Source organism: Budorcas taxicolor, chromosome 24, assembly GCF_023091745.1.
Source record: "Budorcas taxicolor isolate Tak-1 chromosome 24, Takin1.1, whole genome shotgun sequence".
In the NCBI taxonomy this organism is placed as follows: domain Eukaryota; kingdom Metazoa; phylum Chordata; class Mammalia; order Artiodactyla; family Bovidae; genus Budorcas; species Budorcas taxicolor.
Genome location: NC_068933.1, coordinates 39,244,633 through 39,316,721, shown reverse-complemented (window position 1 = coordinate 39,316,721; position 72,089 = coordinate 39,244,633).

The following is a 72,089-nucleotide window of genomic DNA, read 5'->3' as shown; positions in this document are numbered from 1 at the left end:
CTTATCCCTTTGAGCATACCAAGCAATTTGATTGGCCTTAATTTATATTCTGATTTATGGATGGTCTCTCTTAGCTATAGTTTTATTTGTTTATTTTGCAGGCTCACCATGTGTTGAAGGCCGTTGTCTTTCTTTCTGTACTTATTTCTCCCTGCTTAGTCATTTTGAAGTTCCATCCACCTGCCTCCCACTTGACCACCCTGGGGCTCTGACCCAGAATCATGTCTCCTTCTGGTGGTTCTTGGCTCTTGTCCCTCAGTGATGATGGGAGTGGCTTGGCTCAGCATCTTGTTGCCAGGTGATGTGAGTGTTCACCTGCTTCTCTAGGCATGAGGCTCATATGAGTAGCAGCCACAGGCAACAGTTGACAGCATCTATTCCTACTGCTTTCAAGAGAGCATGACCCCATGCCAACCTGTTCTTCATCAGGGGCCAGATTCCCACAATTCTCTGCCTACTCGTGTACGCAGAGAACCATAGGCCCTCAGAAGTGCTGTGCAGTATTGAATGTTTCCATTTGCTCCTTGGAGTTGGTTATCTCAGTTTCAAATGTCGTAATTTTAAATGCTCTTTTAAAATATTTTATTTATTGTTGTCATATGTTTGGAACCAACAAGTCCTCAAAACATAAGGAGAGCAAACTAATTTTAGAAACTCAAATCCTTCTAAAATAGTTTAGGGTTATTTCACACTTATTTTGAGCAGCAAGTCTTCAACCTTTCTTGTTTGTCTTTTTGTGGTGATGAAAGCCTTGACTAGTCTTATATCCACTTATTCATTTTTATCTTTGCATTTGAACCTCACTTGCCTACATAATGTAATGCTGTTGAACACTTCGAACCTGTAATTTAAGCTCTAGAATCATTAAACGTTATAATTCTAGTTTCAAGGAAATTGTTGCTGGTTTTATCAAGAAAAAAAACTGTGAGGGTTTTTCTGGAAATTTAAGTTAGTCCTCAGCTCACTCTTAGAACCACTACTATTTGCGTTGTTTTTGTTTCAGATTCTGTAACAGAAAATTTAAGTATTCAGTTTATAGCCCACAAAACAACATAGTAATGAGGATTAAATGAGGAAATGAATGTTAAAACACTTTGTAAATCTTAAAGCCCTATGCAAATGTGAGTTAATTATTATCAGTTTCATGCAAATTATTCTGTTTGGATTTATGCATAAAAGCTGTTTCAATAGATTTTGCTCTGTGGAACAAAAGTTCTGTTTCCAAGTCATAGAAAAGTATATGAATTATCCTAGCTTGCATTTTAATACTATCATTAAAGCTTAATTGACAGTTGCTAATATCTTATTAAGCATTGAGTTAAGTAGTCATCATAAGCTCAAGACTGTGGGTACACGTCGTCCCCAAATTAATAGTCTTTAGATGGGAAGAGCTGGATATTTCAGCAATTTTTCCAATAATGTAACCGAGCAGGACCCTATGAGGCCTTTTGGGGACAGACCCTCCCCCCAACCCCCGCCCCATATCCCTGCCTGCCTCTTGTTTGTAGAAAAGCTGCTTGTCTCCCAGGCCTCCACTGAGTCACAAAAACATAGCTCAACAATTAATAATTGAAAGGATGTGAACATGTAGTAACAAAAAATAGCACTTGGGCCAAGGGAACTGGTGACAATTTAAGCTATAGATCAGCCATATAGCAGTCAGCAGAATCGTTAGTTCCTCCCTGAAGGACATGGATTGCAGTGTCTGATGCACAATTCTGAGTTGTGTCGCAGATACTAAACCCCCACTAAATGGGAGACGTTAACCACTTGATTATCAGGACACAGCCCCCGGGCCGACTGAGCCTGAGGTTCATGATGGTGACCCCTGTGACACTGCCCTGTTACTTTATCATCAACCAATCAGAGAATTGTGCACAAGCTGGTCACATACACTGTGACTCCCCTCCCTCCCCTGACCTTTTAAAACCCTTTTCCTGAACCCCATCGGGGAGTTTGGGTCTTTTGAGCGTGAGCCAGCTGCCTGTACTCTGTCTTTAGCCTTTGCAATAAACTTTTCTCTGCTCCAAACTCTAACGGTTTGGTTTATTCAGCATCACTGTGTGTGGGTCACAGGAATGTGTATTTAACAATCATAATAGAATCAGATTATGGTGCAACTATGAGGGAGCTTGGAGGGTGAGCTTCGATGAGCTAGAATTACTTTTACTTTGAACAGGCCAATCCAACAGTGGTCATTCTCATCAAAATTTAAGATGCTGAATTAAACCCAAATAAACTGTGACCTTGATCTTAGTGCTGTGGGTTTTCAGACTGAGCGTAACTCAGGTAAAGCTTTGTAGAACCTTACTGAACGTTGTTGCTCTTGGAGCCGATAGAGGGGCACCACCTTGACCGTTGAACCTGTCACATAATGAACTGCTCTGGCACTGTCGTTCAGCTCAAGTGCTATATGCCTGATACACAGTGAGGCCAGACAGACTGAAATGTCAGAGTCTGCAGCAGAGAAAGGTTTATGGCAGGACCAAGCAAGAAGAACAGGTGGTTCATGCTCAAAAGGCCTGAACTCCCTGGTGCTTTAGGGGCAAGCATTTTTAAAGGCAAAATTTGGAGTGAGGGTTGCAGGGTGTGTGACTCTCTTCTGATTGGTTGGTGGTGAGGAAACAGGAATCTCACGCGCAGCCGGAACAGGAAACAGGAATCTCACGTCTTCCCCCTGGGTGGGAGTTCCTGCAAAAGAACTCACAGCTACTAACACGTGCGTTCCTTGAAGAGGAGCCGGGACCCTGCCCCATGGCTTCACTGTTGTTGCCTGACTGTCTTCCCTGGTTTGTGTTTTATCACATCCCCGTCCTAATTGATAGCTGCTCGAATCTGCCCTTGGGAGCTCAGGGAACCTGCGCAAACAAGAAAGTAAAAGCAGAGCCTGGGGAGGGGTGGGCACAAGTTTCAGCACTTCTTCAGCTAAAAGCGTTTGGAAGGGATCGCTGCTAGACCGAGCTAATCTGCTCTCATTGCAGCAAAATTAGGAGGCCTGATTAAGATTTACCTTTTTTTCGGTCAGACTTCAAGATGGACATGGTTTCTCTAAGATACTCTTGTATTTTTTGAACTGTTGCGTGATCTCAGTCACGTTTTAGAGCTTTGTGCTCAGTTTTAACACAATCTTCAAATTTCTATGTGTTATCCTGGGACCAAATTTGTAGACTCTCTTTAAACGTGTTAATAATGCTCTTTTTCAGTCCTTAGGCTTATGACATTTTGGACGTCTTTTACCAATGAAAGGAATAACACAGTTTTCAGTGATTTGCCTTGTTACTTAAATCTTACGTTCTTATACACTCTAATGCCTGTGATAAGATGGCAACATTGAAGGCTAGTTCAGAACTCAAATTCTGTTAAATTTTATGCGTCCAATACGACTCAGTTATTAGCATAAACTGGGAGTGGATGGGAAGCAGTAGTCTAGAGAATTCAAAGAGCAATTAGTTTTTAAAAAAATATAGTAAAATATACATAACACAATATTTACCATTTGAACCATTTCAGTTCAGTCAGAGGCTCAGCTGCTCAGTCCTGTCTGATTCTTTGCGACCCCACGGGCTGCAGCACGCCAGGCCTCCCCGTCCATCACCAACTCCCAGAACTTACTCACACTTATGTCCGTTGAGTCAGTGATGCCATCCAACCATCTTATTCTCTGTTGTCCCCTTCTCCTCCTGCCTTCAATCTTTCCTAGCATCAGGGTCTTTTCCAATGAGTCAGATCATCTCATCAGGTGGCCCCCTTATACTTGTTCAACTCAGAGGCATTAAATATACTTATAATGATGTACAACCAATAGCACTATCCATTTCTAGAAGTTTCTTTAATGTCCCCAGTAGAGCTCTGTATCCATTAAAAAGTAACTCCCGTTCCCCTCTCTCCCAACCCCTGGCTTCCCATATGTCAAAGCCCTAAACCCCAGTGTGATGCCACCTGGAGGGGGGCCTTTGGGAGGTGGTTGTCATAAGGGTGGTGGCTTCAGCAGAGGAATCAGCACCCTTATTAGAAGGGGAGTGAGAGATGGTCTCTTCCCACCACGTGACCACACAGCAGTCTGCAAACCAGGAAGCGTGTTCTCATCAGAACCTGACCACACAGGCACCCTCATTTTGGCCTTCTCAACCTCCAGATCCATGAGAAATATGTTTCTGTTCCTCAAATCATATAGTCTATAGCATTTTGTTGAAGCAGCCCAAACTGACTAAGATACACATACAACTAGAATTACACAATATTCATTCTTTCATATCTGGTTTATTTCACTTAACATAATGTTTTCAAAGTCCATCCATTTGTCACCTGTATAAGACTTTCACTCATTCACTTTCAAGGATTAATAACATTCTGTTGTGTGTCTATACCACGTTTTCTTTATTCATTCACCTGTTGGTAGATGCTTGAATTGTTCCCACAATTTGGCTTTTGTGAACATGCTGAACATTGTCATACATATCTGAATTTCTGCTCTTAATTCTTTTGAGACTATAACTAAAAGTGGCATTGGTGAATTAGATGGTAATTCCATGTTTAACTTTTTCAGAAATTGCCAAACTGTGTTCCGTAATGGCTGCACGGTTTTACATCTCTACTAGCTATGTGGGGAGTTCTATTTCCCCACATTCTTGCTAATATTTGTTAGTTTCCTAGTGGATGTGAAGTGATAGCTCTGTGTGATTTTATTTCCCTGATGATTAACGATGTTGAGCACATTTTCATGTGCTTTTTGGCACATGGTATGTCTTCTTTGGAGAAATAGTAGTTATTTATTTTTTGGTTCTGAAAGAAGTCCTGATTGTCAGATATGTTTCTGTCTTATTGATAATTGTTTTGAGAATATCAGCTTAGCATCACTTCTTGGTGCAATTGATATATCCTCAAATAATAGCATACAATATTGCTTTTGTTTCTGGCACTGTATCTTTAACATGGTAGAGAAAGTTGCCATTTAAATAATTCTCTAGGTAGACATAAAATCACCTACTAATTTATCTGTTATATATGTGCAGTTTTACATGTTAATTTTGCTCTAAATGGATCACTGTAGATGGTGACTGCAGCCATGAAATTAAAAGATGCTTACTCCTTGGAAGGAAAGTTATGACCAACCTAGACAGCATATTGAAAAGCAGAGACATTACTTTGCCAACAAAGGTCCATCTAGTCTAGTCTATGGTTTTTCTAGTGGTCATGTATGGATGTGAGAGTTGGACTGTCAAGAAAGCTGAGCACTGGAGAATTGATGCTTTTGAACTGTGGTGTTGGAGAAGACTCTTGAGAGTCCCTTGGACTGCAAGGAGATCCAACCAGTCAATTCTAAAGGAGATCAGTCCTGGGTGTTCATTGGAAGGATTGATTCTAAAGCTTAAACTCCAATACTTTGGCCACCTCATGCGAAGAGTTGACTCATTGGAAAAGACTCTGATGCAGGGAGGGATTAGAGGCAGGAGGAGAAGGGGACGACACAGGATGAGATAGCTGGATGGCATCTCTGACTCGATGCACATGAGTTTGGGTGAACCCCGGGAGTTGGTGATGGACAGGGAGGCCTGGCGTGCTGCGATTCATGGGGTTGCAAAGAGTCGGACACGACTGAGTGACTGAACTGAACTGAAATGGAATATGCCTTTGATAAAACCAGGTTGTCTTCTCAGATACAATAACAACAACAACAAACATCAAGAGTCTTTGAAAATGGGTTCACTGTTGTGGGCACTAATGAGAGCTTCAGAAAACTGTAAGATTTGGTCTCTGACTCATGGAGTTTAAATCTTGACATGGTCCTGAAACTGAGCAGGACTCAGTGGGGCTCCTGGGCACAAAAACCTTTCTGTATCCCCTGTTTCTTGATTACAGGAAACAGGCTTCATTCAGCCTCCATGAACTTCCTTGAGTTCCAAGGGGCAGATTCAACAGCTGTTAATCAGGGAAGGGGAGGAATGCAGAGACAAGAAGCATTAGTGCAGGCTTGGGGCAGAGCCCTGTTTCTCTCTCAAGGGATACACAGAGCAATATCTTAGAGGTCTTCTGCAGAACTAAGCCCCCACCAAATGGAAGATGTTAACTACTTGAGACACTCTTCATTTCAGAGAAGGTCACAGTTCCCCATCATCACTTGACTCCAGGCGATCTCTGGATTGAAGGAGTGAGGGCCCTGCACACACCCCAATCCTTATCAGCCACCCTACCCTTGACTATAAAACTCCTCACAGCTCCCCCTGGGTTGGGATGGGACACACAGTTTTGAGGGTCCTGCTTATTTAACTTATATGCAGAGTACATTCATGTGAAATGCCAAGCTGAATGAATCACAAACTGGAATCAAGATTGCTGGGAGAAATATCGGCAACTTCAGATATGCAGATGATAGCACTTTAATGGTAGAAAGTTAAGAGGAACTAAAGAGCCTCTTGATTAGGGAAAAAAAGGAGAGTGAAAAAGCTGGCTTAAAACTCAGCATTCAAAAAACGAAGATCATGGCATCCAGCTCCGTCACTTCATGGCAAATAGAAGAGGAAAAATTGGAAACAGCACAGATTTTATTTTCCTGGGCTCCAAAATCACTGAGATGGTGACTGCAGCTATGAAACTGAAAGATGCTTGCTCCTTGGAAGAACAGCTATGACAAACCTAGACAGTGTATTAAAAAGCAGAGCTATCACTTTGTCGACAAAGATCCATGTAGTCAAAGCTATGGTTTTTCCAGTAGTCATGTACGGCTGTGAGAGTTGGACCAGAAAGAAGGCTGAGTGCCAAAGAACTGATGCTTTCGAACTGTGCCAGAGAAGACTCTTGAGAGTCCCTTGGACAGCAAGGAGACCCAGCCAGTCAGTCCTAAAGGAAATCAACCCTGAATATTCATTGGAAGGACTGATGCTGAAGCTGAAGTTCCAATAATTTGGCCACCTGATGTGAAGAGTTGACTCATTGGAAAAGACTCAGATGCTGTGAAAGACTGAAGGCAGGAGGAGAAGAGGACGACAGAGGATGAGATGGTTGGATGGCATCACCGATGCGATGGACATGAGTTTGAGCAAACTCTGGGAGACAGTGAAGGACAGGGAAGCATGATGCACTGCAGTCCATGGGGTCACAGAGAGTAGGACATGCCTGAGTGACTCAACAAAAACAAGCCAGCGGTGGTCCCTTTGGCTGTCAAAGCAATGAAGCTGTTCTTTTCTACTTCAGCCAAAACTCTGTCTCTGAGATTTAATTCAGTGTCAGGACACAGAGGCTGGATTTGGCTTCACATCCTATGATCAGAGATGGAAAGGACATCAGGAGCTAATAGTAACAAGGAGATTAGAAGCCTGTGTCTTAAGCCTGCAGGACATCTGGCCCCCTGGGGTCTCTTTGGTATCTAGGAGATGTGACTCACAGAGACAGTTGGTGAATGTGGAGTGTGATCTGAGACTAAGCAAGATTGCTTAAATCTCAAGCAGACAGCACTGTTTGGTTTGCTGGAAGAATACAGCCTCTTGATATCTTTGACCTATTTGCAGCTTTGAAAGATAATATGAGCCACTTCTAGACAACAATACTGTACCGTGCATTTAAAAATTTGTTAAGAGGATAGATCTCCTCTTAAGTGTTATCACCACAAAAGTCAAAAAAAGGGACACGAGAAAATATTTGGAGGTGATGAATCTATTCCCTTGATCGTGCTGGTGGTTGCACAGATGTGTGTGGGCATATTTTCAAACTCATCAAATTGTATAACATATATATGAGGCTGTCAGAGATTGAGGGCAGGAGGAGAAGGTGGTGACAGAGGATGAGACGGTTGGATAGCATTACTAATTCAATGGCCAGAAGTTTGAGCAAACTCCTGTAGATACCGAAGGACAGGGAAGCCTGGCACGCTGCAGTCCGTGGGGTTGCAAAGAGTCGGACACCACTCAGTGACTAAACAACACTATATGTGCAGTTTTTGTATCAATTATACCTCAGTAAGGCTGTTTAAAAAAAAAAAAGATTTGATCCAAAATGCAAAAGTCAAGGTATTTCACAAAGAAGTGTGCATGTTTTGGGATTCCTCTTGAAAAGTCAGATCAGGGCATACTTTTATTTCTGCGCTCTTTGGATCTGTGTTGTCTAGCAGTGCAGGGAGCCAGCACGGGAGATCCCACCCATGACAAGGTCATGCGGAAAGACCTGACGGGGCAAGGCGAGTCAGGTCTCAAGGGGTCCTCTGCCTGAGCATCTGCCCCGAAACCAAAATCTGTCTGTTTACTGTCTGCTATCCTATACTCTTCTGACATTACAGGGGGCTATCTCCAACCACCTTTCTCTGGAAAAAGTTAACTTAGAGCTCCAACTGGTCTCCTGCATATGAAAGGAGAGTCTCAGCTCAAATCCCTCTGATGGCTCTCTAATTTGCCTGACAGTTAGAGACTTTTACATCTTGTGATAGTTTAAAGCCCCCCAACTGCGAAAGGCACGAAGCTTAAAACATCTTAAAGATATAGAGCCTTTTAGAGCTAAGAATTAATTTGGTGAAGGGTTTCATTGTTGAGTTAGTGTTTGCCACCAGGCCTCCATATCCTTTATCTTTTAGGTACCTGGGAGGATATTAACCAATGTAATCAGGATGCAGAAATAGGAATATAGTAGTTTTGATGTTAGCAATACTAGACTTTGAGTTAATGAATTGTCTCTTTGTTATAAATCACTGTGCTCCTCTTTGTTATAAATTGTTGTGTCCTTGCTATGTAGGAAAGCAACTTTATTTAGTGCTTTCTGAGAGTGGCACCAGACTTCAGTAAGAACAACACTTTCAAGGCAAATAAGTTTTCTGGTTGACGGACCCTTGTCAGAAAAGGGCCATAAAATACTAATAGGCCTCCTGGCCAGAAGATGATGTAAATCACCTAAGACCTGTGTTTACAGCTAAGTATGCAGAGAGAAAGCCTGGTCTCTATAAGGGTCAGGGCTGCTGACCCTGCATGACTTTGTATTATCCATTGATATCTATGTACAACTAAAAGTATAAAAGCTTTTCCTGGGAAATAAAGGACGGACCAGTTTCTCAGACCAGCTCCTGGAAAGACTGGCTTCCCCCGTGTCTTCTTTTCTTTCTTACTCTGTTTTCTGGCTGATTCCCGTCTGGAGCATAGAAGCTCATCTACTTATTTGTCCAGGCTTCTAAGACCCAAGTGAGAGGGAGGCCAAGGTGGGGCACCCTCTGCTATTCAAGCGGGTGCCTGCGGCCCGACGTAGACAGTTCAAGTCCCTTGTCTCGGGGCTTTATTGGCTTTCTATGGAAGCCAAGGAATACAGCCTCTTTCTCTCCTCTATTCTCTTAACTGCAAACTCTTTCCTTGTCTCTCTAAGTCTATATATCTCTCTCGCCACGCCATCCCCGCTTCCAATTACCCTGGATCCAACTGGGGCTGGTCTCCGGTATAGTAGGGTGACCGCTAACCAGGTATGGATATTTAATATTTGTATTTCTTTAATCAGTTTTATTAAAGTATAACTGATTTACAATATTGTGTTAGTTTCAGCTGTACAACATAGCGATTTAACGTTTTTAGAGATTATACTCCATTTAAAGTTATTACACAATATTGGCTCTATTTCCTGTGCTGTACAATATACCCTTGTGGCTATTTATTTTATAGTTCATGTCTCTTAATCCCATAACCTATTTTTCCCTTCTCCCCCACTGATAACCCCACTGATAACCACTAGTTTGTTCTCTTCATCTGTGAGTCTGTTTCTGTTTTGTTATTTTCATTGATTTGTTTTATTTTTTAGATTCCACATGTAAGTGATAACATACAGTATTTGTCTTTTTCTATATGACTTATTTCACTAAGTATAATACCTTCCAGTTCTATCCATGTTGTTGCAAATGGCAAAATTTTTCTTTAATGCCTGAGTATATTCCATTGTATATATGTACCACATCTTTTTTTAAAAAACTGTTTATTTTAACTAGAGGATAATTACTTTACAATATTATGATGGTTTTGCCATACGTTGACAAGAATTGGCCATAGGTATACATGTGTGCCCCTCCTCCCGCCATCCTGAACCCCCTCCCAGCTCCTTCCCCACCCCCTCTCTCCGGGTTCTCACAGAGCACCAGCTTTGGGTGCCCTGTTTCATGCATCAGACTCCCGCTGGTCATCTGTTTTACTTATGGTAATGTATAGGTGTCTGTGGTAATCTCTCAAATTATCCCACCCTCTCCTTCTCCTGCTGAGTCCAAAGCCTGTTCTTTACGTCTATGTACAGGCTTCTTTATCCAGTCCTCTGTTGATGGACACTTGAGTTGCTTCCATGCTTGGCAGTTGTAAACAGTGCTGCAGTGAACATTGGGGTACATGTGTTTTTTGAATTATGTTTCCCCCCACCTCCCAGATACATGTCCAGGGGTGGGACTGCTGGACCATATGGGGGGTCTCTTTTTCATTTTCTAAGGAGCTTCCACAGTGTTCTTCAAAGTAGTTTACATTCCCCCCTGGTGGGGCTTCTGGCCAAGCTGATCCAACTCAGGTAGGTAATAGGAAAGCTGGTTTCATCCTCAGGTTCCAACCATGCTTTCTGATTCCACTTTGCCAGCATAAAGCTGACACTTTGACATCTAACCAACTCCTGTATCTATTTCTTAATTGTTTTAGCACTTTCAGAGGGAAGAGAGGTGATTGGTGCTTTTACCCATTTCCACAGCAGTTCCAGCCTGCCTGTAACACTTATCCCCTTGGAGCTGGCCCATCTTGCACCACCAAACCGATGACCGGGACAAACGACAAGTGTCCAAAGAGGTACAGATGATAAGTCACTTCCAGCTAGAACTATTAGGAGAACTTCATGGAAGAAGTAATATTTGAGTTAATTTTGGAGAAATGATTCACTTATACTGGAAGAAAAGTGTAAAGAAGATTCAGAAGTAAGTGAACTGGCAGTTAGAGAGGGGCCTGATGGGAGCAATGGGAAGTCTCTGGGGGAAGCTCAGGAACTTGTAGCCCCAAGAAGCATTCAACTCTGACACTTGAAAGGTTTTGTTGGAAGGTAGTTGAAGTTAGGGCAGGAAAAGTGGGTGGGAGCTACATTTAGCAGGTGCTGGCATTTGAATAATGAAAGACACAATTTTGAAAGGGCAACGGACTGACTAATGAAGTTGGAAGTATTTCTTGAAATCTATAACTAGGAAGCAATTTAAAAGCAATTGTTTCTGAAATCTTGGCCTCGTTTGTTTTCTCTGGTTGCTCTCTGAAGTTAGGCGCCTGCCCACTCCCCCACCCCTGCCCCCAACAGTGGACTTATAGTTCTTTCAGAAGAACTTTTCATCTGATGCCCATCCAATGGCTTTCACGTCCAGTAAAGCCAGCTTCCTGTTGTCTCCAACAGAGGCTTGAGAAGAGGTGAAAATAAAACATTCATCACACTGTGAAAACAAACACCAATACTATCAGATTGGGCCACTCATTGTAGTCCTGAGTCATGGTCACACCAAGAAAAAGAATCGAAAGGATCCGATAATAAAATCCTATTAGGGGATTAAACATTTCAGCATTTCACAAGCTAGGCAGAGTCTTCATTTCCTTAGCATGCCATCAACTTGCTTATTTTCTATAAGCCTATAACAAGGTATTCATTTTTAAAGTCTCTTTTGTGTTAAATCATCGATATGCTAAGTTAGAGTTGGCTCGGGTCAGTTTGCTTAAGGATCCCAAGTACTTTCTGATACAAAAGGATGAGACTCGTGTTAAAAGATAATTTTCAGAGAAAGGTAAAATCCTGACTCTTTCACAGATATTAAAATGAACTTATGTTAAAGATTTTATTTTATTTGTATATAAGAGAACCAAGGATATTTTATAGTCCAATCCAAAGAAGAAGTTAAAAAGCACAAATTGATATGAAGTCAAGGGACTGAATTGCAAATGAATGTAAATCTGTTTTTCTACAAGAGGGAGGGAAGTCAATAGGAACCCTACTTGGAGACACAGAGTTTGCATGGCGTGTCCACTAAGGTACCAAGAGCTACAAAATAGACAAAGCAAGAGCAAGTTAGCATCGGACGACTGAAAAGGGTGTGCGCTATGCAAACATGGACAGTTTTGCACTGAAACGCATGTTTTATTCTATACTCCCAATTCCTTCTTCAGAATCAGAATTTTGGAAACTTTTGTGGAGAAGGAGTCCCCAGCTGAGTGCCTGACATGGAGAAAGTCAGGGAAGTCCCTAAAATAAATAAATTATGAAGGTAGAAAGACATTAGGACCAGGGGTAACGGTGGTTCCGGATGGTGAAGTACTTGGTTCTGGGCAGGCCCCCTGGGCTTGTGAAGGAGCCCCAGGAGCGCTGGGGATTCTCCGCTTGTCTCCAGAGGCGCTGGGTACCCTTCTCTCCTCTGGGGTCACATCTGGGTCCCTTATGCTCTGGTTTCCAGTGGGACCGCCAGCAGGATGCTGAAGGGTGAATCTGGAACGCCCCGCCCCAGCTCCCTCCCTCTGGGTGGGGCCATTGCCAAGCTCCTCCCCCAGACTCCTCCTCCGGCCCCCAGGTCCTCTCCCCGCCCCTCGCCCCCACCCTGCAGACCGAGGGTGGGTGCTCCCTTGCCGCTAGCTCTGGAGTATTGGGCTTCTCCTTAGAATGTCCCTGCTTCGTGACCATCCTTTCAAAGTAGTCTCTTTTAAACATAACTATTTGTTTTAAAGTATCTGTGGGGACTTTGGAAAATAGGCTGAGTAAATGAAAGGTCACACTGGAAACCTGATGTGGCAGATTCCTAGATGTTTCTAAAGCAGCTTGCTTCCTAAGGCACATGCACCCAGTATCAAGAGGGAGCACCTAGAATCCCAGCACCTCCCAAAGGGGGTGGGACACCTGGATTAACCCTTCAGTTGTGAGTAAGCATTCTCCAAAATTCTTGGAACATTCTCCAGAGGGGTCTTGATGGGAAATACGTCTCTGGAAAAGAGAGACAACCCCCACCCCCACCCCCCCCGCCCCCACCAACTTTGTTTTGTTTTGTTTTGTTTTTTTGGTTTAATAGGTAAGATGAGTGAGGACTTGAGCTATTTTGATGATGTTATATTATCTGCAATTAACCACAACACTTCTATAGGTTGTGATATGTGTATGTGAAGATTAACTTATACCCTGAGGCTTGATGCTGAAGTTGAAGCTCCAGTTTTCTGGCCACCCGATGTGAAGACCAACTAATTGGAAAAGACCCTGATGCTGGGAAAGGTTGAGGGCAGGAGGAGAGGTGGGGGGCAGAGGATGAGATGATTAGATAGCATCACTGACTCAATGGACATGAGTTTGAGCAAACTCCAGGAGATAGTGAAGGACAGGGAAGCCTGGCCTGCTGAAGTTCTTGGGGTTGCAAACAGTCAGACATGATTTAGCAACTGAGCAACAATAACAAAGGTTAAGTGAATATTTGAGGCTAATTGATATTTGTTTTAATTTTTATTTTATACTGGAACATAGTTGATTAACAATGTTGTGTTAGTTTCAGGTGTATAGCAGAGTGATTCAGTTATACATGGATCCTTTCTCAGATACTTTTCCTATTTAGGTTATTACAGAGTATTGAGTAGAGTTCCCTGTGCTACACAGTAGGACCTTGTTGATTATCTATTTTATATACAGTAGTGTGTGTACGTCAGTCCCAATCTCCCAAGCTGTTCCTCCCCTCCCCATTCTTCCCCAGTTGTAACCATAAATTACAACCCCAGTTGCAACCTCTAAGTCTGTGAGCCTGTTTCTGTTTTGTAAATAAGTTCATTTGTATCATTTTTTTAAAAAGATTCTGCATATAAGTGATCTCATATACTTGTCTTTCTCTGTCTGATTTTTTTCACTTAGTGTGATCATCTCCAGGTCCAACCGTGTTGCTGCCAAGGGCATTATTTCACTCTTTTAATGGCTGAGTGATATTCCATTGCATATATATACCACATCTTCCTTATTCATTCATCTGTCCATGGAAATTTAGGTTTCCATAGCCTATTCGTAACCATATTGCAGTGAACACTGGGGTGCATGTATTCTTTCAAACCATGTCTTTCTCTGGCTACATGCCCAGGAGTGGGATTGCTATATCATATGGTAACCCTATTTTTAGTTTCTTATGGAACCTCCATAGTTTTCTCCATAGTGGTTGTACCAATTTACATTCCCATCAACAGTGCAGGAGGGTTCCCTTTTCTCCGCATCTTCTCCAGCATTTATTGTTTGTGGATTTTTTTGATGATGGCCATTCTGACTGGCGTGAGGTGATACCTCATTGTACTTTTGATCTTCATGTGTGTTCTGTCACTTCAGTCATGTCCAGCTCTTTGTGATCCCATGGAATGTAGCCTGCCAGACTCCTCTGTCCATGGGATTCTCCAGGCAAGCGTACTGGAGTGGGTTGCTATGCCTTCTTCCAGGAGGTCTTCCTGACTCAGGGATTGAACCTGCGCCTCTTACATCTTCTGTACTGGCAGGTGAGCTGTTCACCACTAGTGCCACCTGGGAAGCCCAGTTGAGTCATTCGTATTTGAACGTTTTGAAATCCAAACTTCGGAATAAGCAATAGCTATTTGAGTCTGCACCATTGGGCTCATTATTTAGTCCTGTTAATGGATGTTAGAAATGCTTTTTGATTAATAAAATGAAGATTTTTTAAACTATGAGGTTGGCAAAAATGGTTGTATAGGTACCTTGTCATTGTATGAACGAGTGAAAATCCAGTGAGTCTCAGCACTTAACTTCAGAATAGTTTCCAAGATAAAACATTTAGCTACATCCCACTTTCTATCTTCCCTCGCATCAAATATGGAGAATTCAGTCTCCTGTAACTTTAGAAGATTAGCTGATTCTACTGTAAATATGATTGCATTTACTTCAGCGTGAAGCTTTCATTCAAAATGCTTACTGGAATGAAAGAAGGACCAAGAAAGGGGGAATTTCACTGAGCTTACAGTGATCGCCACGCATTGGTCAGGATAGCCAGGCCTCAGTAGCTTGAAAAAATAAAGGCTTGTTTCTTCTTCGTACTTTGTTTACCAACAAAGTGCTGAACAGCTGTTGAAGGGAAAACTGGCTTAGGACAGTTTGAATCGAGTGGAACACCAGAAGAATTCTTGGCTGCCAAGTGAGGAAGAGGACACATGTCGGGGTGTTGCCCCTCACATCTTCTGTGGCTTAAATGCTTGTCTGAGATGATAGGTTGGTGGAACACAATCTAGCGGATGCCTCAGAATATTCTAGATTTTCTTTTTTCTATTTTCCTTCCTCCCTCCCTCCTTCCTTCCCTCCCTCTCCCTCATTTCTTTCTTTCTCTCGTACTGTTTACACTTCATAAATATTTCAGCATCTTAGTGACTCTTCTATCGGACTCCATGGCACCAAAGGCAGTAAAATTTTCCGTCTCGGCTATATAAGCGGGTGGGATCTTTGAAATGATCCCCTTGACTGTTAATGATTCTGAAGGTCTATTTGGAAGTTCCTCCCTTTGGTCCCCAAAGTCATGGAGTATTTAGAGAAACATCTAAAGGAGAGTTAATTTCCAGCAGACTATTGTTTGCTGCATTTGGTGCCAATTAAACTCTAGCCTAGAGCTAAGCATATGATTTGGGAATGAAACTTTTTTTGGCAATACGATACACGAAAAGCAATTATAGTGTTTTTCCTATAACCAGTTAAGATAGAGGAAATAGAATTGTTGCTTAGTAATTATCACACTCTGCCCAGCTCCCTCCATAATTTAATAGGCATAAGATTCTTTTAAACCTCAAGTTCTGTAACCTAGGTAAACCACCTTACGTTTTTGCTAGCTGAACCAATTGGTTAAAATGATGAAGTTAAACTATAACACATCTAGGCAGATCTTTTCTCAGAAGTGTTTCAGTTCCATATTGAGTTTTCTGAATGTAAAATAATCATATTCAGATTTCAAAACAGCTGGGCTTACCTGTATCATGACTGAGTATAAAGTCTTGTGGGTTACAGCAATCTATTTGCAGAGAGGACTAGAGACCTCTTGTATACCTTGGTTTGAATTTTAAAAGAAAGATACTTGAGAAATGGAAATGATATAATTACTACCGCATATATGTTAACAACAATCCATTAAATTTTTTTCTTCTAGAATCTCAAAAGCATAAATTTGCCTGTTGAAAAACTGAGTTGCCATCCAAAATATGGATGATACAATGGAAATATTTTCTGCTGTATTTTTACACATGAAAGGAACAACTTTGTGACCATACCATAAAAGTATATATACTTGCTGTCTTTATTAAGATTTTTTCAATGCTTATTTTTATTTATTTTTTATATAATTATTTTTTAACTGGAGTATACTTGATTCACAATGTTGTGTTAATTTCTGCTGTACAGTGAAGTGGTTTAGTTATATATTATATATTTAGTTTTATATATTATGCCTTTAATTTTCCATGTGGTCTATCATAGCACACTAAATATAGTTCCCAGCGCTATACAGTAGGACCTTGTTGTTTATCCACTCTGTATATAAAAGCTTACACCTGCTAATTCCAACCTCCCACTCCAGTCCTCCCCACCTCTCTGCCCGGTAACCACCAAGCTCATCTCTGTATCTGTGAGTCTGTTTCTGTTTCATAGACAGGTTCATTCATATCATAGATTCCGTATATAACTGGTATCCCATGGTATCTGTCTCTGTCTGACTTAATTCACTGAGTATGATCATCTCTAGGTCCATCCATGTTGCTCCAAATGGATTATTTCATTCTTTTTTATGGCTGAGTGGTATTCTATTGTATATATGGGTCACATCTTTATCCATTCGTTTGCCCCATGGACATTTAGGTTTCTTCCATGTCTTGGCTACTATAACTAGTGCTGCTATGAACATAAGGGTGCGTGTATCTTTTTGAATTAGAGTTTTGTCTGAATACATACCCTGGAGTGGGTAATCACTTCTTGGCCTTTTGGCTAAGATCATGTATTTTTGTGATTAAGATGACCCCATTAAAAATACATTCAATTTTCTTTCTTCTCTGACCTGAAGTAAATAGAAATCCTGTATACCAGAATGGAGAGCCCTGGGTGTGTAGGGAGAGAGAGACCACAGGTTGTCAGGAGTTAGGTCCAACTAGGGACCCTGTTAGCTTATCAGTGAGCAAGCCAGCCAGTCAAGCCTGACCAAGACTATAGACTCTGTACAGTCGGCCAAGTTGGTTTGTAGCTTCCATTCATTATTTCCCCTGGTTTTCTTCGGGGTGCTATGCTCCTGTTGTTTTTATAATAAAGCACATCTATCCCTTGTTTCATTCTGTATTTCCAAGATGGCAATTATTCAAAGAGTTTTTTATATGTTGTTAAAAAGCTGACATGTTACATTTTATGATGGCATCATGCCTCAAAGCAGTGAAAATTCTCTTGACCCTACCAAGGTCTTAATGAGTTAGACTCATTGACATGGACTTTCATGCGACCATAAGTATGAATGAAACTCTCTAACACCGTGCCTGGTGTACTGGGGAATGGTCAATGCTGTTAGTTAAAAAAAATTAAAATAAATACATCTAGTAAGATAGCACCCTCTGTTTCTGTTTATATATTAATAATATAGGCAAAGAAAGAAAAGGTTATTTATTGCCATCTCTAGAGCCGCCTCTAGAGAAAATCTGGTTTCACATAATATTCATGATTTAGGGCACTTGAAGAGGCCACATAAGTGTCTGGTTTATCAAAGCTGCTTATGAAGAATGCAGATTCTGGGGTTCTCAGGGCAGCCTGACCCAGGAATCTGCATTTCACTGTGATTCTCATGGATTCTAAAGTTGAAGAGTCTCTACTGCTTACTGACCTGAGGCCTTTCCTTCAGCAGTTAGACTTGGACCAGTGAACTAGGTTACCTCTAATAGAGCATACAGTCACATGAAAAAGATGTGAGGGACAGAAGAATTTTCAGAAAGATGGTTGTGTGATTTTACTAATCTCTTTTAATTGTTCCTAAACTTTCTTCAGAACTAATCTCTAACAATTATAGTTTACATTTCTTTGAAAATACCTTCTGCTTTTCTGAGGTTTTTGCAGATTTCTACAAGGAGGACAGCTGCAAAGAACTGGTCAAGAACAGTGAGGATTTGCACCATTCTATCTTTTCTTTTTTTTATTATTATTTTTTAATTTTTATTTATTTATTTATATTTTATTTTATTTTACTTTACAATACTGTATTGGTTTTGCCATACATTGACATGAATCCACCACAGGTGTACGTGCGTTCCCAAACATGAACTCCCCTCCCACCTCCCTCCCCACAACATCCCTCTGGGTCATCCCCGTGCACCAGCCCCAAGCATCCTGTATCCTGCATCGGACATAGACTGGCGATTCGATTCCTCATTCTATCTTTTCTACATTTCCTGGTCTCTTAAATACACCATTAAAACAAAAGTAAGCAAATAAATTAGTCTTTATTACAATAGATACCTACATAAAATACACAGGTAGTTTTAAAGCCATTTTAGTTTAGGTCTGTGTGTGTGCTTAGGCGCTCAGTTGTGTCCAACTCTTGCGACCCCACAAACTGTGTCCCATCAGACTCCTCTGTCCATGGCATTTTCCAGGCAAGAATACTGGAGTGGGTTGTCATTTCCTTCTCCAGGAGATCTTCCCAGCCCAGGAATCGAACCTGGGTCTCCTGCATTATAGGCAGACTCTTTACTGACTGAACTATGAGTTTTGGCCTTCAGTTCAGTTTAGTTCAGTCGCTCAGTCGTGTCTGACTCTTTGTGACCCCATGAATCGCAGCATGCCAGGCCTCCCTGTTCATCACCAACTCCCGGAGTTCACTCAGACTCACGTCTATTGAGTCAGTGATGCCATCCAGCCATCTCATCCTCTGTCATCCCCTTCTCCTCCTGCCCCCAATCCCTCCCAGCATCACAGTCTTTTCCAATGAGTCAGCTCTTCGCATGAGGTGGCCAAAGTACTGGAGCTTCAGCTTTAGCATCATTCCCTCCAAAGAAATCCCAGGGCTGATCTTCAGAATGGACTGGTTGGATCTCCTTGCAGTCCAAGGGACTCTCAAGAGTCTTCTCCAACACCACAGTTCAAAAGCATCAATTCTCTGGTGCTCAGCTTTCTTCACAGTCCAACTCTCACATCCACACATGACTACTGGAAAAACCACAGCCTTGACTAGACGGACCTTTGTTGGCAAAGTAATGTCTCTGCTTTTCAATATGCTATCTAGGTTCGTCATAAATTTTCTTCCAAAGAGTAAAACATCTTTTAATTTCACAGCTGCAGTCACCATCTGCAGTGATTTTGGCACCCCCCAAAATAAAGTCTGACAGTGTTTCCACTGTTTCCCCATCTATTTCCCATGAAGTGTTGGGACCAGATGCCATGATCTTCATCTTCTGAATGTTGAGCTTTAAGCCAACTTTTTCACTCTCCTCTTTCACTTTCATCAAGAGGCTTTTTAGCTCCTCTTCACTTTCTGCCATAAGGGTGGTGTCATCTGCATATCTGAGGTTATTGAGGTTTCTCCCAGCAATCTTGATTCCAGCTTGTGTTTCTTCCAGCCCAGCGTTTCTCATGATGTGCTTTTGGCCTTAGTTGTGCCATAAACTGGACTTGGGTCAGGCCGGTCATTATTCAAAATGAAGACTGAATTTGACCTTATTTTCAAATGGTGGGTGCTTGAATGGATGTCCTCAGTGGCCACTAACCTTGTGATAAGGTTCAGGAAATCCTCCCCGAGAATACGACACCTTGGCATATTGACTATTTTAAGCTAAAGACGTCTGAGATAAGGGCAGAAGGGGAAAGGCCATGCTGCCCTTCTCCCTCCCCCGTATCTTTTCTGTGACCTTGAAATAGGTCATAAAAGCCTCCTGTGCAAAGGGCCCTCCCCATACCTGGAGGGAAGGAGCGTCCTCATCTCTGAAGACAAAGGAGGCCGAGCAGAAGCCAACAAACTGGCCCCAAGAAGCTCCGCTGGCTCCCTGCTCTTTCCTCACGTTGTTCTTGTTTAGTCGCTGCGTCATGTCCGACTGCGCGCGACCCCGTGGGCGCAGCAAGGCCGGCCTCTGTCCCCCCGTCTCCAGAGTTTGCTCAAGTTCACGCCCAGGTGTGCTTTCCTCACATTCCTCATACTCCCAACCTATCAAATTCCTCCAAGACAGCCCACTCTGCATCAAACACAGTAGAAAGATACTCTGGGTTAGCCATTTCTGTAGGCCTTCATTTCCTTATGAAGGTTCCCAGTGTCAAGTAAGTGAAAGTGAAACTGTTAGTCGCTCAGTTGTGTCCGACTCTCTGTGACCTCCTCGACTGTCGCCCTCCAGGCTCCTCTGTCCATGGAATTCTCCAGGCGAGAGTACTGGAGTGGGTTGCCATGTCCTCCTCCAGGGGATCTTCCACACCCAAAGATAGAACCTGGGTCTCCTGCATGGCAGGCAGGTTCTTTACCATCTGAGCCACCAGGGAAGCCCCATGTCAAGAAAAACTTAAATATGTATGCTTGTCTTCTATTAATCATTGTCCATTTAATTTTCAGACCCAACCAGGGACACTTAGGAAGACCTTTTCCTCTCCAGCACATGGATAAGTGGAAAACCCAGTGAGTAGGGCCCCAGCATCCCACTCCCGCTGTAACAGAAGCAAGCTTTTTGTTTTTTATGTTTTCACGTTTTCACTTTTATGTTTGCTCTGTTGGGGGTCTGCAAAAAGTGCATTTGGAATAAGTATTAATAACCCAGTGCGCCTTTATGAACTCCAGGTGTACGATTCCATTCTGGATTCAACTTTGGACAAGTTCTTCTTCTAGGGTTTCTTAAATGCTTAAAAGGGTTAAGGAGTCTGCCTTAAGCTAATAGCATGGATTTCCCATTTCATTTCTCTAGTTTCATTCTTCTGTTTCAGGGTTGTGCAATGCCCACTGGGGTGGAGGGTGGAATTTCATTCTGTGTGACAATCTTAGTAGGGAAAGAGGGTTTCTATTTATCAGTTGGGTTTCCCAGGTGGTGCTAGAGGTAAAGAATCCACCTGCCAACGCAGGAGACACAAGAGATGCTGGTTCGATCACTAGTTCCAGAAGGTCTCCTGGAGGAGGTCACTCCAACCCACTCCCATATTTTTGACTGGAGGACCCATGGACAGAGGAGCCTGGTGGGCTATAGTCCATAGGGCTGCACAGAGTTGGATATGTTTTATAAGTTACTCTGGTGGCAGCATTTATCCAATGAGAAAGAAAGACATACCCTCTTACAAAGCCAGGGAAATTACCTGCTCTGTGTGTTTGTATTCTTGGCCATCCCCTGCCCATCCCCTCAAGTGGATTCTCTGGCCTCACTATGGGACAGCGATGAAGGGCAGATGAGAGAGCTAGGCACTCTGGTTCACAGCCACCCAGTTGGAATCCCTTTGGAATCTCCATGTTTTCCTCGGAATTTGTTCAGAATAGAGAAAAGGGTACACACAAATAGAATGGACCGTGTCAGTAGTTGGAGAAGACTCCTAAGAGTCCCTTGGACTGCAAGGAGATCAAACCAGTCAATCCTAAAGGAAATCAGTCCAGAATATTCATTGGAAGGACTGATGCTGAAGCTGAAACTCCAATACTTTGGCCACCTGATGTGACGAGATGACTCATTAGAAGAGACCCTGATGCTGAAAAAGATTGAAGGCAGGAGGAGAAGGGGACGACAGAGGATGAGATGGTTGGATGGCATCACTGACTCAATGGACATGAGTTTGAGCAAGCTCTGGGGGATGGTGAAGGACAGGGAAGCCTGGCGTGCTGCAGTCCATGGGGTCACAAAGCATTGGACACGACTGAGCGACTGAACGGCAACAACAAAGTAGCCCCGGTGCTTCTGGCTTCATAGTTATTTTTCATTCTTTGGCTACAGCATTGAACAGTCTCATCTGGTGGGAATCCACAGACTGCAGTCTTATTGAAGGCAGAGGGTTCTCTCTCACGAGGGAAGCCAGAAAGGTTCACTATTCTTTCTACCTGGGGTGAAGGTGAGGAATGGGCATGTGACCCAGGCTTGGACAATCTAATGTTTCCTCATGACTCTTTGTTGAATGACACAAAGATAATGGCATTGGTAATTCAAGTCACTGATTCAATATTCACATGGGCATAGCGCCATCTAGGGGCGGGCAGCTGCATTGTCTTACAGGGAGGTGGAATCCTGGTTGCTGGAAGCTACCTTGCTTCCTTTCCATTTTGCAGTCCTGGTCTTCCAAGTTTTGGGGCACATCATCATGCCCTTCCAGTAAATTATCTTTTGACTCAGACAACCAGAGTCAATTTCCGTTTCTTGTGTTCAAGAACCCTAGCTCATATTGAAAGGCTAAAACCAAACCCAAACCAATCCTGGTATGGAAAAATATGTTTATATTAACTTTTTATCATATAAAAATTAATATACAAGTATGGGACTATTTTGATGTAGTATCTTTTATATCTTAAGAGTAGCGATAGTTACTTAAAAATTTTTATTTTATATTTATATGCTCTGGAGCATAGTTGATTAACAATGTTGTGTTAGTTTCAGGCGTATATAGCAAGGTGATTCAATTATACATACATATACATCTATTCTCCTTAAAATTCTTTTCCCATTTAGGTTATTGCAGAATACCTAGCAGAGCTCCCTGCGCTATACAGTAGGTCCTTGTCGGGTATCAATTTTATGTATTGTAATCCATCTGTGTCAATCCCAGCCTCCCAATCTGCCCTGCCCCCTACTCTTCGCCCCGTAACCATGAGCTTGTTCTCTAAGTCTGTGAGTCTATTTCTGTTTTGTAAATAAGTTCATTTGTATCATCCTTTTTAAGATCCCACATATAAATGATATCATATGATATTTGTCTTTCTCTGGATTACTTACTTAACTTACTATGATCACCCTCAGGTCTATTTCTGTTGCTGCAAATGACATTATTTCATTCATTTTAATGACTGAGTAATATTACATTATATATTTGTACCACATTGTCTTTATCCATTCATCTACCAGTGAACATTTAGATTGCTTCCATGTCTTGGGTATTGCAAACAGTGCTGAGATGAACATTGGGGTGCATGTATTTTTTTGAACCATGTTTTTCTCCAAATATAATATCTTTTATATCTTAATAGCTGTGACAGTTAATTTTGTGTGTCAATTTACTGTACTCAAATACTTGGCCAAATATTATTCTAGATGTTTCTGTAAGATTTTTAAGGATAAAATTAATATTTAAGTCAGTAGACTTTGAATAAAGCAGATTACTTCCCACAACGTGAGTGAGTTGACGGCCATCCCGTCAGTTGAAAACCTTAAGGAACAGAATAACCCTCCCTGGTAAAGAGGAAATTCTGCCAACAGATGGTCTTTGGACTTCAATTGCCATTCTTCCCTGGCTCTCCAGCCTGCCAGCTTACCCTGCAGAGTTTGAACTTGCCAGCTTCAACAATTGCATGAGACAATTTATTAAACTCTAATATCTTATGGGTTCCGTTTCTCTGGAGAACCCCAGCTAGTACAATTCTCAAACACACTATTGTGTGATTGGTGCAGATCTCTGCTCTGTGTGCTAAACAGCTGCATAATACCTGCATCATGCTAAGTCACCTCAGTTGTGTCTGACTCGCGACCCTATAGATGGTGGCCCACCAGGCTCCTCTGTCCATGGGCTTCTCCAGGCAAGAATACTGGAGTGGGTCATCATGCCCTCCCCCAGGGGATCTTCCTGACCCAGGGATCGACCCCACGTCTTTTACGTCTCCTGCATTGGCAGGCGGGTTCTTTAGCACTCGCACCATCAGGGGAGCCCTGCGTAATACCTACTCTGGTGCAATTATGCACCTCCACCTCTTTGTTGGATTTAGGCAAAGATTCTTTTGGGAAAAGCAGGTCCTAATACAACAGAGAGCAGACCCATTTCCTGCCTAATGCCACTTCCCCGAGGGTTTAAAATCTGTTCAGTGCCTGGTCAGGGAATATTGATGTAAATAGAGCCCCCAGTGGCATCTCCTGGATTACCCCTTTCAAGCCCACCAGGTGCATGCTGAACTTGTGGAAAGCAACCTCACAAGCCAAGGCTGTCCCTCCGGACAGGTGGTTGCCTGGTGATAAGAGGTTCACCGTGCTTCCATGTTAGAAGAGTTTAAGCCAGTCCAGGCAGACTTCCCAGGTGACTCGGCAGTAAAAAGATTTGCCTGCCAATGCAGGAGATGTAGCAGACTAGAGTTCGGTTCCTGGAGGAAGAAATGGTAACCCACTCCAGTACTCTTGCCTGGAAAATTTCATGGACAGAGGACACTGGCAGGTTGCGGGTTACATCCATGGAGGTCGCAAAGAGTCGAACATAACTGCGCTCACGCACGAAGCCAGTCCAAGCAACTCCTATAGAGTCGTTGACTCTTCCTGGCTAGTATTAGAAATAGATTAGAGAGAAGACACAAAAGGATCAGGACTTGAGTCAGGAAGAATGGGCTGGAGTACTTCCCTGCTTCACACCTGTGTGCTGCTTTAGGAATTGAAAATTTTAAGCAGGAGACAGAGACAAGGGCAAGAACTGACAGCCGCATGGATGCAACCAGAGACTACCGTGCTGAGTGAGGCAAGTCAGAAAGAGGAGGACGAGACCCACACGAGAGCGCCTGTGTGTGGGATCCAGACTGATCCGAATGAACCTACGGGTGAAGCAGAAGCAGACTCAGGGACAGAGAGCAGACTGGTGGCTGCTAAGGAGGAGGGGTAGGAACAGAGTGGGAGGCGGCGGTCAGTACAGGTTAGTTTCCTGTATGGACTGGACAGACCACACGGGCCTGCTGGATAGCATAGGGCACTATATTCAGCATCCTATGGGAAACTATGGTGGGAAAGAATTTTTTAAAAAAGAATGCATATATATATAACTGTACGGTGGTAATAAACAACACTGTAAATAAACTACACTTTAATTAAAAACAAAGAGAGCGAGAAAGGCTAGAGAGGTGTGATGGTGAATTCGGAGGGGTGGTGTCCAGCAAAGGCGGGAAGAAGAGGGGCTCGTGCAGACGACACCAGAGACCACCCTTAGGGACCCCGCATGCAAGGACCCGGCCGCGCTTCCGCATTGGGTGGAGGCCGCCAGCCAGTGTCATCTGACTTATTTCTGCATGATCTAGTTACCTAGGTTTGTTGTGAGGCTCACACAAACGAGGTGTTGCGCGTGATGGTGCCAGAGGAACTGGAGACAGTGACGCAAATGCCCCTTAATGCGAGGCCCCTGGGTGCGCAGGAGCAAAAGGGTGAAACCCGGTTTGCACATCACGGCTCTGCTCCACCAGCCTGCCCCTCTCGCTGCCCTCCACCCATTTCCAGGGCGAAAAAGGAGGACGAAGGAGAAGGAAGGCAAGCACACTCACCCACCGCGCCCTCCTAGGCTGCGACGACAGCTCTGCCTCTAGCGGTTCCGAGTGACCCTTGTGTAGCGGGTCCGTCCTGGGCCAGCACTGTAGACTGGAGGTACCACCCACATCGGCAGGCAGGAGGGGCTTGCTGCCCGCAGCCGGAGGGGCGGCAGACTTGGTCCTCGGCTCCGGGGGCCTTGGGCCTCCCCACCATCCTCCCCAACTCACCCCGTCACCCCCTTCCCCGAGGCCATCGCCCAGTGCTGGAGCAGGACAGCTCTGAGGGGCCTGCCCTGGACTGCACACTGGGTTGGCCAAGGCTCCGATGCACCTGCATCTTAGCCTAACTCCTCCCTCCGTCCACTCACGCCTCCTTCCTCTCGCCTCCTTCACAAGTACTGGTCCTGCACGGACACCCTCCACAAACTCTGTCTCAGCACCCACTTCCAGAGAACCCAGTCTGTAACACGATCTTTAATCCTGGGTGTTTCATTGTTTCCGCAGAATCTCTCACTAGGGTCCGCGGGGGTGTGCCTGTTCAAAGAGGGCCGGGCACCTAATAGATGCTCAATAAATACCTGTTCTGTGGGTGTGCAAAGCTCAAGGATGAACAGAAGAAAACCAGCCCCTTTCCTGAAAGCTGACAATTCCTGGATCCTTAATTTCTTAATGGAAATGAAACATAAAAACATGTTAAAACAAACATATCTTATAGATTATAGCATGTTTTTTTAGAAATAAAGATAGTTGGTTTACAATGTTGTGTTAATTTCTGTTGTACAACAGAATGACTCAGTTATACATATGTACATATGTTTATACATTCTTTTTAAAAATATTCTTTATGGTTTATCACAGAATATTCTGTGCTATGTATAGGCCCTTGTCTACCCATTCTTTATATAAGAGATTATATATGCTAACCCAGCCTCCCACTCCAGCCTCCCCCACCTCCCTTCTCCTTTGTCAGCACCGGTCGGTTCTCTATGTCTGTGGGTCTCTTTCTGTTTCGTAGTTAGGTTCACTTGTGTCTTATTTAGATTCCATAACTGTAGCGTCATATGGTAACTGTCTTTCTGTCTGACTTCTTTCACTTAGTGTGATAATCTCGTTTCATCCATGTTGCTGCAAAAAACATTATTTTGTTCTTGTTATGGCTGAGTGATCCCATTGTGTATGTGTACCACATTTTCTTTATCCATTCATCTGTCGATGGGCATTTAGGTTGCTTCCATTTCTTGGCTATTGTGAACAGTGCTATATAGCAATGGATTTTAGAGTTAAAACATAATTCAAAACATTTTGGCCCAAGGAGGAAGTTGCTTTAATATGCAGATTAAATCCTAGGGGAAGTATTTGATTCTTTTGTGTTGTCAGGACACTAATGATTAACTGGAGACGTCCTGATCGTGTATCTCTTGACTCACGCTGTAAAGCCGTCTCCACAATCTGCTGCCGCCGTCTTTGCCAGCAGACCTCCTGCCTTCCTGGACTCCCTGCTTCACCCTAGCCATGTCGAACCCCTGCAGCCACCACACCCCACTGGAGCGGTCATGTGTTTTGGGTGTGCCCTAGATCCACACCCTTGTTTCTCTTCTGCTTCTTCTGTGGTTAGTCTTTACTTGTGTCAAGGGTCCCTACCCTCTCCACTTTGTCCATTTGGTTTGAGTGAAGCTCCCTTTACATTTGGCTCCAGGAGTAGACTTGTGATCTAGGCATGGCCAGAGTGCCATACCCTCTTGACCATAGTACTGCAGGATTGAATGATTCCATTGGACACAATGAATCCCAACTTCAAGGCTTTTGCATACCTATCAGAAGGGAAGAAACATTTTATTGAGATTATTGACAAGCTAAGAGGTAGGCTCGATCTATGGCCAGTCATCTTGTACCATGAAGGGGAAGCTTGTCTAGGCTTTGGGCCTGCACAGGGAAGTAGAGCTGAGATGATGATGAGAGGCTAGTTCGCAATACTATTGGAAGTGTCCATATCCCAGAAGGATTTGAGGTAGACCAGAAGATCCAAATCTAACTTCTGCAAGCAACACTTGAGGTTTTCATACATATTGTGGGGAAACAACAGCTTCTCATTAGGTTAGTCTAAAATAAAACCATTTAGTCTTTTGAAAATTTTAATGAGTTACTTTCTTGGGTGAAACATTTCTTTGCAGTTGAGCAAACATTTTAGGGGCATGTACAAATCTGTCAAACTTGCTGTGAAGTTTCATTCAGAACTTCGCTATTAACAGTTTCTTAAGAAGCAGCCTTTTAATCCTCCCAGTTTTATAGACAGAACCTTTCTCATATCAAAGGATGAAGAGACACAGTAAACCCTCTGTAAACACTGGGAGGAAATTGGTAGGAGGTTCTCTGGCCTTGATGTGGTTGGAAAAAAATACATGAAAGGAGAACAATAAGGAGTAATAACTGTAAGCTAAAAATTGAAAACTGTAGCATGTACGCAGTTTTCTTTTGGTGGGAACGTTACACAATCCTACCACTTAACAAGAATAGCTGAGACTAGTAATAAATTAATTTTATTATTGAGAAGAACCAGGAATAATTTTATCTTTTAGTTTTATGTCAAGTAGGCAGATCCATGGGGGCTTGCCTGGTAGCTCAGCTGGCAGAGAATCTGCCCACAGTGCAGAAGACCCTGGTTCATTTCCTGGGTTGGGAACATCCCGTGGAGAAGGGGTAGGCTACTCACTCCAGTATTCTTGGGCTTCCCTGGTGGCTCAGACAGTAAATGCTGCAGTGTGTGGTATGGGAGACCTGGGTTTAGTCCCTGGGTGGGGAAGATCCCCTGGAGGAGAGCGTGGCAACCCACTCCAGTATTCTTGCCTGGAGAATCCCCATGGACAGAGGAGCCTGGTGGGCTACAGTCCACGGGGTCGCAAAGAGATGGACACGACTGAGCAACTAAGCACAGCACAATACAGGCAGATCTATAGACTGTATCTGTTTTTCCAGCAATTTTGTTGTAATTTTACTTCTTTTTGAAACAAACTCACATTCTTTACATTAATTCCTCTGTTCTATTGCAATGAGCACATGTCTCAGAGTGTCATTTTGCGACACTGTGAGTATATGTGTCTACCCGCCAGTAGGCAAAGCAGGTGGAATTATCGTCGTTTGTATCATCAAAATCTAAAATTTGCCGAATAAGACTTGACTACAGACAAAAATAAATATCATTTGAAATCTTTTTTTTTAATGCACAGTGACATTTCATAAAAAAATATAATTATCTGCCTACTTTTTGAAAAAGCAAAGGTCGGAGGAGTGAAATGTGAGAGTAATTCTATTAACGTTTCTGGTTGAGTTTCCTCTGTTGTTACGATCTCAAGATTCTTTCAGCTACATGCACCAATGATTGTATAAAGAGGGCAGAGAAAACAGCAATTTATTATGATGACTGGATTAAGTACTCTGGCATGGAACAGAGAAAAACAAGCATCTCTGCAGATGGGAACGGGGCCACGTAATGTTTTCAGCAACAGATTTCTACAGAGGATTTTGGCAACAAGGATAAACGTTCATATTGCTGGAATTGCCATCTGAGTTATGTTGGGGGCTATTTTAAGATACAGTGGAATCTGTTAATTATTTCTTGGACTCTGTAGCTCTGATTTATGTATTGGAGGATTAGAAAAGTGTAAGTTGTTGACAGCTGTGCTCTGGAGTACTATTCGGCCAGGTGTTTGCGGCTCTGAAATGATTTGAAAATTAAAAATCCTGTTTTGCATTTCCAGAAAGTGAGAAGATGTAGGGTGTATTGATTATTCAAATGAAGATGCTCTGATTAGGCTCATTCTATCTGGGGCAGCCGACTAGAGCTCTCACTAAGAGGGGATATTCTTGCCTCTGTCAACGTCCCTGATCTTCTGAACTTCATGAGGGAAATGTGAAAATAATAATCCCAGTCGCGCAGGATGGCTACTATAAGGACTAAATGAAATTGTGTGTGTGAAGAGCACTTTGTAAATTACAAGGTACCGGATGGTATCTCTAAGCATTTCTATTTCGAAACCAGTAGCATTACATCTGCTGCTGCTGCTGCTAAGTCGCTCAGTCGTGTCCGACTCTGTGTGACCCCAGAGACAGCAGCCCACCAGGCTCCCTCGTCCCTGGGATTCTCCAGGCAAGAACACTGGAGTGGGTTGCCATTTCCTTCTCCAATGCAGGAAAGTGAAAAGTGAAAGTGAACTTGCTCAGTTGTGTCCGACTCTTGGCTACACCATGGACTGCAGCCTACCAGGCTCCTCCATCCATGGGATTTTCCAGGCAAGAGTGCTGGAGTGGGGCGCCATTGCCTTCTCTGAGCATTACAGTTAGTAGATACTTATGAGGCACTGTGCGGTATCGTGTGAGCTCACCTGATTCTAATGTGGCTGCAGGAGGCATTTCCAGAGGTACCCACCTTCTTCTTCAAGCGGAGGAGGTGAAGCCACAGAAGGCTGGTCAGCCGCAGAGAGACATGACCTGGGAGTGGGCGGGGGTAAGTGCCCTCTGAGGGTGACCCCAGCTGATGGGAGTCAGTGCACCAGCGTCCTGGGCTGCTCATCTTCCGATGGGACAAGGCTGAGGTGCGGCACACACTTGAGCACAGGTTCCTTGGCAGACATGAGCTCTGGTTGCCCCCAGAGGGAACCAGCACCCCACCTTGCGGTCTTTGCTCACTTGCCTGTCTGGCGTTTTCCCCTCCCTCAGTTCTGCTTGCTTTTCCCATAGAAGCATCCACACTCCAGCCCTTACCTCAAGCTTTGCTTTCTGGAGATATTACCTACCTGACTTCCTCTACTGGAGAGGGAAAAGGCAACCCACCCCAGTATTCTTGCCTGGTGAATCCCATGGACGGAGGAGCCTGGCGGGCTGCAGTCCATAGAGTTGCAAAAGAATTGGACCCTACTTAGCAACTGAAGAACAAAAACAACAGCAATTTTCTCCAAGGCATTTTAGTGTCATGCTAAAGAAGAAAAAAAAAAGACATCAAACTACTGCAGAAGGAGATATTTCAGTCTATTAATATAATGTAAAATATGATAATCTCCATATATGAAGAAAGCAACCTATATATGTGCATTATATATATATTTCTTGTTCATTCATGTTGATGGATGTTAATTTGTCTAGACGTTCACACTGATGGGTACAAAGCAGTCTCTTAAGATTTGTTTCAATTAACTCTCTTTTGATGATTATGTCTCCCACATGACTGCTAATTTTGTGTCCTTAGTTTTTCTTCTTTTGATTTTATTTTTGTTTAGTTTTGTTAATGGTTTTTCTGTTTATTTTTTTTTTCTGCTTCTCTTGGCTTTTCATTTTCTAACTGGTTCATTTCTGTTTAAACCTTAATTAAATATTGTTCCTTAAAAGAAAAAAAAAAAAGAACATAAAAGCAAAGAGAAAGGAAACAGTTCAGTAACACCCTAAGCAGAAAATTCCTGGCAGTTTTACGGTACTGGAGGGATTAAGAGGCTCCTATGATGAGAGTCAATATGCTCAGAACATCTAAAGTGTCAGAGCTGTTGTGTTTGGTGTTTCTTCCAATCCTTTAATCGTAGAAAAAAGTCCCTGCTGTGGGGAACGGGAACTCCATGGGTCCTTTTCGAGTCGTTGAAGAACGCAGGTGAAGTACCGCTACTCTACAGCTCTGCGAACGGGCGATGAGGGAAAGAAGAACTGAACGAGAGAGGACGGAGAAGGAGGAATAGTCCGCACCCTCAAGGCCCCAGGCTTCCCTTGCCCCCGGCTTCAGGCTTCCTCCCAGCAGAGCGTCTCTCTTGCAGCTGCTGGGGGGTCCGCCGGGGCCGGGACCTCTGACTGCTGTTGGCACCGTGTCCACCCACGGGATCTGAAACATAGCAGCTGCTCCACACCCAGGCTTGGAATAAGTGGATAGACTCACTGATTGATCTGTCCCCTGCGGAGAGAGATGTAAGGGGGAGCCCTGGAACAGAAGCTGGCAGCACCAGTTCAAGCTGAAATCTGTCATTAACCTGGGATGTGGGTTCATCTTGGCAGCTCAGCTGAGCATGCTGGTCTTGGGTGCCCATCACTCAAACTAAGACCTTTGCTTGGTCTCAGAGTCGTAAGGACCCTTGCAAGGGCCTGGGCTTTGGAGTTGGGCAGAGATGGGCGTGAACTGGGCACACTGAAGATGGGAGTCGCTGCGGAAGCTAGTTTGCTGTCTAACCCGACAGTTTTCAGCTTGTCAGAGGGTTATAATGATGCCTTCCTCCCTGGGCTGTTAGGGTGCTAATCTTCGCGAAGTTTCTCTTACATGTGCCACGTGTTCAGTCGTGCCCAACTCTTTGCGACCCCCTGGACTGTAGCCCGCCAGGCTCCTCTGTCCTTGGGATTCTCCAGGCAAGAATTCTGGAGTGGGTTGCCATGCCCTCCTCCAGGGGATCTTCCTGACCCAGGGATCGAACCCGGGTCTCCTGTGTCTCCTGCATTGCAGGCTGAGCCATCGCAGAAGTCCTCCCTTATATAACGGTCAGTAATTTTATAAATCCCCCACTCTTTTCTTTCGTTAGTGAATTTTACGTCTCTGTTTGCCTGCCAAAGGATCATGGGCGGAAGGCGAGGGCAAGAGGCAAAGCGAGGGGACCAGCTAACCCGCAGCTTGGGAGTAAAGCACTTCAAGACCAGGGAGCTGTTTGTGTTTGCCGCTGTCTTTCCACACACCACAGACACGCCACAGGGAACTGGCACGTCTGCTAGTGATTCATTTTCCAGAAAGACGAGTATATTTGAGCTTTGTTACCACTCGGGGCGTTTCCTCTCTGGCCCCCCTGTTGCCTCTGCGTTCTCCCATCTTCTCTGCTTTGGTTCTCACAGCTCCGCTGTTCCCTCTGAGAAGGGTCTTCCCTCTCCCCCTCCTCTGGCTTCACTGGGACTTGCTGGAAACTTGGCGAAGCTTCTGGTGAGTTTGTTTTTCTTCTGACCTTTCCTGCCAGTTCCTCTGCTCCTGAGTTCCCTCTGTGAGAAGGGGCCAGGCATTCATTTGTCAGTCAAGCGTTTTATTTTTGTGGTTCCTGAGTCTTCCAGTTCAGTGGGCGCTTTCCAGGCCAGAGGCTGCCTAAATTACTTTTCCACAAACACTGTCCTCCACACTCTCCTTCCTGGGCGTGGGCTGAATCATGGCTTGATGGGAGAGGGAGTGTCTAGTGGCAGGACCCAGAGGGGAAAACTGGTAATTTGGGTCAACTGTGCGCCTGCTTTAACCTGGTGAATGTGCTTAGGTTTGTAAAAGCCTTTTAACATTGGAAGGGTTTCCCCGGTGGCTCAGTGGTGAAGACTCCACGTGACAGTGCAGCAGACGTGGATGTGACCCTTGGGTCAGGTGGATGACCTGGAGAAGCAAACGGCAACCCACTCCAGGATTCTTGCTTGGGAAATCCCATGGACAGAGGAGCCTGGTGGGCTACAGTCCATGGGGTTGCAAAGAGTCGGACACGACGGAACAACTAGACCTCTGTGCAGTGTTGGAAAGAGTTCCTCGCATTTCAAGTTAAACTCCACACAAAGAACCATTTGGCTCAGAAGGGCTGCTGGTCTCTGTGGCAGACTGCAAATACAGCCACCACTCCCGACCTCTCCCCCTGCAACGGGAAACTTTGCAGCTTCTCCCATTAAGAGGCAAAGCCCGTTTCTCCAAACCTTGAACCTGGGCTGGGTTGCAGTGTTCCTTGGCAAATAGAATACAGCAAAGTACCTGTGTGTGAGCTAGGAGCCTGGCCTCAGGAGACCCTGTGTGCCTCCTCTCTTTCTCTTGGGACACTGCCAGCCATCGTGGGAGCAGGCCTGGACTGCCAGATGGAGGAGGAGGTGCCATGTGGACCGGGGCAGAGTCATGCCGTTTTCCCAGGCAAGGTCTCGGATGTGTGAAAGAGCTCAGCCAAGACCCGTCAGGTTGGCCCAGATCTGTAGAATTGCCTAGATTCTTGTAAGCTCTAGTTCTAGTAAGGCTGGTCAGCTGTAGTAAAGGTTTTTAAAATTTTTTTAGTGCATGTATATTTTGGCTGAGCCTTGTAGCTTGCAGGATCTCAGTTCCCTGACCGGGGACTGAACCCAGGCCGTGACAGTCAAAGCCCGGAATCCTAACCACTAGGCCACCAGGGAACCACCTAGGGTTGTTTTAAGCCACCGAATTTTGGGATAATTTGTTGTGCAGCCAAATCTAGCTTATTTTGGATTTTATAAACCCATCCAAACACATGATGTTAAGTTGGTTGTTCAGAGTCTAGGCGACAATGACAAGCTTGGGTTATAGTGATTAGCAGAGGTGAGACCTAGCACGCAAGGGTGTTTTTTCTGTGTTGTCCTTAACCCGATCCCATTGACAGGCAGGCACATCTTTGAGGATTCACATTTTTCTTTTTGTGGACATTTTTGTTTTTATTAAACTTTATGTGATTAAAAAAAATTTTTTTTATTGTGATAAAGGTCACATAGTATAAAACATACTATTTTCCCCAGATTTAAGTGTGCGGCTCAGCAGCACTAGGCACATTCACCTTGTTGTGGGACTCTTACCATTGTCCAGCTCCCGGATTTTTCACCTTCCCAAACTGAAACTCTGTCCCTGTTAAACACTAACTCCCCACCCCTATACCCCCCACCCCCAGCCTTTGGCATCTACCAGCGTACATTCTGACTCTATAGTAGAAAGATTATATTCTTGATTATAGTAGGTACCTCATATTGGAGGAGGAAATGGCAACCCACTCTGGTGTTCTTGCTGGAAGAATCCCATGGATAGAGGAGCCTTATGGGCCATGGGTCTCAAAGAGTGGGACATGACTGAAGGGACTGAGCAGGTGGGCCCTGGGTACCACATATAAGTGGGAGGATTCACATTCTTTAGTGGATCTCATGGTCAAAGCTCTTGGAATGCCACCCACTACTAATCCAGCTGAAGAGGTCAAAATCTAGGCTTCCACTCTCTTTTTCCAGGACTTCTGTGTGTTCTGGGGTATTGTGAAAGATGGGTACTCACGACGAATCAGATGAGACCGAGCTAGTCCTGGGGCAATGATGTTGGATGGCCACAGTCTATGATAAGTTTATTGGGAACAGTCTATATCTTATATGCCATGCTAAATGGGATGCCTTTAGTGGATTATTTTTCACAGAGTCATCTTTTGCTTCCACACAGCTGAAAGGCATGTGTAAGAGATGGAAATGCATAGTTGAGCTCTTGTTCACTCAGCATTTAATCTTGTACTCACTGGCCCATACAGGACACTGGAAGGTCTTTAACACTGATTTTAAAAATTGTTTAAACACATTTTAAAAACTTCTTTTTTGGGCCACGACATGTGGCATGTGGGATCTTAGTTCTCCAACCAAGCTTGAACCCAAACTACAGCAATGAAGCTATGGAATCTTAATCACTGGACCATCAAGGAAACCCCCTAAATACACTTGATATAGTAATTTCTTTCCTGAAATTTCTTCTTTTATTTAGAAAATTATTTTGTCTCTGTAGACTGAAAGCTATAACCAAGGCTCAAATTTGATTGGCTTTATCTGACAGAGGCAATTTCTCATCACTTGTTGTTTAGTTGCTAAGTTGTGTTTGACTCTGTGTGACCCTATGGACTGCAGCACTCCAGGCTACTCTTGTCCTCCACTGTCTTTCAGAGTTTGCTCAGATTTATGTGCATTGAGCCGATGATGCTGTCTAACCGTCTCATCTTCTGTTGTCCCCTTCTCCTTTTGCCTTCCGTCTTTCCCAGCATCAGGGTCTTTTCCAATGATTTGGCTATTTGCATCAGGTGGCCAAATATTGGAGCTTCAGCTTCAACATCAGTCCTTCCAATGAATATTCAGGACTGATTTCCTTTAGGAGGGACTGGTTTGATCTCCTTGCAGTCCAAGGGACTCTCAAGAGTCTTCTCTAGCACCACAATCTGAAAACATCAGTTCTTCGGCACTCAGCCTTCTTTAGGGTCCAACTCTCACATCTGTACGTGACTACTGGAAAAAACATAGCTTTGACTAGGTGGACCTTTGTTGGCAAAGTGATGTCTCTGTTTGTTAATACGCTGTCTAGATTTGTCATAGCTTTCCTTCTAAGGAGCAAGAGTCTTTACTGCTGAGCCACCTGGGAAGCCCTCCTCATCACTGCTACTGCTGCTAAGTCGCTTCAGTCGTGTCTGACTCTGTGCGACCCCATAGACGGCCACCAGGCTCCCCCGTCCCTGGGATTCTCCAGGCAAGAACACTGGAGTGGGTTGCCATTTCCTTCTCCAATGCATGAAAGTGAAAAGTGAAAGTGAAGTTGCTCAGTCCTGTTCTCATCACTAGCCAAACTCAAAATACTGAGCATAAAATTTGATAAACTCAAGCAGAAATAGTCTCCAGGTATCTGAAGACATTTCTGCGTTTATATGCTTTTCCTTCAGAAGAGTTTAGGACTGAAGAAAATTAATATTTTTGATCTAAAATGATTAGCTTTCCCATTTTTAAACAGGACTGCTAGATATTCCTTACTTAAAAAAAAAGATACATGAAATTCAAGGAGGAAAAGGTAGATAAAGAAAAATACTGTTGTGAATTGTAAACTTTTAAAAACAAATATGTTCAGATTACCGCAGAGTTGCATGCAGCTTGGCTGGGTCGGCTGTGCCAAGATAATTTTGGGAGCTTTGCCCAGGAGATTCATTGGTTTCACAGAGCAGAGCCTGTCTTGTACCCATGCTGCAGTAAAATTCTTGCTATTCATTTATGACACCAATCAAGGCAAGAAGGGCACAAGTTAGGCCCAGAGAATCAAAGAGAAAACCAGTCCTAACAAACTGCTAACATTAAAACTTTACTTCGAAGTCTATGTTGGGCTTCCCTGGTGGCACAGTGCATAAGAATCCGCCCGCCAATGCAGGAGACACGATTCGATCCCTGGGTCTGGGAAGATCACGCGTGCCATGGAGCGACTAAGCCCTGCGCCGCGAGTACTGAGCCAGCGCTCAGAGCCCGGGCTCCGCAGCAAAAGAAGCCGCCGCAGGGAGAAGCCCGCGCACCGCCCGGAAGAGGAGCTCCACTCGCGGCAGTGGGGGAAAAGCCCAAGCAGCAAGGAAAACCCAGAGCAGCCCAAGATAAAAATACATAAAGTCACTAAGGAAGAAAAGACGCTCGTGTTGAAGACTCCTTCCAGATAGAGGCGTACAGACGTGTTGCCCGGGGATTACTGTGTCCAAAGTCTGGGGCCTGGATTGAGGAAAGCCAGGAGCCCCCTTCCCCCACCTCCTTGCTGGAGGCCGTCTCATGTTGGCTTATTTCTGCTGAGGTGTGCCGTATATTATACTTAACGATCCAGGTGGAGGGTGAAGTAACGTAAGGTTTGCCTTTTGGAGGCTGTCTTTGTATCCAAAGACAGATATCAGCTTCTCACGGAAGGTCTGTGGCTTCCAGACCCGGAGCAGCCCCAGCATGGTGTTCATCTCAAACGGCCAAAGCGCCATTCTTTCCTTTTATTTTTTTAATCCAGTTTTTATTATTTTCTATTGGAATATACTTGATTTATAATGTGTTCGTTGCAGGTGTACAGCAAAGTGATTCAGTTATGCATATATGTGCATCTATTTTTTTTTTTTTTAATGCATCTATTCTTTCTCAAATTCTTTTCCCTTTTAGGCTATCACACAATGGTGTGCAGAGTTCCCTGTGCTATACAGGAGGTCCTTGCTGGTTATCCATTTTATGTATAGTGGTGAGTATATGTGAATCCTAGAGTAGAATTCTCCTCTATCCCTCTCCCAACCCTTCCCCCTTGATAACCATAAATTATTCTCTAAATCTGTGACTCTGTTTCTGTTTCATAAATAAGTTCACCTGTATCATCTTTTAGATTCTACATATAAGTGACAGCATGTTGTCTTTCTCTGCCTGCCTTACTTCACTTAGTGTGATCGTCTCTAGGGTCACCTATGACGCTGCAAATGGCATTCTTTCATTCTTTTTAGTGGGTGAGTGATATACCATTGTATGTATGTACCACATCTTTATTCTTTCACCTGTTGATGGATAGTTAGGTTGCTTTCATGGCTTGGCTGCTATGAACATTAGGTGCATGTATCTTTTTGAATTATGGTTTTGTCAGGATAGATGCTGGAGAAAGCAATGGCAACCCACTCCAGTACTCTTGCCTGGAAAATCCCATGGATGGAGGAGCCTGGTGGGCTGCAGTCCATGGGGTTGCAAAGAGTCAGACACTTACTGAGTGACTTGACTTTCACTTTTCACTTTCATGCATTGGAGAAGGAAATGGCAACCCACTCCAGTGTCGGACACGACTGAAGCGACTTAGCAGCAGCAGCAGCAGCAGCAGCAGGATATATGGCCAGGAGTGGGCCTGCTGGATCATACGGTAATCCTATTTTTACTTTTTTTTAAGGAACCTCCATACTGTTCTTCATGGCTGTGGTACCAGCTCACATAGTGGTCATCTCAGATGACTGTAGCTCCCTTTCTTTACAGAGACGATCATCCTCCACTCTCAAACGGTTTACTTCTGAGTTTTTTGTAGTCCCTGGCCACTGTTTTCCAGGTCTGACTTTAATAAATGTCCTTCTGCCTAGGGCTTGAGCCATTGTCTTTCATTTGACACCCAAGAAATGATTTGGGGAGAGGAGGAAGTCCGTGAAACTCGTGGAAGTAGACTTTAACCTTACTGTGATATTTGTAAGTGCATTTTTTTCTGAGGTGAAGTTACAAATCTTTCATTAGATTCTCACAGGGTTTCACTCTTTGCACCCTGAGCTATCGCACCAGCATGTAAACCGGACATTGTGATGAAAGAGTCTCCACTCGCTGTGACCCGTGTCTCCTTCCCAGAGGAACTGACATAAAGGAACTCACTGTCCAACAGCTTATAATTACCACCCATAACACAGTGACCAAAAGTGTTCTAAGCAGATGGTACTCACACTAAGTGATGGAGCTTTTTGGAGGATGTCAGACTTTGAATCTTTAGCAATCCTGACTCATAGCTAGGAATTCTTGTGTTGTGAGGATGAGGGATTATAAACAAATGCTATACAATGTTGAGCTAAAAATTGTTTTGTATTGCCTAGGGGTATTTTTTGGTTGCGTTTACCAACCACCTACTTAATAGTGGCTTAAATAATACGGCATTTTGTTATCTCATATAACAGAAGGTAGAGGCAGATGTTTCCAGAGTTCTGTCAGGGGTTCAACCACATCAGACCTTGTTCTGGACTGAATGTGTCTCTTCAAAATCCATCTTGTGAAGCCCTCACCCCAAGTCTGGTGGTATCTGGAGATGGAATCTTTGAGAGGTAATTAGGTTTAAAGGAGTTTGTGAGGATAGGGCCTCGTGATGGGATTAGTGCCCTAATGAGAAGAGACATCAGAGAGTTCATTGTCTCTCTCCGCTGGAGTGAGAACAAAAAAGAGGTTATGTGAATACACAATAGGATAATGGCCATCCTCAAGCCCAGAGAAGAGCCCTCAGAATGAAGCCTGCCTAGCTGGCCCCTTGATCTTGGGCTTTCAAACAGCCAGAACGATAAGAAGTAAATTTCTGTTAAGCCACCTATGGTGTTTTGTTATGACTAATGCAGAATTCTCAGTTGACCATAATCGACCAAACTGACCAGAATTGACAAATTCTCAGTTTCCATCATCCTCTTGTCCTTCCTACTGTGGTTGCAAAATGACCACCAGCCTGCACAGCATGCCGCAGAGGGGGTTTCTAAAAGCATCTATTTATTTATTTGGGCTGTGCAGGGCCTTCGTTGCTGTGAGGGCTTTCCTCTCCTTGCAGAGCGTGGGGGCTGCTCTCTAGTTGTGGCCCGAGGGTTTCTCGTCGAGGTAGCTTCTGCTGCCGTGGAGCCCGGGCTCCAGGGGGCGGTAGTTGCGGTGCTCGGGCTTAGTTGCTCTGCAGCATGTGCGGTCTTCCTGGGCCAGGGACTGAACCCGTGCCTCCTGCCTTGGCAGGAGGATTCTTTACCACTGAGCCAACATGGAAGCCCCACTGAACTGACCTGAATGAAGGGAAACAAGCTGAGCGATTGTGGGATGCTGAGTGTGATTTCTTCTCATGTTCCTCTCCTCTCTTATCAGGGAAGGAAAAAAAAATCTTTCCAGAAAATTTTTCTGTACATCTCAAAGGCCAGAACTGGATCACAGGGCCATTTTTTAGAAGCAGGGAGTCTGGAAAGTGAGTTCCTTGGTTTTTCAGCCTTTGCAAAGGGAAGAAGGAAATGATTAGGTGGATCAGGAATGGCTGCTGCTGTGGCTGCTAAGTCACTTCAGTCGTGTCCGACTCTGTACGACCCCATAGACGGCAGCCCACCAGTTTCCCCCGTCCCTGGGATTCTCCAGGCAAGAACACTGGAGTGGGTTGCCATTTCCTTCTCCAATGCATGAAACTGAAAAGTGAAAGTGAAGTCGCTCAGTCATGTCCGACTCTTAGCGATCCCATGGACTGCAGCCCACCAGGCTCCTCTGTCCATGGGATTTTCCCATGGCAAGAGTACTGGAGTGGGGTGCCATTGCCTTCTCCAGGAATGGCTATTGGGCAGCAAAAATGATGTGATTGCCAGAATTAAAAAATTGAGAGTTTTTATATAAAAATCTGACTGATATCATCTCTTGAAAAATGAGAGTATCTGGAAATGCTGAACATGCTTGCAAGGAGATGCTAAGCCAGAGCTCAGCAGCAGCTGCTCTGTTAGGAGGAGTGTGAAAAGGACTTTTGCACAGGCCTTCTGGTTCCTCCTTTCTCCTCAGGCCTGGATCTTTGACATTTCTTGTTGAATTTTCTTTTTTTTTTTTTTTTTAACAATACGAGCAATCTTTCATTCATGCACATGACATGGTTTACTTCTATTGGCCTTTCGACTGAACTGGTAGAACTAAGAAAAAACAGCTTTCTGAAGGGATTTGTTTGGGGGGTCCCAGTCCATATGTACAGTTTTGCTTGTAAAGAAAAAAAAAGTCTAATTTCTAACTAAGTCATTTAGAGTCCAAAGGGCTGCAGGTCACGTGGAAGGAGTACACTTCACAGGAGACACCAGCTGTCGTGTCCAGCAGGACAAGCTGAGGAGGACAGGAAAATCAACTCGCATCTCCGTAGAAGGTGATCAGATTTGGAGTAAAACTAAGTTTTAGAAACAACTAAAATCCCATCAAGTTTCTTAAAAAAAAAAAAGAGTTAGCAAGTTGTTCTTATGAGAACAGAAAGGGGGAAATATGACACAAGCAGTTTCAGGAGAACTATGATAGATTTCCACGTGGAGACCTCATTAAATAATTTAGAAAACAGCGTGATAAATTTGGGGAGATTTTACTTATACCCTTCTTAGGATGTGTCTAACTGATTTTCAATTTCATGTTGGTTTCAGGAACCCAGAGGATCAAAGTGAGACCATTCAAGACAGAACCCAGGCCAGCAACCGTGCTGCCTAACTCTTCAAAGTAAAGAATGTGCACAGGTTAGAAACCCACAGGTGTTTAGGAATCAGGCCATTACAAGTTCAGGGGTCTCTACTTGTATCGAATTGTCTCTTTCCTCATAAGGCTCCAACAGTCCCTTAATTTATATGCATATAATCTTTTTTCATACTATTACATCAGGTTTGATGCAATTTATTTGATTTAAAAAGGTGTCTTTAAACATAATTGCTCAGGGAATATCTGAACAGCAAATTTCAAAATAACATGGAAAATGAACTAGCATCCAGTGAAATATAAAATTATAAATCTTGGAGTGCCAATTAATTGAAAGAAGGCCATTTGAAGATATTAGGCTTTGGGCTGGTAATTGTAAGTGTATAAGAGCATCACTAATAAATGTTATTAACAAGATCCCTTTTAGGATTCTAGGATTCTGATTTTCTTTAATATTTCTAGAGGAAAGGTAAAAATGTTTCCCAAATATTGTTTAAAATGCCAAACAAATTACCTGCCTTTCCTAGGGCTTTCCTGGTGGCTCAGATGGTAAAGAATCTGCCTGCAATGCAGGAGACCCGGGTTCGATCCCTGAGTCAGGAAGAGCCCCTGGAGAAGGGAATGGCAACCCACTCCAGTATTCTTGCCTGAAGAATCCCACGGACAGAGGAGCCTGATGGGCTACAGTCCATGGGGTCGCAAAGAGTCGGACACGACTGAGCGGCTAGCGCTTTCACTTTCACTAGGAAAGGAAGAACAGTGTTGAACTATTAATACCTGTGTCTCCCAAATACTGAAAAACAGGAAGTTTTGATGCTCTGCCATCTGCAGAGGTGATATGTTCCCTTAATATAAATGTTTTACTTTAAAGGTAATCCTAATTTGGAATTATAGAAGTCTCCCACGAGGCATGGAATAGTTCATTAAAGAACGTATTCTCATTAAATCTCATCTCATCTGCTCAGCTCCTAAGGTTTGACTCCAGCTGCTCTCACACTCTCCTCCATTAAAATCTACTAACTCCTTTCACTCCAGAAAGATTAATCTACTGACTGTTTCAGGCACATCCTGACTGTCTTTCGCCTGATCTCTCTCACTCTGTTTCTTTCCTTTGTCTGAAAATCTGGTTGTTTCACGCACAACTCCTATCCAAGTCAAAACAAGTCTTCAAGGTCCAGCTGCAGACCTGACCTCCCCCAGGAAGCTTACCTCGTCTTTGGCATCATTAATATCTCTTTACACTGACTTGTGACACACACACACAGCCTTGCAGAGCACATTATAGCTCTATGAATGGGGTTGATGTACTCACCAAGGACGAAGATAGAACATTTTATTTCTCTTGTAGCCTTCATGCTGCCCATCAGAGCGCCGAGTACAGACTGAGGACCTGGAGTCTGCTGAGTCCAATTTATTCATTATTTCTACGAGCTAAATACAGCATGCAAAATATTCCCAAACTTGCAAGACTCCCCTGCCATCTTCAGAGTTCTTCTTTTATAAAGACTTGTTTGGAGCACTATTTAAGCAGCAGGCTATATAGACTCTTGTTTATAACCCATTTTCCATACTAAACAGTAAATCCCTGGTGATATGCAAGCATATTCTCTTCATCCTCAAATCTCCAGTATCTTTTACATTGCTAAGCACATACTAGGCTCTTAAATCAGTTCAGTTCAGTCGCTCAGTCGTGTACGACTCTGCGACCCCATGGACTGCAGCACGCCAGGCCTCCCTGTCCATCACCAACTCCTGGAGTTTACTCAAACTCATGTCCATTGAGTTGGTGATGCCATCCAGCCGTTTCATCCTCTATCGTCCCCTTCTCCTCCTGTCCCCAATCCCTCCCAGCATCAGAGTCTTTTCCAATGAGTCAACTCTTCACATGAGCTGGCCAAAGTAAGGACTTTAGCATCAGTCCTTCCAATGAACACCCAGGACTGATCTCCTTTAGGATGGACTGATTGGACCTCGTCTTCTCCACAGTTCAAAAGCATCAATTCTTCGGCGCTCAGCTTTATTCACAGTCCAATTCTCACATCCACATATGACCACTGGAAAAATCATAGCCTTGACTAGACAGATCTTTGTTGGCAAAGTAATGTCTCTGCTTTTCAATACGCTATCTAGGTTGGTCATAACTTTCCTTCCAAAGAGTAAGCATCTTTTAATTTCATGGCTGCAGTCACCATCTGCAGTGATTTTGGCTCTTAAATAGTGGTTGACAAATGTGTACACAGCATTTTTTTTTTTCCAGGCTGGAAAAAGGATCATGGATGACAATTCACTTAATGAAGTGATATCTGTGGTGCTGGAGTCTGAGGATGTCTATATGAGACTGGAAATTCTGATCAGGAGAGTTTTCTGTATTGAAAAGGGATGAACTGTCAGGATAAATAATATATTTGGAAATCTTGTAAGAGATTTCTAAGTGTGGTCTTGCAAGTTTGGGAGTATTTTGCATGCTGTATTTTGCTTGTAGAAATAATGAATAAATTGGACATTCGTGATATGGCTTGTAAAATTCTTGGAATAAAGCCATGATCACAGTGGAAAGATTTTTTTTTTTTGGACACACTTTATTTTGGAACTTGTTTTATGAAACCTTAGAAAATGACCTTTTAAAAATTTTTATTGAAGTGTAGTTGATTTATAGTGTTATGTTCATTTCTGCTGTATACCAAAGTGGCTCAGCTATACATATATATATGTATATATATATACATATATATACACACACATTCTTTTTCTTTTCCATGATGGTTTATCACAGGCTATTGGATATAGTTCCCTGTGCTACACAGTAAGATCTTGTTTATCCGTTCTGTACATAATGGCTTACATCTGCTGATCCCAGACTCTCCTTCCCTCCCCCACCTCTTCTCCTTGGCAACCACAAGTCTGTTCCCTATGTCTGTGAGTGTGTTTGTGTTTCATCGATACATTCATTTGTGTGTGTGTTTGCTATACTACGAGGCTTGCGGGATTTTAGTTCCCCAACCAGGAGTTGAACCTGGGCCCTCAGCAGTGAGAGCATAAAGCCCTACCACTGGACCACCGAGGAATTCCTTTTGTTATATTTTAGATTCCGCACGTAAGTGATATCATATGCTATTTGTCTTTCTCTGTCTGACTTACTTCACTTAGTATGATAATCTCTAGGTCCACCCATTTTGCTCCAAACGGCACTATTTCATATTTTATGGCTGAGTAATAATCCATTATATATACTGGTGGCTCAGACAGTAAAGAATCTGCCTGCAGTATTCTTGCCTGGAGAGTTCCATGGACAGAGGAGTCTGGCGGGCTACACTTCATGGGGTGGCAAAGAGTCAGACGCGACTGAAGGACTAACACTTTCACTTCATATATATATGGGCTCCTATGTGGCACTAGTGGTAAAGAATCCGCCTGCCAGTGCAGGAGATACAAGGAATGCTGGTTTGATCCCTGGGTCAGAAAGATCTCCCGGAGAAGGAAATGGCAACCCACTCTAGTATTCTTGCTTGGAAAATCCCATGAACAGGGGTGTCTGGCAGGCAACAGTCCATGGGGTCACAAAAAATTTGGACATGGCTTAACTACCAAAAAGACAACATATATATATCTCTCTCTATATATCTCATATCTTCTTTATCCATTCTCCATTAATCTGTTAACAGACACTTAGGTTATTTCCAGGTATGGGCTACTGTAAATATTAATGCTGCTGCTATGAACATTTGGGTACATGTGTCTTTTTGAATCAGTTTTGTTTAGGTATATGCCTAGGAGTGGAATTGCTGGGTCATGTTGGGAGAAGGCAATGGCACCCGACTGCAGTACGTTTGCCTGGAAAATCCCATGGATGGAGGAGGCTGGTGGGCTGCAGTCCATGGGATCGCTAAGAGTCGGACACGACTGAGCGACTTCACTTTCACTTTTCACTTTTATGCATTGGAGAAGGAAATGGCAACCCACTCCAGTGTTCTTGCCTGGAGAATCCCAGGGACGGGGGAGCCTGGCAGGCTGCCGTCTATGGGGTCGCACAGAGTCGGACACGACTGAAGTGACATAGCAGCAGCAGCAGCAGTGGTAGCTCTATTTTTGGGTTTTTTAAGGAACTTCCATACTGTTTTCCATAGTGGTTGCACCAGTTTACATTCCCACCAACTGTAGGAGGGTTTCTCTTTCTCCATACCTTCTCCAGTGTTTGTTATTTGCAGACTTTTTGAGATGGCCATGTGACTGGTGTGGGGTGGCACCTCACTGTAGTTTTGATTTGTATTTCTCTAATAATCAGCAGTGATTCTTGTGTGCCTATTAGCGGTCTTCATGTCTTCTTTGGGAGAATGCTTGTTTAGGTCTTCTGCCCATTTTTCAATTATTTTCTGTTGTGGTTGTTATTGAATTGTATGAGCTCTTGTATATTTTGAAAATTAAGCTCTTGTGTGTTACACCATTTGGAAACATTTTCTCCCAGTCCATAGGTTACCTTTTTTTGTTTTGTTTATGGTTTCCTTTGCTGTTTAAACGTTTATAAGTTTGGTTTGGTTCCATTCGGTTATTTTTGCTTTTATTTCAATTGCTTTGGGAGACTGACCCAAGAAATCACTGGTGTGAATTACGTCAGAGAATGTTTGCTTATGTTCTCTTCTAGAAGTTTTATGGTGTCATGTCTTATATTTTAGTCTTTAACCCATTTTGAGTTTATTTTTGTGTGTGGTGTGAGGGTGTGTTCTAACTTCATTGATTTACATGCGGCTGTCCAACTTTCCCAAACACCACTTGCTGGAGAGACTGTCTTTTCTCTATTGTATATTCTTGCCTCTTTTGTTAAAGATTAATTGACTATAGGGAAGTGGATTTTTTTCTGGGCTCTTTATTCTGTTACAATGGAGAGATTATTGAATTCTCAGCTTCCTCTAATCAAAGAGATAGGGTGGTATCACGGGGGAGGTGATATAAAGGGCCCAAGACTGTAAGAGAAAAGGGATCAGTAGCGAATTAAAAAGGGCTAAAAGAGTTCTTGGAGCTTCTGGTCTGTTATTTTATCTGCTGGGATACTCTTCAGCAAAGTAGATAAACCCAGGATGGTTGGGTCCACATGCTGACCACATCTATCCTCTCTTTATATAGCACTTGGATTTGGGCCAGATGTTTTGGATGGACAACAACTCCCATTTTATATTTCCCACTCTGTAGTGAACATGCGTGTGGTGAATGTTACCTCTGCACCTGGGCTTTTAAGAAAGGATATCAGCGTCCCCCACACTCTTTTTTCTTTATGATAGATCTTGATGAGGATGATGATGATAAACGTATTCTAGAGCCATGAGGTTGAAACTGCCTAGGTCCCCAAATCACTGCATGGAACAGTGGTGGCCAATCAACAATACCTTCCTTGGACTGTTTTGTGGCTGAAAAGCAAACTTCTGTTTTGTTTGTACCACTTAATATTTTTGGATGTACTGGTCACAGCTTTTTAGCCTCGCATACTAATGCCCCAGTGTTTTGGAAAGGACACAGCCTTGCTGTCTTTTTAATTGGTGTCGCCACAAGAGAAAATCCCCATGTTTCTTGGATTGGCTTGGGTCACTAGTGATTGGGGACACTGCCCTGTTACCTGCACAAAGAAAGGGGGATGAGGCCTCTCAAGGGAAGTGCAGGCAGAATGAGAGGAATAAGGCTTAACTGACAAAGATGTTGGTACCGTGAGTGCCTGAGGTCTCATGGTATGGTCTCTGTTTATAGTAAGTCCTTTGTGTAGTTGAAGTATGAGAGTCACAAGTGCAAAGTAAATGACTAGACTACAAACACACGCCAAATGAATGGGCATACTTCTGGGGTTCATAAATGAGTCTAGGCTGTTGTTTAATGGAAACATTACGTGGAACAGCTGTGTTGCTCCACATCCTCACCAACACTTTGTACTGTCAATTTTTTTAAAAAAAAATGTAACCCTTGTGGTGTATGTGTTGGGTATCTCACTGTGGTTTTTTGTTTTTGTTTTATTGAAGTATAGTTGATTTATAATGTGTTGGTTTCTGGTACACTGCAAAGAACTTTAGTTATATATTTTCTTTTTCAGATTCTTTTCCATTATAAGTTATTACAAGATATTGAGTATCGTTTCCTGTCCTATAGACTAGGTCCTTGTTGTTTATTTGTGTTATATAAAGTAGTATATATCTGATCATTTCAAGCTCCTAATTTATTCCTCCCCAAGCTTCCCCTTTGGTAACCATGTATTTATTTTCTGTGAAAAAAAAAATGGTATGGTAGAGTGGAAATGACTTGGGCTTTGGTAGCAAAAGTCTCGTTCACCTTTCAAGTGGTGCTAGCGGTAAAGAACTTGCCTGCCAGCGTAGAAGACGTGAGAGACTCAGGTCTGATCCCTGGGTTGGGAAGCTCCCTGGAGGAGGGCATGGCAACCCACTCCAGTCTTCTTGCCTGGAGAATCCCATGGACAGAGGAGTCTGGTGGGCTACAGACCATGGGGTTGCAAAGAGCTGGACATGACTGAAGCGACTTAGAACACAGCTGGGTGGAAATGACTTGGGCTTTGGTAACAAAGGTCTCAGTTCATCTTCCAGGTTCCGAGCTGTGTGACTGTGAGTGAGCTACTTTCTGAATTTCAGTTTTGAAAATCTTTAAAAGGAGGATAATAGACATATCAAAATATCACTGTGACAAGTAAATGAGCTTTTACATGCAGAAATTTAAAAACAATGCTTGGTATATAATAGGAATTGAACAAATGTTAGTTATATTTTTAATAATAACAGTAATATTATTTTTAATCATGATTAGTAAAAAAAGTTATCTTAAATTATTCTAACCAATAAAGCTGCTAGTGGCCGAAAAAAAGAAACATGTGGAAGCAGGACCTGGAAAGAGTGGTGACTGCAGAAGGTTAGCCCCTGGGACTCCATGGAAGCTTTCAGGAGGACTTTGGATTTCTGTGAGTCATGGCCAAGGGACTGAATGTCATGTTACCTTAATCTCAAGGGATTAGGAGTCCCCAGCTAATAGGTACATTGAATTTGCATCTGCTTATGAGTACGGTGGGGCTTCCCATATGGCTCAGTGGTAAAGAATCCGCCTGCCAATGCAGGAGACATAAGAGATGCTGGTTTGATACCTGGGTGGGGAAGATCCCTAGAAGAAGGGAATGGCAACCCACTCCAGTCTTCTTGCCTGGAGAATCCCATGGACAGAGGAGCTCGGCAGGTTACAGTCTATGGGGTCGCAAAAGAATTGGACGTGTCTGAGCACACATGCATGCAGGCACGTGTCCGTACTGTACACCATTCTTGTGTGTGTTTCTATCAAGAGCACTTTCCCGGAACGCAGCACGTGGTAAGGGCACACGATGTTTGCTGAGTAGTTGCTTTTACCTTTTCCTTTCTCGTTGCGCTCTTAGTCCTCTTAAACACTGTTCCAAAGAACTGAAGGATCCCACGAGTTTCTCCAAACTGTTGTTTGAAGCTCACTAATGACTCCCAAGTCCATGGCGGCATCTGATCCAGCTGCCTGTTGGATATCACCAACGGGATGCTTCGCGGTCCCTCAGATTCATCCCACCCAGAAGCTCAAGGTCCACATGGCTACCTTGTACAGAGCAAAGAAGGACAGAGGTTCCCCTGATCCCAGAAACTGTAGCAAGCTTGAAACAAGGACAGTCCCCAAATGTCCTTGGAGCGCTTCTGTGCCTACAGAGATTAAATAATCTAATTGGCTCACGTGGGGCATGTGAACTGCCCCCGGGGTGGGCAAGGCAAGCCCCCTGATTGACAGCTTCATGAGAGGCTGACATCAGTAAGGGAAAGGGATTCTCAGAGGAACCTAAAGCGGGGCAGACAAAATATTAATAGAGGCTACCTCTGGTAGAAACCCAAGAAACGTTGGTTAAATTGAATTATCTGAGAATCTTCACAACCAAACTTGTCCTGAAGCCTAAAGAAAGACTTTTTGGTTTGGTTTTCAGTATGAGCTTACTTTTTCTTGAGCCAGCTTGCTCATCCTTGAGAAAATTCGTGGTCTTGAAGCTCTCATGCCAAGCTTTAGCTCAGGCTTTCTTAGGCAGATTTATAACCTCCTGAGATGCTAGCATTATAATGAAAATGCTGACAGCCTCAGAGTTTTGCTGACAGGCATGGCACAGCTGTGATAAAACTAGAAGATAAATGGAAATACAGTGCCTTATCCTTGTGGAGTTGTAGTGCATTTAGGTCAAAGAGAAACAAGTCCTTGATTAGTTCAGGGCTAGAAGAAAGGCCCTGCAACATCTGAGTCCCAGGTTGGTTTGATTTCAACTGCCTGGATATTTTTTCAGGACATTAAAAATTTTTTTTTTAATTAAAAAATATTTATTTGTGCTTATGCTACAATAAAAACTCAAAAGCTACTTTACAAATGACTTATCTCAAGGGGAAAACATAAATACATTATATAACAACATATTTCATATTCCGAGGATCTTTGTGTATGACATACATTGTAGTTTATTTATATTCTGCAAACGTTATTAATACGGGATTTAGAACAAGGAAATTAGAATAATGGCAAACACCCAGAAAAGAAATTCAGATGCTCAAAGATAATCACAATATCTTCAGGCATAGAAAATAAACCTGCATATGAGAGATTTTAAAAAGAATAAGTTTAATGTCTTGACATTTTCCAGGAGATTGATTTCAGAATGAAACTCGACAGGATCTGCTTAGGTTCATCCAGGCCATTTTATTTAATTTTTTAATTTAATTTTTTCTGGAGTATAGTCAATTTATAGTGCTGTGTTAATTCCAGGTGTATAGAGAAGTGAATTAGTTATATGTACACATTTCTCTACTCTCTTTTTAAAGATTCTTTTCTCCACAGCTATTTTTATACTATGGCAGAGTTGAGTAGCTACAACAAAAATGGTATGGCTGAAATTCCCTGGCGGTCCAGTGGTTAAGAATCCACCTGCTAATGCAGGGGACAGGTTCTGTCCCCGGACTGGGAAGATTCCACATGGGATGGGGCAACTAAGCGCGTGCGCCACAGCTACTGAGCCTCTGCTCTAGAGCCTGCGCGCCACAGAGAACAGTAGTCCCCACTCGCTGCAGCTAGAGGGCGCCCTTTCTTGCTGCAGTTAAAGAAAGCTTTCGTGCAACAATGGAGACCTAGCATAGTCATAAAGAAAATAAGTAAAATGATACTGCCTGCAAAGCTTAAAAACTTACCATCTGGTCCTTGACAGAGAAAGTTCGCCAAGCTCTAAAGAAATGATTCCCAAGATTTTTCATGGCTTGATTCCATGGTATCATCCATTATCTCCTTGTCTTATCCATACATCTTCCTAATGAGGCTAGAACATATCATTATGTATTAAGAAATAAAGTGGGGGTGGGATGGGCTGGGAGGGGACAGGGAGGCTCAGAAGGGAGGGGACATATGTATAGCTATGGCTGACTCATGTTAATGTATGGCAGAAGCCAACACAATGCTGTAATTGTCCCTCAATTAAAAATAAATTCAGAAAAAGTGAGGCAGACTTGTTTCGAAAACTCCATTATAGTCCCCGAGATAATTGGAGACATTTGGGGTTCTCGACTTTGCAGCATAAGTTTTCTGGTAAGAGTGATGGATGAGTTTCAACAGAGGTGAAAGGACCAAAAGAATAGTTATTCAGAGCTCTTATCTTCTAGGGAACACAGAACCAGGCATAAAAGTTGAAAGAACTGCAGTCAGATAGATTTGAATCATTTAACGTTGTGGAACTGCTAAGGAAAGTAGATTAAGGCTCCTTTTCTTCCAGTTTTATTTTCCTTTGTTCATTCCTCATGGGAGAAAAATGACATTTAGAAGTTCCACATATAATTATGAAACTCCTATTGTTGTTGGAAACATGGTGGGCATTTTCTCTTTATTTGTATGCCATTCAATTCTGGCTCCTGTAGCTGTCATTAGAATTAAATGGGTACCCTTGGAAGAACAGAGGCTTAGAGAGATGAAATAATTTTCTCAAGGCTACCTCGCTATCAAGAGATGGTATTAGAATGCAAATTCAGATTTTCTGATGCTGTCTTGAATTCATAAAAATCTGGGCTTAATTTTACATTGTAATATCTGAATTGTGGGTATGATAAACAGCAGGGGGAATCTTTCTCTTACTACACAAGCGTGAAGTGTAGGACACTGGTCCTCAAAGTATAGACCATCCCCTAGGGGATGTGAGTTGAAAACTATTTTCTTTCTTTCTTTCTTTTTTTACAAATAAATAATACAGATATTTATTAGATAATTATCTAGCTTATTTTCAACATACTAACATTAAAAAAGAAGAGAAATAGAGCAGAGAGTACATCACCAAATTGCGTTTTGACTAACATCCAGATTTAATCAGTGCTGGGAAGTCCCATGTCCCAGAACATCTGGAGTCCCAAATGGGAAAGGGTCCCAGGCAACTTGTGGGTGAGACGTCAAAGACTGCAGTTTGGGCTTCTGCTTATAATCCCAGGACAGTTGCAAATAGACATCATTATCAACCTGTGACCAAATTGCAGCTCTGGTTTCATGTTAATGCTGTTTGGAAAACTATTTTCTTGATTCTACCAGGACATTATTTGACTTCTTAACTAGAATTCTCTCACATGTACACAGTGGAATTTTCTGGAGGCTGTGTGATGTGTGATGACATTGTTTTGAGGACTAATGAAACATGTGGTAGTGTGCTCCTAGGCGAAAAAATTTTGCTTTAAATTTAATACTGTAAATATTGATAGATGTAGCTCATATGAACAAAACTCTTTAAAGCCTTAATAATTTTTAAAAGTAGAAAGAGGTTTTAACCAAAGCATTTGAGAACCATTGGTGAAGTGAGTAAGATAGCCCCCACTTGGAATGTAAATTGCTGAGCCATTATGGAAAACAGTGTGGAGCTTCCTCAAAAAATCTAAAAATATAATCCAGCAATCCCACACCTGGATATATATCTGGAAAAAACAATAATTCTAATTTGAAAAAATACACAAACCCCAATGTTCACAAAAACACTGCTTATAAGAACACAGACATGAAAACAACCCAAATGTCCTCCAACAGATGGATGGTTTAAGAAGATATGATATATAAATACAATGAAATACTACTCAGTCATGAAAAAGAACGAGATAATGCCATTTGAGCCGCATGGAGGGATCTAGAGACGATCATACTAAATGAAGTCAGTCAAAGACAAATATAGGATATCGCTTACACGTGGAATCTAAAAAGTAATACAAATAAATTCATATACGAAACAGAATCACAGACATAGAAAACAAACTTAGGTTACTGAAGGGGAAAAGGAGGGAGGGGAAGGATAAATTAGGAGTAAAGGATTAACAGATATAAATGTTAAAAAAAACTACTACATATAAGATAGATAAGTAACAAGTATTGACTGTGTAGTACAATACCTGGTAATACCCTGTAATGAAAAATAATCTAAAGAAAAAGTTTCCACTCAGCATCCCGAACCAGATCGCCTGGATTTAGAATTCAGTTCTACCATTCACTGTAGTGGGTAAGTTATCCTCCTCATCCAGTCCTTGCTTTCTCAACCAAGTTGGGACAATACTAGCACCTGCTATACAGGTGGTTTAAATAGGGAGATATTTAATATTGATAAATCTTTGTTTAATAAAATAATAAGAACTTCAATTTCAGGAGCTTTGAGATGGTGTTTAATTTACCAAGAGTTATCACTTTCTCTTCCTTCTCTCTGAACTATAAATAAATTAGTCTTTTATAATTCACAATTATAGAATACAGTTGTCCTAAACTTAGTTAACTAAAAAAAAACTTCATTACAGAATAACATGTGTATAATAAAGCACAATAGTCCTTAGTAAATAGCTTATTTAAAAATTAGTTTAAAAATTATTTAAAAATAATTAGTTTAAAAATTATTTAAAAAGTGAGTCCCTTAATGCAACCACCCCATGTCAAGAAGTTTAACATTGCCATACCTTCAAAATCCCCCTGTAGTTTCCAAGTATTTTATAATAAATACTTGGAAAGTATCTTAAATATATTATTTTAAAATCAATAAAAAGATATATTATAAAAGGTATGTTTTAACAAATGTTTGATTACATTGGTTACATTTTTTTAAAATTGAAGTATAGTTGATGTACTATGTTAGTTTATATGTAGTTGATGGGCCTCCCGGGTGGGGCAGTGGTAAAGAATCTGCCTGCAATGCAGGAGACGCAAGAGACTCAGGTTTGGTCCCTGGGTCACGAAGATTCCCCTGGAGTAGGAAATTGCAGCCTGGACGGAGGTTGTCCTGAAATTCCATGGACAGAGGGGCCTAGCAGTCTACAGATCATGGGGTCGCAAAAGAGTCGGAATGCAATAAAAAATTCTATTAGCTTCAGGCGTACAGCAGAGTGATCCAATATTTTTACAGGCTATACTCCATTAAAAGTTATTACAAGACAATGGCTCTAATTCCCTGGGCTCTAAAACGTATCCTTGTTGCTTATCTGGTTGTGGGCTTGATTCTTGCCCTCTGTTCATCGTTGGTGAGGAAATATTGCACACCCATAGTCCCGCTCTTCAACCACTGAAGTAGCAAATTCCAGCCCAACTGCAAGGACCATTTACAGACTGCACTGCCAAGACCTTTCCCCTCTCTGCTATCTTGAGCGCTTTCTTCCTGGAGACCATGTCTCCTGGGAATGCCCTTGGCCACTCCCGGATACTCTGAACTTCTTTGCCATTAGTTTCTAAGAGTGGCTGTCTCTGATCTTTCAAATAAAGTTGATGAGGGAAAGGGGAGGGGAAAGAGTAATCTTGCTGTCTGCGATATCCAAATCTGCCAGGAGAGCAAGGGCTCTGAAGTTTTAGCCTCAGGGATTAGAATCACCCTCAGTAGATCTGAGGATCACACTCAGTAGATCTGAGGTGAGACCTGAGAATTTGCATTCCTAACAAGTTTCCAAGTAACGCTGATGCTGCTGACCCGAAGGGGCTTCCCTGGTGGCTCAGTGGTAAAGAATCCACCTGCCAGTGCAGGAGACACCAGTGAGATCCCCTGGAGGAGGAAATGGTAACCCACTCTAGCATTCTTGCCTGGAGAATTCCACAGACCAAGGAGCCTGACGGGCTAGAGTCCTTGGGGTCACAAAAGAGTCAGGCACGACTTAGGGACTAAACAGCAACCATAACACCTGGCTTGAGGATCCTACTTTGAGGTCCATGGCAGAAGAAGGATGTCGGCCCTTTTCTCTGATTAGTAAGACACCGTGAGTCACAGCAGACAGCAGTGAGTGGCGAGGGCCCTTTTTTTCCCACTTGGCTTCTACACCTTTAAGCTAGACTTGAATAGTTTTTCTTTGGCTGGAAGAAATGAAAACTTCTATAATCCATGTATCTGTGGGTTTTGGCTTTTGGGAATCATCATTATAGATACTTCAGAGAAATATCAGAGAAAAAGATGTTTTAAGGGCCACTAGCTAGATACCTTTTTTAACCCTTTAAAACGAAGCTTGTAAACATCATTTTTAAAAACAGCATAGGGTGAGGGCAATTCGAATAGCACCCAGCCGGGACAGCCCGGCCCTCCCAGCCTCTGCTCCCGGACCCAGAAGATCTGGAAGGAGCCGCGGGGCCGCATCCCTGCTCGCCCGCCGTGGGCCCGCACCGCCCGAGACGCAAGCCCGAAACAGCGAGGAGGCGCCCCGCGAGCCCGGCCCCGCCGCCCGCCGGCCGGCCCGGTCCTTAGGCCCGTCCTCCCGTCCACTTGCTCGCGGGGCCGTGGAATCCTGAAGGAGATCCGAACTCTTCCGAAGACCACACACCTGCTGTTAAGAAAGACCCCCTTCTGCCGCCTGGCAAGACAAATACGCGCTCAATTCGCTCGCGGTGTGGACTTCAATTGGCAAGCCCAGGCCCTGTTGGCCCTACAAGAGGCGGCAGAAGCGTTTCTAGTTCACGTCTTCGCGGATGCCTATCGCCTCTCCTTACACGCCGGCCGCGTCACGCTCTTCCCGAAGGATGTGCAGCTGGCCCGGAGTGTCCGAGGCATTCAGGAAGGGCTTGGCTGAGCTCTGGCCACCCGCCCGAGTCTCTGGTTGGTACCAGAGCTTCTGCCTGTAGCCAGCTCCAGATCCATGGAGTACAAGGTGTTGCCTGGACTTGCTCTCTCGAAGCAGAGCGTGGGAGTTGCTTTCGTAGTTAGGTTTTTTTTTTAGAAGAAGACTGCATGGCTTTCCTCTGTAATAGAGGTAATGCATGAGAGAATCAACACATTCCAGAAATCCTGAGAATAATTTTCAGATGAAGAGACTCTAAGGTTGACTTCACTTTGCAAATTATTCATGTGACTGATGAGTTGGAAGACGTCAGATTTTCTAGGTTATGGGCGAAAAGGATATTTACTAATTATTTTAAATCTTCTTGTACCATTAAAATTTTTTTTTTACCATATATATATATTTACTTTCATTTAAAACATGATGGAAAAAAAGAAGAGAAGACCAGTCAGTTGCATGGAAGAGCCTGGCGCATCCAGCGTACAAATCTCTGCCCTTCAGATTGACTTCATCATTAACGGCAGAAGCAAGTTTGTATGTGGACTGTACCTGTCAAAAGATTATACAGCTTTTCAAAAACTCATTTGGGATGAAAATAGAAAATTGTTATGGTTTGATGTTCTGGGTCCTTCTGGTAAATTCCTGCCAAAATCATTCAGAAATTCCAACTTGTAGAATTTATTTGATCCTTTATTTGCAAATCATAGATGATGTATCATAATTTATACTTCAGAATTTTTCATTCCAGGATTTTAAAGAGCCTTTTCAATGTTTTTATAGGTACTTTTATAACTTCCTTGTGGAGAGATAATAAAAATAATTCTTAATGAAAAAAACTTGAAGCAAAGTTACTGTTATACATAGATTATACTGTGTTCTTTGTGTGTTAGCATTAAATTCTTCATTTGGACACTTTGCCAACAACCACAATTTATACAAGAGAATTGAGGGATGTATCTTTGCCTCCAGTGGAGTAGAGTATGAGCCGATAATATCCTTGCCCTTCTCTTTTAACTGAAAGCAGTTTAAGAGACGTCCAGGGAAATAGGAAGTGCCACCCGAAGACGTTTAGATATTGTGTGTGATAATGATTAGTGAGGGCGGATGCTAATAACGATGCGTCAGCCAACTGAATTCAAACTAAAGGGAAGGATCAAGTTCTGTTGTTTGATAAATTTTAACCCTTTGTAAAAACTTTTTCCTGTTCAACATCAACTGATTTTTATGTAAACATTGGAATAAAGCTTATCTATGAATACATTAAAAAAAAATAAAAACAGCATAATATTCCATCTGAGGGATGATCCATGATCACTTCATCATTCTCCTAACATGGACCTCTCAGGTTATTATCAAATTTTCAGTATGAATAGGTAAAGTGACGTTGAACACCTTTATAAATGAAGTCATTTCTGCATCTTCAGATCATTTCCCTTAGGATATTATGAAAAGAATAATTACTGGACCCTTCTATGGCTACAGAAACAAATCGTCAAATTCTTTCCTCTAAGGTGTGTTGTACCAATAAATATTCTCATGGGGGGAAAGCCACTATTTTGTTAATCTAATATAGGAAGACGTGCAGTATCTCATTCTCGTTTTAGTTTGCTTTTCTTAGTTTACTTTTATTTTTCATCAAGGAATGTATCTATCCCCACCTTCCCTACACAAAGTGTTCCTGGGACCAGACACACTGTTTGCTTCAATTGGGAAAAGTTCTTTATATAATATCAAATTATAAATTATGTAAAAATGTACTTGGAAAATATTAACCATATTACTAACATTGTTGTTTCTGGGTGGTAGAATTATTATTTGTGTTTTTCTTCTTCATACTTTGTGCTAATTTTTCTAAATTTTATAAGGTACTCAGAAAATGCTATTATAATTGCGAAGTGGAAAGTAAAAGCAATAAGAGTGAAATACTGTTTTAAGTGTCTGTCTACAATGTGGGAGACCTGGGTTCAATCCCTGGGTCAGGAAGATCCCCTGGAGAAGGACATGGCCACCCACTGCAGTATTCTTGCCTGGAGAATCCCATGGACGGAGGAGCCTGGTGGGCTACAGTCCACGGGGTCACAAAAGAATCAGACACAGTGTAGCGACTAAATAACAATAGTCAAAAGTGGCAGCGCTGAGTCGTGTCCGACTCTTTGCGACCCCATGGCCTGTAGCTCACCAGGCTCCTCCGCCCATGGGATTCTCCAGGCAAGAACACTGGAGTGGGTTGCCATGTCCTTCTCCAGGGGATCTTCCCGACCCAGGGACTGAACCCGGGTCTCCTGCATTGGCAGATGGATTCTTCACTGCTGAGCCACCAGAGAAGTCCCAAGAATTTTATAGTCCTTCATAAAGAAGCCCTGAGCTCAGCTGTTGGCAAGTGAGTTTAGTGGAGCTGAAAGGAAGCTTGGGGAACAATGATCTTAGTCCCTCCTCTTCCTGGTAAGAAAGTGAGGCCAAGAAACGTTTAGCGGTTTGCTGGAAGTCATGATCGTGAGTGAAACAACAAGGCAGAGAACTCAGATCCATCCGTATGGTTTTCCTACCAAATTATGTGCCTTTTCAGTTCAAGTTTGTGCAAAATTTATATGGATGAATGTAAATACCTAAATCTGAGCAAGACATAGGAGTTTCTTAATTTATCCCTAGCTTTAAGAATGTTTAATTTTATGACACAGAAATGTCTTTTAAAAGACTGACAATTTGTAGAGAACAGTAGCAAACAAATGGCATTATCTACTCTTAAAATGGCTGTGAGTACCCTATATACATATGGGTTTGAAGTTATCTGTATGTTCTGCTCCATATAAATTTATAATTTTCCATGCTTTCCTGGATACCTGATCCATACAGATGGCCAGAAGTCAACAAAGTGGGCCCAGTAACTTTTAGGATCCAATCCAGTTCCAGGCAGAGGGACTTCGTTACCTGAAGAGGCTTCCTGGTTTTGTGCAATAGTTCCCAGGTGCAAGTCACTGGAATTTCACAGCTGAGCTGAAGCTATTGTCATCCTGGCCGAAATGTACCCATTTGAAGCAATGTAAGGGCTTCCCTGCCGGCTCAGTGGTAAAGAATCCACCTGCTAATACAGGAGAGTTGGGTTTGATCCCTGGGTCGGGAAGATCCTCTGGAGGAGGAAATGGCAACCAGTACCTTGCCATTCTAAATGGCAACCAGAACTCCAGTATTCTTGCCTGAGAAATCCAGAGGAGCCTGGCAGGCTACAGTCCATGGGGCTGCAAAAAGCTGGATGTGACTTAGTGACTAAAAACAACAGCCAATAAAAATAAGGATATATAATGTGTTATTGATAAAGCTGCGTTTATCCACTCTTCTGGTGTTAAAAATGTTCTCTTATGAAATGATGGTGAAGGTGTGTGTATCTGTGTGTGTCAATGTTCTTATCTAGAAAAATACAAATTTGCCACTCTCATGTTGACCTTCAAAATGCTTTTAAAAATTTACTCTTCTGTGGAATTTCAAAATCTGGGACTTTGAAATACTGACAGTTTTAGACATGATTTAGAAGAATTAGAGTTCAAATCCTGGTGCAGCCACATATTTTGAGAAAGTTCTTAGTTTCTCTGAGTCTTCCTTTATTCAACTGTAGAGAAGGTGATATTTCTCTCAGGAAGATTAAATATTCTCATAAAACATCCAGAGAAACTGCTGGCACATAATCTCCTCCAGATATACCTGCTACAAAGTGAGGGAAAAATGCAAGACAGTCATCATTTGGCTTTTGGTTGTGTGAAGATAACTGACAAATCAATAGATCAGTTGACCATTGGCTCCATTTCCCTTTGTTAATAACTAGCACCATTATGGTCATTACAAATGTCTATTAGATAGAGTGAAGAAAATGATTTTTTAAAATCATTTCTATGATTTTCTCATTATAGTCATATCTTTTAGAAATTAGGTCCTAAAGCTTTCACTGTGTGTTGCTAGTAGCAATTTTCTGATTGCTTATACCCTGAGAACTTTAGGTTTACTTCAGGAAGATTATTGTTGAAGTCATGATCAATATTATGATCCTGAGTGTACTTGTTGTTGTTCAGTCACTCAGTCGTGTCCGACTTTGTGACCCCATGGACCGCAGCATGCCAGGCTTCCCTGTCCTTCACTGTCTCCTGGAGCTTGTTCAAACTCATGTTGGGTGAGTCGGTGAGGCCATCCAATCATCTCATCCTCTGTCATCCCCTTCTCCTCCCACCTTCAATCTTTCCCAGCATCAGGGTCAGCTCTTCACATCAGGTGGCCAAAGTATTGGAGTTTCAGTTTCAGCATCAGGCTTTCCAATGAATATTCAGGGTTGATTGCCTTTAGGATTGACAGGTTTGATCTCCTTAAAGTCCAAGGGACTCTCAAGAGTCTTCTCCAGCACCACAATTTGAAAGCATCAGTTCTTAGCCCAACTCTCACATCCATACATGACTACTAGAAAAACCATAGCTTTGACTAGATGGACCTTTGTTGGCAAAGTGATGTCTCTGCTTTCTAATATGCTGTTTAGATTTGTCATAGCTTTTCTTCCAAGGAGCAATTGTCTTTTAATTTCATGGCTGCAGTTACTGTCTGCAGTGATTTTGGAGTATGTATTGCGCTATTAAAGCTTAAATTTGTGCCAAATGTTTCTGGAGCCAACAAAGCAAGATGCACGTCCTAATTAATAGAAGAGCAGAGGGCAGAAGGTGGTGACAATGTCCCTGTGTTTAGGGAGCGCCCACTTGGTGGCTGTCTCTCCTGGTGCCCTGGCATCCTTGTCTCTGTCTCTGCCTCTGTTCTCTCTCCCTGCTCAGCTCCGACCAGGCTCTATCACTCTCCTCAATGGTTCAACCCCTGGGGTGACTTGCTGTCTGGAGTCCATGTCATCCCTTCACCTTCTAGGCCTTTGAAATAACCCCTTGAAGTCTTCACCAATCCATCATTTCTAACAGAGAAACTCTAACACCTCATTTAGTCAAGAACTCATCCCTGACAGACTGCATGTCGTTAGGATTTTTTTTTCAGTTTTTCCTTAATGTCAGTAATTTACACCTGAGCCCTTCAATTAGGACTAAATATTTATTTTATTATAGTCCAGAAACATCCTTGCTTTTGGAGGTTGTTGTGGATGGTGCAGTTATGATTCTTTTTAAAAAATATGTTGTTGTTCAGTCACTAAATTGTGTCTGAATTTAGTGACCCCATGGACTGCAGCACGTCAGGCTTCCCTGTCCTTTACTATCTCCCAGAGTTTGCTCAGGCTCATGATTTATTCCTATATTTCCATATTTTTCTCTTTGGGAAGAATTTCTTGATCTTACATATCAAGCTATGATGTGCTAGTTTGATATGTAAATAGAATATCAATATGCACTTATTAATGACTTCTGTGATGTAAGTAAGACAATATCTATCCTATCTATCCTTATTGTCTTACTTACATCACAGAAGTCACTAATAAGTGCATATTGATGTTCTGGCTTCAACAAGTAATAGGGCTCCCCCCCCCCACTCCCCCCGCCCCCCACCACTTATTAAGACACAAATCCCACAGAGTTTGTAATACTAACCAACTGATGTGCTGAAACTCCAATACTATGGCCACCTGATGCGAAGAACTGACTCATTGGAAAAGACCCTGATGCTGGGAAAGATTGAAGGCAGGAGGAGAAGGGGACGACAGAGGATGAGATGGCTGGATGGCATCACCGACTCATTGGGCATGGGTTTGGGTGGACTCCAGGAGTTGGTGATGGAAAGGGAGGCCTGTCATGCTGTGGTCCATGGGGTCGCAAAGAGTCAGACACGACTGAGTGACTGAACTGAACTGAACTGAACTAAACTGATGTATGAGTGGCAGCCAGCTGATAAAGGACAGCTAGTACCCAAGTGGGGAAGACCTAACAGATAACGTGCTCTGTGTGTCAGCATAGAAGCTAAGGTCATGGGATCAAAGAATGCCGATGCATCTCTGGGCGAATGTTTGGGGGGTCATCTTGGGACAAATTGTGCAAGAAAGGTTGAGGAAACATTTTATTAGGTACTTAATAGGTGTGACGTCTTTTGTTGAATTTTGAATATATAAGATGAAGAAGAAAGCTCCGTCTCCTGGACAAGGTTTAAGGCAGAATGATGGGGTAAACACATAGTTGAAGAACTGTGAGCGTGTCTATGGTAGATGTCTTTGTTCATACCATGTTCTTATCTAAAAGCTCAATGCCATGTGCTGAGAAGTTTTGATGGAAAAGAATCTTCCCCCCACATTTGTTTTTTCCTAGGGTTTTTTTGGGCTCCTTGAACCTGATTCTTTGGGCTAACTTTTGGCTTTATTGTTTGATTTTTTTTTTTGGCAAGCCTGAAATCATGTCTTTTCCACTAACATAATTCTGAAACTACATCCCTGGGTACAGTGTGGAACTTAGCACTTCCCAGGGTCCAGTGATGTGTTCTGATGGAGCCAGTGGACGAAGCCCAGAATGTCCCCAGGCAATGCGTGGGATTTCACTCTCCACCAGGCGGTCCAGTTCCTGTACACTGTGGGTGTCACTGATTCCAGATGCCTGAATCGGAGGAGCAGAACTATGCTCTTTGTTTCAAAGTGGGTGGGCGGTTTGTTCAACCCCAGGGGCCTTTGGACTGTGAGATGTAGGCTGAGAGAGCCAGTTATCTGAAACAAAGGTGGCTGGCCCAGACAGGCTGAGGGCCCAGCAGGGAAGGGAGAGAAGGAGGAGAACGCCTTCCAAGAAGAAGCTGAAAATTGACCTAGTTATTCTGATGGCACGCTCGGCTGGCTGCCTTTCCCTTCCAGGCCAAGTCCAGACTCTCTGACATGAAACAGAAACACTCACTGCCAAGGACTGAAAGACTGGAGACTTTTCAAGTGTTTCCTCTCTTTCTTCCTGCCTTCTTTTTTTTTTTTTTTTTTTGTAGTAAGGAATATCTGCTCTATCAAGGAATAGCTGTCCTCAAGCTGGTAATTCGGCTGATCTGAGTTCCATCAGGGAGCGCAGAGTGGAGTGGACAAGCAGAGGGCGAGAGGCAAAGCCATCTGCTTCCACGTCCCACTTGCTCTGGGATTTGGAGGCCCACGGGGACCTGAGGGGAAGAGCGTGGGTAGAGTGTGGGGGCTGAAGAAATGGGGGCAGGTGCAGCCCCACCCTGGTATTTTTAGGGGCTCTCTGCCAATAGCACATACACCTCATTTAATGATGAGAACTGGATTTTTTTTTCCCCCAACTCTCTATCTCCATATTTCTTTTGGGCCATTTCTTGGGCTTGTAGGTCAAACTGTAGTGCAAGACTGATCACCGGTGGCACTACTGACATTTGGAGCCAGGCAGTTCTTTACTGAAGTGTGATCGGGGGACTGTCCTGTGTGTTTACAAAGTTTAGCACCATCTCTGGCTACTTCCTCAACAAACCCTGAAGTTTTAAATTGAAGTATAGTTGCTTTACAATGTTACGTCAATTTCTGCTGTACAGCAAAGTGACTCAGTTTTACATATATATATATATAAAATATTCTTTTAAAATATTTTTTCCATTGTGGTTTATCACAGGATGTTGAATATAGTTCCCTGTGCTATACAGTAGGACCTTATTGTTTACCCATCCTTTTTATAAATAGTTCACATCTGCTGAGCCCAAACTGCCAATTTACCCCTCCCCCAACCCCTGTTTTTTAGATTTCTGCTGGTAAAGTTTTTGGAGGAGTTCTGTTGTCTGTTGTTAAACTTGTTGGTCTTCGAGCTTAAATTTGTTGGTGATAGAGCTTCATTTCATCCGCTTTCCTGAAAAAGCCAACTCTTAAAATGGCCTCATTTGTTACTTCAAGCAGACTTTGTAACTGAAGTGGAATATACATTCAGAAAAGTGCACAAGTCATGTGTACAGCCTGACGAATTTTCAGAACATGAACACACTCACTATGTCAAGCAATGGAACCCTGGAGCACTCCCAAGCCCATCTCATGTCTCCCCGCATTGCCATACCCTTTCAGGTTCACTGGTTTATAACACTATTCATCTCTTGAGCCTAGTTTTGAACTTTATAGGAATGGAATCATACTGTGTATTTCCTTTGGCTCCTGGATGTTCCCTCAACATTAAGTTGTGGAATTCATCCATGCCATTGCAGGTAGTAGCAGTTAGTTCCTGCTCATTGCTCCGTAATGACCAGTTTGGGGAATATGCCTCATTTTCTATATCCATTTTACTGTTCATGGGTACTTGTGCACTTTGCAGATTTTGCCCACTTTGAGTTGTGTGCTTCTATAAACATTTTTGTACCCATCTTTTGTTGACTGCACATATGCATGTCTTTTGGGAGTAACATTCCCAGGTGATAGAGTGCTCACAGGTGACTACTTCTGGTTTCCCAAAGTTGTTCTACTCTTTTAGCTCCCTCCAGCCTCAGATATGCAGATGATACCATCCTTATGGCAGAAAGTGAAGAGGAACTAAAAAGCCTCTTGATGAAAGTGAAAGAGGAGTGAAAAAGTTGGCTTAAAGCTCGACATTCAGAAAATGAAGATCATGGCATCCGGTCCCATCACTTCATGGGAAATAGATGGGGAAACAGTAGAAACAGTGTCAGACTTTACTTTTTTGGGCTCCAAAATCACTGCAGATGGTGATTGCAGCCATGAAATTAAAAGACACTTACTTCTTGGAAGAAAAGTTATGACCAACCTAGATAGTATATTCAAAAGCAGAGACATTACTTTGCCAACTAAGGTCCGTCTAGTCAAGGCTATGGTTTTTCCTGTGGTCACGTACGGATGTGAGAGTTGGACTGTGAAGAAGGCTGAGTGCCGAAGAATTGATGCTTTTGAACTGTGGTGTTGGAGAAGACTCTTGAGAGTCCCTTGGACTGCAAGGAGATCCAACCAGTCCATTCTGAAGGAGATCAGCCCTGGGATTTCTTTGGAAGGAATGGTGCTGAAGCTGAAACTCCAGTACTTTGGCCACCTCATGAGAAGAGTTGACTCACTGGAAAAGACTCTGATGCTGGGAGGGATTGGGGGTAGGAGGAGAAGGGGATGACAGAGGATGAGATGACTGGATGGCATCACGGACTCGATGGACGTGAGTCTGAGTGAACTCTGGGAGATGGTGATGGACAGGGAGGCCTGGCGTGCTGCGATTCATGGGGTCGCAAAGAGTCGGACACGACTGAGCGACTGAACTGAACTGAACTGAACTGAGCTGAGGATGAGAATTCCGATTGTCCCATGTTCTCTCCAACATTTGGTATGTTTTAGCTTTTTAATTGTAGCCATTATCATGGTGATATTGTGATCCCAGTGTGGTGAGATGACTCAACCAGTGAAGCTGACAACCATTACATCCGATTTGGTGATGGGCCTCTTTTCACCTTCTTTTTTTCCAGGTTTATTGAGCTATAATTGACAGAAAGATGGTAAGATATTTAAAGTGTGCAACATGGTGATTCAGTACAGGTCTACATTGTGAAAAGTCCCATCGTTGAGTTCATTAACGCATCCATCACATCATATATATTTTCTTTGAGGAGAACACACCTTCAGTTCTCATCAAAATTATAATAGAATTTAGTATTATCAGCTGTGGTCACCATGTTCTATGTTACATTGCAGACCTTATTATAACTGAAAGTTTGCTCCATTTAACTAATCTCTCCCTCTTTCTCCCCCTTCCCAGCCACTGGAAATCATCATTCTGTTTCCTGTTTCTACAAGTTCAACTTTCTTGTTGCTCAGTCGCTAAGTCGTGTCCGACTCTTTGCAACCCCATGGACTGCAGCACACCAGGCTTTCCTGTCCTGCACTACGTCCTGGAGTTTGCTCCAAGGCATGCCCATTTTGTTGGTGAGGTGATGCCATTCAACCATCTCATCCTCTGTCACCCCTTTCTCCTCCTGCCTCCAATCTTTCCCAGCACCAGGATCTTTTCCAAGCAGTCGGTTCTTCGCTTCAGGTGGCCAGATTATTTGAGCTTCAGCTTCAGCTTCAGCGTCAGGCCTTTTAATGAGTATTCAGGGTTGGTCTCCTTTAGGATTGACTGGTTTGATCTCCTTGCTGTCCAGGGGACTCTCAAGAATCTTCTCCAGCACCATGATTTGAAAGCATCTGTTCTTTGGTGCTCAGCTGTCTTTAGGGTCCAAGTTTGTTTTCTAGTTTCTGCATATTGTTATACGGCCCGTGGGCCCTGACCCTGAGGGAGGGGCCGCCTGCGAGCGTGAGAACCCGAGTGGGGTCAGAGGTTGCGCCCCGCCCACAGTCAGCTCCCAGGAGTCTCCGCGGCACAGAGCGAGGGGAGGCGTTCGTGGCCTTCTACCCGGAGGCCTCCAGGCCCTGTGGTCTGAGGGCCGGCGGGTGAACTAGGGCCCGGGGACAGGCTGGGTCCTGAGTCCTGCGGCGCCCCAGACCCCCAGGCTGAGTGGGCCCAGGACTTGAAGAGGCAGAGAACCCCTCCGCCATCCCAGCCTCTTCATGGAGGAGGCCGTCTCTGTGGGTCCCGGTCTCTGGAGGCCTCGGCACCTGGACGATGGGGACCCTGCGGCTCAGGTAACAGCTTCCTCCAGCACGTTCCCACTTTGGTGACATGCCTTGTGAGAGTCCTGTGATTTGTTTAGCTTTGTCTCTGCTGGGTCTTGGTTCCTCTGTGGGCTTTTACTCTCGGTGCAGTGAGCGGGGGCTGTCTACTTGTGTGTGGGCATCTCATTGCAGCGGCTTCTCTTGTGGAGCGCGGGGCTCAGGAATTGGGGTGCACTGGGGCTTTGCTGCTCTGCAGCACGTGGGATCTTCCCTGAGCTGGAATCGAGCCTGTGTCTCCTCCTGCATTGGCAGGCAGATTCTTCAAAAACTTTACTGCTGAGCCACCAGGGAAAACCCCGAACTTATGTGATTTTTAGCGGCAAGTTTGTGGACTAGATAAGACAGGAGTTATTTATACCCAATGTCCAGTAAAGAAAATAAAACTCCAAGGAGAAAAGATAGCTTCTCAGGGTCCCTCTAGTAGGTGGCTGACTGGACTTCAAGGGCTGGTCTCCATGCCGGTGATGTCCACTGCTGTACTTTGCCGTCCTTCCTTGTATGACATCTATAATAGGAACGAGTTTAGGTTGTTTGGCTTCTGAGAGTATGACTGAGGTTCGTGAGGATAAAATAGTTCTTTCAGCTTGATGGTGCTGAGTTATGGCATTTAGAGGATCAGAAAAAGTGAAAAAGGCAGGAATACAAATAAGCCTGCAACATAGAGAGCAGTTTGGTTATCACAAAATAATGAGGCCTGAAAGATGGGGATTCACAGAGGTCAGTTATATTTCATGTGAAATGAGTTAAGTGGCCCTTTTGTACCACAATGGGAGCCTTGAACACAGAGTGATTAGTCAAGAAATTAATACTACATCGGCCACTGTCAGTGCTCTTCTGTGAATTACAGAATAGTGTGCTCTAGAGTCTTGTGGAGTTTGACTTGGGAGTCATGGAAGTTTTCAATTTTTAAAATGTTTCTGATTATTATTAAACTTCATGACTGAATTTATATGAATCTTATTTTAATTTAGAACTTTTTTTTTTTTTGATGGGCACTGAGTGTCTTGCAGGATCTTAGTTCCCAGACCAGGGATTGAACCCATGTCTGGCAGTAAAAGTGCAGAGTCATAACCAGTGGACCACCAGGAAACTCCCTAGAGCTTTGAATTTATTTAAAATTTATCTCTGTGTCTCTCTCCTTCCTCTTTCCCTCTTTCCCGCCCTCTTCCTTCCTTCCTCCATTTTCTTCCTTCCTTCCTTTTCATCCCCCCTTCCTTCCTTCATCCTTTATTCTTTCTTCCTGTTCTTCCTATAGTTTTTCTCTCTGGGCCCTCTTTTTTGGAAATAATGTAATTTATGGGCAAGTAATCATCTAAGTCTTCCCCCAAATTTCTAGTCCCATTGGTACAGTACCTGGGAGTCACGTGTCTTGGACACACACCTAGTGGGGGATTAAATTGCCCATAATAAATTATGCTGGATGGCATGTCCTTTCTTTCTGTCATCCTACACCCAGCTGTCGATCACTTGATACGTGATTGTCCTCAGCCTAAACCACCTTCAGTATTCTCTTGCTACTACCCTGTTCTTAGTATTCTTCCCACTCCTGGGAAAATAGAAGAAGGCCCCTCCTGACCTCTTCCTTGGTAGGTCACATTCTATCAACCCCTTTTAGAGAACTACCCCTAAATTTGGAAGAGTAGTTAATTTGACTACCTGGAGTCTGATAACAGAACATGGTGGAAGTGAGCAGCCTCCAGCCCCAGTCCTTTAGGGATTGTTGAGTACAGCTCCTAATGTCTTAAAAAACCTCAAAACCCAGCTGCCAGGCTGTAATGAAGCTCAGGCAGCTTCCTGAGATGCCTTTGTAGGAAGAACTGAGTACCCAGGAAATAAGTACCCTATAACTCTGGCTGAGCTCCTAGCTGATGGTTAAGACCAACTTGCCACTCATGAGTGAGGCAATTGGAAAGTAGATTCCTTGTCTCAGATATTCCGTATTGAGCAGAGACATCCTGTCCTGCCCGGCTGTGCCCAGATTGCACATTAGTGGATGAAATAAATGATAGTTGTTAATCAACGAGGCTCTCAAACCTCAACATTCCATCAGTGGCTAGTACACAAAGCTGATGAATCCTCCTCTGTGTGCCACCAAGTTGCTGCTTTCTGATCATGTTTGTTTTACTGAGGGAAAAATGGGGTGTGTTCCCACTAAGTCTTCGTTAGCTCTGTGGTGGGCCCCCTTCCTACGGGGGAGAGGTCTGTGGGGTACTTCTAACTTGACTGTTGACTTCGGTGTGTGAGAGTCAAGCCTTCTGTGGAGAATCAGCAGGCCACGTGCAGGCTCCCTTGTGGTATCAGAGGGGTGGGGCCTGCTTTCCTCTTAGGGTTGCCACCCTCTTCCCTTTCTCCACCTGTGACCTTTTATTTATTGGCCAGTGATCATTTATACTCGCACCCCAGTCTTCCTCTTTCCCCGGCTCCACAATCCAACTCTTTTTATACAGGACTCCTCCCCCAGTGGCTCACAGTCCAAGGTGCATTTTAGGATTACCTATGAATCTTAAAATACAAGGACTTAGGACCCACAGCAGGAGATTCTAAAGCCAAACATTTGGGTATTTGGCTTAGACATCTGTGTTTTTAAGGAAACGTCACAGGTGATTCTTTGAAGGTCACTGTCTGAGACACCCTGCAAATATATCCTTGGATTAAGCTTTATGTGCCGTGTACTTTGCGGGCATTTGACAACTTCAGGGCCAGTGTTGCTCATTCCTTTGCTGTATAATGAAAAAATTTTTAAATGTTAGCCTTGCTCAAGTTTTTACTTTCTAGGCCATGAGTTTCACTTGAAATTTCTGTCTTCTCATATTGTCTGCTTCTTTCTGAGCCAAGAGCTGCTCATTTTCCAGTGAGTGTTTAATCAGATCTGCGTACAATGAGATGATTAATACTTGTAAATGCAAAGATCTGAGGATAAAAGTGATGCCTTCTCCCTTAAATAACAGACTGCATCAGTTCAGTTCAGTCACTCAGTCGTGTCCGACTCTTTGCGACCCTATGAATCGCATCGCGTCAGGCCTCCCTATCTATCACCAACTCCCGGAGTTCACTCAGATTCACATCCATTCAGTCAGTGATGCCATCCAGCCATCTCATCCTCTGTCGTCCCCTTCTCCTCCTGCCCCCAATCCCTCCCAGCATCAGAGTCTTTTCCAGTGAGTCAACTCTTCTCATGAGGTGGCCAAAGTACTGGAGTTTCAGCTTCAGCACCATTCCTTCCAAAGAAATCCCAGGGCTGATCTCCTTCAGAATGGACTGGTTGGATCTCCTTGCAGTCCAAGGGGACTCTTAAGAGTCTTCTCCAACAACACGGTTCAAAAGCATCAATTCTTCGGCACTCAGCCTTCTTCACAGTCCAAATCTCACATCCATACATGACTACTGGGAAAACCATAGCCTTGACTAGACAGACCTTAGTTGGCAAAGTAATGTCTCTGCTTTTGAATATGCTGTCTAGGTTGGTCATAACTTTTCTTCCAAGGAGTAAGCGTCTTTTAATTTCATGGCTGCAGTCACCATCTGCAGTGATTTTGGAGCCCAAAAAAGTAAAGTCTGACACTGTTTCCACTGTTTCCCCATCTATTTCCCATGAAGTGATGGGACTAGATGCCATGATCTTCGTTTTCTGAATGTTGAGCTTTAGGCCAACTTTTTCACTCCTCTTTCACTTTCATCAAGAGGCTTTTTAGTTCCTCTTCACTTTCTGCCATAAGGGTGGTGTCATCTGCATATCTGAGGTTATTGATATTTCTGGAACAGGCCAATTCCTGGGACCCATGCTGTGGCCAGCTCCCGTTTCCCTCTCTTCAACATATTCACACTCATGCCCTCTTCTTTGCCTGTTCTTGGAAACTCTATCCTTCCCTACCAAGTCACCGTACCTTCTTTAAGAACCTTTGAGATGTCATTCCCCACAAAGTCTCTGCTGACTGCTGCAGAGTTGGCTCTGCTTATAACCCCCTGGCGCTCACCTTGTCAATTTCTGTAGGTGACATCCTACCACAGGCACCTTCCACTCTTTACTAAGCGTTCGTCTTGCTCCTGTACAAGGTAGGCTGTAAGTTCTACACCTTTCTCAGTCAAAGATAGAAGGGTGTTGAGTGAGACAACTTTGCTTGTACAGTTTGTTTTTCTTGGTTCTTTTTTTTTTAATTTAAGTTTTATTTTATCATGGAGCATTGTTGATTTACAATGTTGTATTAGTTTCACGTATACAGCAAAGTGGTTCAGTTATACTGTGTTTATTATACATGTGCTGTATACTGTATTTATTCTTTTGTAGATTCTTTTCTCATATAGGTTATCACAGAGTATTGAATATTCTGTGCTGTATAGCAGGTCCTTGTTGATTATCTGTTTTGTATTTAGTGCTGTGTGCATGTTGATCCCCAGCTCCTCGTTTATTCCTCCTCTGTCCCTCTTTGGTAGCCATGAATTTGCTTTCTATGTCTGTGGGTCTGTTTCAGTTTTGTAAATAAGTTCATCTACATCATTTAAAATTTTTTTATTATTATTTTTAAACCTCTGCTTATTTTCGGCTCTGCTGGGTCTTCCTGGCTGCGTGTGGGCTTTATACAGTTGTGGCAAGTGAGGCTACTCTCTAGTTGCGGTGCTCGGGCTTCTCACTGTTGTGTCTTCTCTTGTTGCAGAGCATGGTCTCTAGGGCACATGGGCTTAGGAGTTGCATCTCGTGGGCTTAGTTATCCCGCAGCATGTGGGATCTTTCTGGGCCAGGGACTGAACCCATGTGCCCTGCATTGGTAGGCGGATTCTTAACCATTGGACCACCAGCGAAGTCTGTATCCTTTCTTTTAGATTACACATATGAGTGATATATGTATTTGCGACTTATTTCACTTAGTATGATCATCTCTCAATCCATTCACATTGCTGCAAATGGCATTATTTCATTCTTTTTTATGGCTAAGTAATATTCCAGTATATGTAGGTACCACATCTTTATTCATTCATCTGTCAATGGACATTTAGGTTGCTTCCATGTCCTGGCTTTTGGAAACAGTGTTGCTATACACGTTGGGGTGCATGTATCTTTTCAAATTATGATTTTCTCTGAATACATGCCCAGGAGTGGAATTGCTAGACCGTATGTTAGTTCTATTTTTAGCTTTTGAAGGAACCTCCATACTGTTCTCCACAGGGGCTGTACCACTTTACATTCCACCAGCAGGTAGGAGGGTTCCCTTTTCTCCACACCCTCTCCAGCATTTGTTATTTGTGGGCTTTGTGATGATGGTCATTCTGACTGGTATGGGGTGGTACTTGCACTGTCTCTGAGAGTTCCCAATAGGAAGGAGCAAGTCAGGTGCCCACAGTGGTACTGGTGTTTCCATTTTCTCACACTTGCCTTTTTACCTGGTATTCTTCCCGGTTTGCTGCCCAAATAAATTACTTCCACTCAAATCTTTGTCTTTGGTTATAACTTTTCAAGAAATTACTTAAGACGGTGACCATCTTCCCAACACTGGCACTCAACTGAAAAACTTGATTCTCTCTGGTTTTATAGATGAGCATACTGTTTTCCGCATCAGAGCATGAGGACTGTCGGAGCTGGAGACGGGTCTTATAACTGACTCCTGCGAGTCATCCTGAGGTGCCTTGCACATTGCTGAACCCACAGACTTGCCTCTAACTGTGCAGGATGTGCGACAGAGGCAAACCTGCAGAATGGACACACATCGTTACTGGCTCTTGATGCATGGATCCTGAAAAGAAAACTGTAACAGGAAACATGATTCCTTAGGGACTGCTTCTAAAAAGCAGGTTGAAGATTTCACGGAGAAAGAATAGTCCTGGAAGGTCTTACCTTGCTCCACAGGAGCAGGGAGGAGGGATAGAGGAGGAGGGAATCCTTCAGCATGCATTTCAAGGTAAGCTGCAGTATTTGGTGAAGAAAGTGTCTGCTCCTCTGAGTACATCAAAAAGAAGACATTCTTATAATTCTGAAGCAGGAGTGCATGACAAATTGCCTGGGGTTTCAAAGGAAAGGAAATGTGCATTTGTCTTAGTCTTCTGATCGAGCCTGAAAATTACTTAGAAAACCGGGTGATTTTCAGGAAGTTACTGTGTAAGATCTATCAGGGAGATACCAACTAATGTGACCTCTTCAGTAGGGCAACTTCGGGAAGGAAGGAAGCTATTCTAAGTTGCCTTGTTCTACTGGTAAGAAGAAAACAAGGCAGTGTTTAGAAGAGGCTGTTAGCTCTGCCTGGTCCATCCGAGGATGTTATGGTGCATGTAGGCCACCTCGCTTACACGACAATATCAGCATACTGGAGAAAGCTGTATCAGTATGCTGCCTAAGTGCGGTTGCTGATCGTTTCTCCATCATGTTGCAGAATGCTCCTGACCAGTTAAATTAATTTTGTAGTTAATTTTTATAAGCAATCGCTAAATCTCCACAAGTTACCTGTAAGAAAGAGATTGAAATCTTCTTACATGACTTTCCCCCCATTTTTCACAAAACCTATTTACATACAATAAAAATTACCCCTTATGCATGTATAGTTCAGTGATTTTTGGTAAATATGTCATCCTTATAGTACAACTTTGGGACATTGCCATCCCTGCAAAATACTCTGCTGAGCTCATTTGCAGATCATTGAACCACTCCGAGCTCCAGGCACCCACTAAACTGCTTCCTGTCCTATAAGTTTGTGATTTTCTGAACATTTGATAA